The sequence below is a fragment of the Triturus cristatus genome, chromosome 1_1 (assembly GCF_964204655.1).
Source record: "Triturus cristatus chromosome 1_1, aTriCri1.1, whole genome shotgun sequence".
Lineage (NCBI taxonomy): Eukaryota > Metazoa > Chordata > Amphibia > Caudata > Salamandridae > Triturus > Triturus cristatus.
The window spans coordinates 44701722-44769630 of record NC_140579.1 but is presented as its reverse complement, the minus strand read 5'-3'; the positions used below and the strand labels follow the sequence as shown (position 1 = coordinate 44769630).

At 46.2% G+C, this 67909-nt stretch overlaps 1 protein-coding gene across 1 annotated transcript; it reads right to left on the bottom strand.

Moving 5' to 3' along the window:
• Window positions 1–15318: 15318 nt before the first annotated feature.
• On the bottom strand, window positions 15319–32674 carry LOC146869317 (keratin, type I cytoskeletal 12-like). Its single transcript, XM_085648441.1, has 8 exons — window positions 32256–32674; window positions 31033–31115; window positions 29220–29376; window positions 26835–26993; window positions 26324–26449; window positions 23512–23729; window positions 23217–23266; window positions 15319–17759 (listed from the first exon to the last, which is right to left on the bottom strand). The coding sequence occupies exons 1-8, from the start codon at window positions 32598–32600 to the stop codon at window positions 17656–17658; spliced, it is 1242 nt and encodes a 413-aa protein (XP_085504567.1). The 5' UTR covers window positions 32601–32674; the 3' UTR covers window positions 15319–17655.
• Window positions 32675–67909: the final 35235 nt, after the last annotated feature.

The following is a 67909-nucleotide window of genomic DNA, read 5'->3' as shown; positions in this document are numbered from 1 at the left end:
AATTTCATCGGGCTGGGTGAAAAAAACACACCGCGCTCCAAGGGAAAGTGGAATAGCATTATTATAATCTCTACCACCAACCCATGTTGCTACTTCCTAATAAAGAAACCCAGAAAAGGGTTTGGATTCAGAGTTTAAAGGGGTTAGGGAGGGTGTCAATATTAGTAGAGGGTTGGTGGGGTGTTAATAAAGCGCGTAATCAACAGTTAAAAACAGTATTAACATAAAACTGAAGACAAAGCAAAAGATAGTGTACTTATCTGTGAGCAGCAGCAACAAAGAAGGGAGAATGCTTTGAGCTGATGGACTTTATATGTTACTAGAATGTTATTGAAGTTCTAGATTTCTTCAATTGATGCTGCTGTGAGGTGCGCAATAAAGGAGATTTGCATAATGTTAGCCTCTATGTCATGCCATAAAATCAAGTCTAAGCTATGCCCCAACTAATGTGTTAAGGCGCAATAGAGGTGGTTCCGGAGCAGGAAAGAGGTCAGGGATGCTACTCCCGGTATTTCCTGATCCCCAAGAAGGACGGCAGATTGCGTCCGATTCTGGACCTCAGAATCTTGAATTTTTACCTGAAACAGGAGAAGTTCAAGATGCTGACCCTTGCGCAGGTTCTTCAAGCGTTGCAGCAAGGAGACTGGATGGTGTCGCTCGACTTGCAGGACGCGTACTTCCATGTCCCAATCCTGAAGTCGCACAGGAAGTATCTCCATTTTACGGTTGGGTCGCAACATTATCAGTTTGCGGTCCTCCCGTTTGGTCTTACTACTGCACCTCGAGTCTTCACAAAGGTGATGGCAGTGGTGGCTGCTCATCTCAGGAGGTCGGGGATTCCGGTTTTTCCCTACCTGGACGACTGGCTTCTGAAGGCAGAGTCCCCGGAGATGGTGCAGCGTCATCTGCAGGTGACAGCTCAGCTGTTGTTCGACTTGGGTTTTTCGATCAATGTGCCCAAATCTCACCTGGTGCCCACTCCATTTGTAATGCATCAGTGGGACCTTAATCTTGTCTTAACCTTTTTAATGGGGTCCCCATTTGAGCCTCTTCATAATTGTCCTTTGAGGCTGTTGTCCTTTAAGGTGGTTTTTCTTGTAGCCATTACCTCGGCAAGGAGGGTGAGTGAGCTTCAAGCTCTTAGTTCCAAACCTCCTTTTCTTACCTTACATGCTGAAAGGATGGTTCTCAGGACCAGGGCTGCTTTCCTGCCAAAAGTTGTTACTCCTTTCCATTTGGGGCAGTCTATTACCCTCCCTGTTTTTTATCCACCCCCTCATCCTTCCAAAGAAGAAGAAAGACTCCATCGCCTTGACCCGAAGAGGGCTATGAGTTTTTATTTGGACAGGACCAAGGACTTTCGTATTGATGACCAGCTTTTTATTGGCTACGTTGGTCGTTCTAAAGGTAAAGCGGTGCACAAGCGCACGCTGTCAAGATGGATTATACTGACCATCAAGATCTGCTACGCTCTGGCTGGTAAGACTCCTCCTGAGGGTATTCGTGCTCACTCTACTAGAGCTAAGTCTTCAACATCTGCTCTGGCCCGGGGTGTTCCTGTGGCAGATATTTGTAAGGCCGCGACTTGGGCCTCCCTCCATACTTTCGCAAAGCATTATTGCTTGGACTCTGAGATGAGGAGGGAGGGCCACTTCGCGCGCTCTGTCTTGCAAGACTTTCTGGTATAGAAAGGTGGACACCCTCCTCCGGGAGTGGGGACTGCTGTGGGAATCTATTCACAAGGTGAGGAATCCACTGGCAGATGTATCCATCAGAAGAACAAGTTACTTACCTTCGGTAACGCTTTTTCTGGTGGATACAGTATCTGCCTGTGGATTCCTCACTGACCCACCCGCCTCCCCGTTGTCCACCTTTGTATACCATGAAAGAGGTCTTGTTGGAATGTTTTGATGCTTTCTGTACATTTGTAGGTAATGCATGTTTGGTTAGCATTCCTTTGTTTTTGAATGCTATGTATATATATTGGTATGCTATATACTGGGTATACTTGGAGTTGTCGTTGGTTCACCTGTTCGCCTCGAAGGCACGGAAAAAATGGGTGGAACTGACGTCCTCACGCCGACGTGGGCTTCTTATGGCTCCGATGACGTCGTACGGAGTCGCGTGCGGAGCCGATGTATTGTGACGTCGCCCACGTCGACGTGGAATGCTGGGGAAGAAAAGTTCCGTGGAATGCTGGCGCAGGGGATTTTCTTCCCCAGCATTCCACGTCGACGTGGGCGACGTCACAATACATCGGCTCCGCACGCGACTCCGTACGACATCATCGGAGCCATAAGAAGCCCACGTCGGCGTGATGACGTCAGTTCCACCCATTTTTCCCGTGCCTTCGAGGCGAACAGGTGAACCAACGACAACTCCAAGTATACCCAGTATATAGCATACCAATATATATACATAGCATACAAAAACAAAGGAATGCTAACCAAACATGCATTACCTACAAATGTACAGAAAGCATCAAAACATTCCAACAAGACCTCTTTCATGGTATACAAAGGTGGACAACGGGGAGGCGGGTGGGTCAGTGAGGAATCCACAGGCAGATACTGTATCCACCAGAAAAAGCGTTACCGAAGGTAAGTAACTTGTTCTTCTGATGGATACATCTGCCAGTGGATTCCTCACCTTGTGAATAGATTCCCACAGCAGTCCCCACTCCCGGAGGAGGGTGTCCACCTTTCTATACCAGAAAGTCTTGCAAGACAGAGCGCGCGAAGTGGCCCTCCCTCCTCATCTCAGAGTCCAAGCAATAATGTTTTGCGAAAGTATGGAGGTAGGCCAACATTTACCACTTCATAAATACCGAATTTTACCGATTCGGTATTTATGAAGTGGTAAATGTTATGTAGATAATAATTCGGTAATTATTACCGAATCGGTAAAATTCGGTATTTTAGAACCGGTATTTACCGATTCGGTAATAATGCATCCCTTGAAGCCAGTTACCATTACCGAATCGGTAAATACCGAATCGGTAATTTTACTGATTCGGTAAATACCGAATCCTGTAATGTGCCCCCTACATTGCAAAAGCCTAAATACCGGTCGGTAACGGTATAATTACCGAAAATCGGCCGTTACCGACCGGTATTAGGCTACCTACATGAGGCCCCAAATCTCATAAATTCTGTCACAGCAGACTAAAACTGTCCTAAGAATGTTTAAGTAAACGGCGTGCCTTTGATAAGGCAAGCTGAGATCTGCGTTAGACTAGTTCTTGCGAATCTGGTATTAACTCTTCTCATCCTCTCAGGATCAGTCTTTATGCCAGCGGTGTCCCCTTCGGTACTGAGTTGGAAATGGCAGTTAGGACAGTAGGGAGGTGAGGCCAATAGGTACATTTGTGCTGACATGAGTCCAAGTCTCTAAAAGCAAGAATGTCCTCTATGCCACTGCCAAGCCTTCTCTTACCTTCTGTGAAAGTTTGGGCAGTATGGATGGCACTGGACATGGGCCGGAGGCTGACAGGCGAAGTCTGGCGGGCCTTTGGGGCACCAGCAGTGTTTATGTTTGAACCAGGAAAGAGAAGCTTCCTACCTTGGTCTCAAACACTACAGCACTCAAAACCACGTTGGTGACTCTAGGATGGAGCCCCAGAGTAAAAACGGTGGCAAACAAGTTCAAAAAGCCAAATAAACTTAACAGTATTTCCCTCAAGTCTAAAAGCAGGCAACCATGCAGCAAAAGATTTTTTATGAGTGAATCACCTGCTGGCTGCATGTCCACGCCGTTGTGTTCATTTTGTGCGCCGGGAGTGAAACACTCTCTGCCTTGGGTTCACACACTAGAGTGCTAAAACCAAGATTGCAATTCTAGGAATGGAACCCCAGAAAGGAGTAAAAATGACATTGTACTTAACCAGTTTTTTTTTAAACTAGACAAACATATAATTCCCCAATAAAGTGCAAAAACCAAATCAGCTTAACAGAGGTGCACCTGAATCTGAAAGCAGGCAATCACACATAAAATGATTTTTATGAACAAATCACCTGCTTTTTTATAAATACACATTTTTCTTACATTTATATATATATATTAAAAAAATAGAAATACATTAATTTATTTTAAATGTATTTCTTATGGGGTTCTATTTTAAATCTCTACCTCTATTATTTTCAATGTGATGGTGTTTCAATAACAATGTTACAATATGTATGGGGCTGGATTTATTCCAAGTCTCTGCTGGAGTACATTTAAAGCTGTTTTTGGACCTTTTTGGATGCAGTAACTTCAGATGTGGAGTTTGTAAATAGCAACAGGCTTACTCTTTTGTGGGTGGGTTTATTTCTTTCTGTAGCTATCCCTTAACCCCTCCTTACTCCTTTCTAAAACTCTTCAGTTTTAGAGATATAAACCAACATTTAGCGGGGGCATGCTGCGGCCTTGGGAAAGGGCCGCAGCACATGCAGATACCGTTCAGCATCCTCCTGCACATCTGTGCACGTATGCAGTGCACCATGTCGTGCATGGCACACAGTGCAAGGATGTGAGTGGAAGCACTACATGTGCCACCAGGGCCATTTTTCAGTGGCCCAAGATGGGCGGGTCCTGTTCCGATAACCTTTTTACAGCAGGACTTTTGCCACGAAAAGGCTGTTGGAAAGGGATAGTGTAATCCCAACAGCGGTGCCTGCCTCAGCACCGATGCCATTGTAGGACGCTGCTCTAACCACTGTAACGTCAGGATCAATAATCTGGGTGGAGCAGGCGGTCCTGCGTCTGACAGAATAAGGTCCAACTGGCAGTATCATTGTACAGCAGCCAGACCCAAGGGATGTCGGCAGTTGGGCCGTCACCGACGGCCTGTCAGTGATTGGACTGTCCTTATTGTTTTCAATGCCTGTTGGAAAGTGGGTTATTAGTAGTGGGGAATATGCATCCACCACTGGCAATAAGGCCCCCAACACGCTTCAGGGTCCAGTACAGGTCTCAATTAATTATGCCCAAGCTCAACCCTTGGTAGCTTGGCTGCAAGCAGTCAGGCATAACTTAGGAAACAGGTATGTAAAGCACTTACAAAACAACAATTCAGTAAATAACTAATATAGAACACACAATAAAAATCCCACGCCAATTGTTAAAATAGGAAATATTTTTATCTTTAAAATGACACCAAAATAACAAAAATCAAATTTAGAGAAATTGAGATCTGAATTTTTAAAGATTAAACACTTTCTAGCACTTAGAAACCTATAGCACCACTCTGGGACATCTGGTTGCACTTGACTGGGACAAAGTCAAACTTTCAGGCCTACTGCGATGGAGCCCTGCTCGGATACACTCAACAGGAGACATTTCTGGAGCTTTTTCTTCTGAGGTCCCTCGCTGTTCTTCACCTGTCCGGATTCGGTGAGGGTTCGTCAGCTTGGCTTTCAGGAAGCTCCTGGTGAAACTCCGGAAGTTGGACCTCTGGAGCTCTTCAGCGGCACAAACCTGGACTCCGGTTTGCAGTTGAATGTGGCTGTCTTGGTTCTCGCAGTCGAGTCGGTCACCTCATGGAGCTTTTTTCCAAAGTTGCTCCAAACTTCAAGAACTTCTTCCTGAAGTTCCTTTTTATGGGTCCAATAGGTTCAACACACTGTCCAAGGGTCTAGAAGCTCCAAGATGGTCCTTGAAAGTTTGGGACCACAATTCCCACAATACACCTGGACCAAACCCTTAAAAGTCCTCTGGACACACTCCAGGGAATGGACTCTTGGTGGTGCTGTTGCTTGCAGGAAGTCCACTCTTTAATCCTTTAGAAGCAAGGTACATCCACAGGGCTGTAGTTCCAGATAGTGCAGCAGGCGCAGTCAGTCAGAATGTAGGGCCTGGTGTGTAAATCATGTTTCCAGCATGGCAATCCTTCTTCTTCTCTTAAAGTTCAAGCAGCAGGTCTGAGAGGCTTTGCACCTCTCACATATTTATTCAGTGTTCTTTGGGGTCAAGAAAGAGAGCACCCCTGTCCAATGAGGTGCAAGGCAACACACCAGAGTATGACCACTTACTCCAAAGTGTGACAAAATCTTCACCAAGAAAGCACTATTCCTCAAAACTTCATCATGGCAGAAATCTCAGCAGAGCAAAAAGAGCAAAATAAACCAACTCTCAGTACGGCTCATTTCCATAGCATTCCACCCCCTAACATCTGTAGATTCCTTCCTTTGGCCTCCTCTCTGGTTGGGTCAAAGGGGGTAAGGGTAGGCAGACCTGGCCTTTCCTGCCTGTCCAGTTCCCTCCTTGAAGTCTCATGCTTTACAACCCTTCCCCTGTGCTCTGGCATTCTTATGTAGCAGAGCTCTCTCCAGCAGATAGCCTCTCCCGGGGTAAGCCACTTATCACTTCATGAAAGCAGCCTGGCTAATGCTGTTAACTCTGACCAATCAGGGAAGACTGCAGGAAGGCTGAATGTTGCCTTACAGACAAGAAAGTCTTATCATTTCTTTTCTGTACAAGTTAGGATACATTCAACAATAGCAAATTGTTGGATTTATTAATGCCCTTCACCTATGATATGGGTGCCCGCAAACATTTCCCCTGCGGGCTGCACAGTACTGTTTGTGGCATGCCCAAGGGCCGCACCAATGCCAGCAATGTGAGGATCGGGGTGATGAAAGTTGGGCATAAGGGGAAGCGAAGCAGATGTATGATGTGAATAACAAACCGAGCCTTCACATAACTTCTGTCTGCCACCGACGCTGTATTCTCACGCACCAAGAATTAAAGTCAAAGCATTAACTTCTAATGTAAAACGTGAGAGGGTAAGAGATACTCATCTGTTGGCGGAATTGCAAAATTGCAAAATGTGAAACCAGAAAACCTGGCATCAGTTCTGACGAAATTGGGTAATCCTTGGCAGATGTTTAATTTCACTTTGCCTCCTATTTCTTCATTACCACATATGAGAGCGCCTTAAAATATACAAGTTCAGAAGGTGTGCTTTGCAAAACCGTCTCTTGTTTTTTATTAAATAAACTATAATGTTGTTTCAATTATATAACAACCGAGGCTACACACAAGGTGCACCTGACAAATGACTCGCCTCTTGGTTCACTATTGGCGTTGTTTTCAGAATGGGGGCAGCATTAATGTTTCTAAGATCATATTTGAAAACTGCTAATAAATGCTTCTCGATGTAGTAATATAATCTAATCTAAACGCTCATGCATGTTAATAAAATACACCTTTTTGAAGTTTCAAGAGAGTTTATTATGTTTTCCCATGTTAATGCAAGATATCTTTAAAACTAAAGGTGTTCCTAAAGATAAGTTGTGTAGAACACCTTCTGTTCTTCTATACCGTTAATTTAGTTAACGTGTAAATAAATGATGCCCCGTTTATTTCACAGCTTTCTTAATGTTCCTTCTCTGTCAAGTGAGCAGCAACCCAGTGCTGCTGTTCACCAGGGGGCAGCAATTAAAGGTTAGGAGGGCTGCATGTGGCGCCCAAACTGTACTTTGAGTATATACACACTGTGGAAGCTACCCCAATGTTGTAGTCACTTATGTGACGAAACCGTATGCCTACAAGCAGTATATAGATGGAGTGCTGGGCATCTCAAAAATTGTGAAGGACTGTCCTCACACACCGCCAGGTGTCATGCTTCAGCATAGGCAGTCCTCACTCTCTAAAAACAGGGATTGATAGAGAGGGGCCTGCACCTGAAGATAAGGAGGCACTTCTAATCATTTAAGTGGGGGCCCGTGCAAAAAGGGATTTAAAATCCAATGTACTACCCCAAATCACATTTAATCATAGGGTATTATTTGGTATTAAAAGCTGGAATGTGGGGATTAGGGGAACTATTACCCCATCACCACTATTGTGGTCAACGTGTTTTTGCCATTTACTCGAATAAGACGGCGTCATTCTTCAGAATGAGAATTGGGCTCCTGTCTTGCCAATATGACTTTAGATATCGCCACTATGTTAGGGTGACATTTGCCAACCTCTAACCTAATGCTGGTGTTCTAACGTACCCCGACATAGGGTCTTTAATGTTCCATAGGAGGAGGGGGTTCAGGGACCCCTGTATTCACACTTGCCTCAAGATGCGTCCCTCTCCGTACACCTAGGAACACCCACAGGGACACCAGGGTTATGTTAGAGGTTAACATAGGTCGCCCTAACATAGTGACAATATAACATAACTTGAAGCCTAGTAACAAAGGATCTGCTTCTTAAACAAAAGTCATAAATCTACACCTGAAGAGCTAAGCATTATATGGGTACAGATTTACAACATCCTGGAGGGGTAAAAACAAACTTTTCTGAACCTTATTTTGATCTCACCAAATATACAAGTGAATATTTGCTCACATGAAAAACTATCACTTAAATGTAAATGTGTGTGCAAACTGTGTATTTTATCTTTCCTTGTAACTTATTTTTTCCTTTGGCTTAATTACTTTCCCTGTGCCATCGACATGTTGGACCCATTTCTTTAAAGCTAGCCAGCTATCCTGGTTATAAATTGGCGAAAAATGTACAAAAGTTGCAGATCAAAATTACCCAACATATTAAACAATCAAATGTAAAAGCAATGGATTTTGTGCCTCTATTCCATGACTAAAAATATTTTCAGTTTCAATCTCCTAATTGATGCTAGACATGTTCGTCTTGTCAGCCACATCATTCCAGTGGATTAAGGAAGGGAAAGCATAAAGGCTGGATTCGGATTAAAAATCGGCCCGGGCACGCAAAAAAAAGTGTCCCACATAACATTATGCCAACGTTTCACCCTCGTTGTCAAACCATTAATGGGATATCTCCTAAATTCCCAATTCAGATGAATACTATGTCCTTGTCACCATGCAATCTAAGATCTGAATACCTAAACCTTACTGCTAGTCCTAAACCTCCATGCACTGCCTCACACTTTCTCTCTTTTAATCTACTTTTGTCACCATCACTGGAACCAGCTTCTAGGTTTTCTCAATTTCTTCTCTGTCTGATTTTAAATATTACACCTGTTTCATTTACTCAATGGTGCAACAAAAAGCAATTAACTTCTTGTGTCTTAACTCCCTGAACCCTTAGAAACATTTTAATTATCCACTGACGTAATTCCCAATTAGGAAGAAATGGCAAAAAACCTTGACAGTCTTGAAGTTCTTGGTTGAAGATGAACACTACTGAAGAAATTCATAGGAATTTGCCAATCTCTCTGTCATATTGGGGAATAGGAAATAGTCAAGCAAAGACATCCAGCAGGTGATCTAAAGGAAAATCCAAAAAGGAAAGGAAAAAAATCTTGGACTAAATCTGTAGCAAAGCGGTGATGAATACACTGAAAAATAAGGAGACTAATGCTTCCATCTCATCTATCACTCATAAATGCCTCCCTCTATATGATAAAAAAATGAATTGATGCCACAGGAAAAACAACAAGTTTGTCTTAGATTCGGAATCCCAGGCACATTTTCGGAATTGACCATTGTCTCAGTAAGTGCAGCTCATAAGGCTTGTTCGAGCCCTTTCCTGTTGGCTTGCAAATTCCAATATCACCATCTGTAGCCCAGTACAGCAGTCGGCAGCACCCTTCACCACCCTTTGAGGTGGACATGTTGTACTCATTAAGGAACACTCGTAGGGATGTTGTCGACCACTGCAACACCTGTGCACCATCCCACAACAAGCTGCTGACTACGAGGCACAGACTCCATCTTCTTCCAGACACTCGCAAGCCCTGTTAAACTCTTGGCACAGATGTCACACTCTTCATTTTCTTGCCAAACAGTATTTGGATATTTTGTACAGTGTTCCCGCTATTTGTGTATAAATGCAACTTGTTAGTAGAATAAATAAATAGACAGACTATGTAGTCCATGATGTAGAAATAACAAAATATCTTTTATAATGTCCCTGCTTATAGTTACATTGAGCCCTACCCCTGGCGCACCTAGAGGAGACCTTTGGGGTGACTTATATGGAAACCTAAGGTAGATCACTACTTTGGAAGTACCTTTGGTTCTGAAGTCGAGTTCACACATAATTGCAATCTAAAAGAAGCCTGCTAAGCAGGGCTGGCTTTTAAATTGACAGCCGGCACCACAGTAGTGCACACTCTAGTGTAGGAAATCAATTGGGCTGCTACACCTCCCGGCCCTATTTTATACTAGGGACCTATAGGTAGCTTGAATCCCCCTTGCCTTTTTATATACGAGGGACTTACAGGGGTCTCTCATTGCCAATTATAATTATACCTAACCATGTACATTTAAACAGAGCTCAGGCCCTGGGTCAGGTCAGCAGAGCCCAAGGCACAATCGAGTCAGAAAACCAGCACCTAGTAGTCAAAATGGGAGCAAAAAGTGAGGGGGCACTGCAAACAGGTCCTGATTTCTCACAAGCACTACAACCCATACCGGGACTTCTCCCAGCTCTAGGCGTTCTCCGAATGTCACATTAATGCGTAGATCACTTTGACAGTTTGTGCCGCTACGAGATTACGCAGGCAATGTCCATGGTTCTTAATGTCAGAGTTGCCTTTGTGTGTTCTGTCTCTCTGTCTTCTTGCTGGACCTTGTTTTACCAGCTTGGTGAACATGTAGCTCTTGTGGTGTTGGCGAGTGCATTCTGCGACACTGCACCTCTGGGGGTCAGTGATTTTAATATTGTAATTTTGTGGGGCACATTCGTTGTTATTTGCCACAAGGGTCTCTCTGGTCCACCACGGTCTTGTTCATGACCGATTAAGTGGAGAGAGGAAACCCATGGCCAGAGGGGCACTAAGCGGGCACCATTTTGGGAGGTTAGCGCTCTAGTGATCCACCGCTGAGTCATTTAAAGTCGCGTTACTCGCGGGCGCGCCACTGGCGCGCCAAAGGCATGCCTAAGGCAAGCCCGTCTGCGTCCGTCCGCGCCAGAACACCGCCAGCTGACAGAAAACTCTGCTATACCTCGCGCCCACAACAATGTCGCCTCTAACCTATTCAAGGGAGGAGCTGTTGGAGCTGGGGACAAATAGGTTTTGCCTGGAATGCGAGGGTAGGTTTTGCCTGGATACTGGAGCCTTTAAAAACTATCGCCCTTGTTGCAAATGGCCAGTTAGTCAGCCCCAGAAAGCAGCTGGTCGTTGGAATAAAAATTGGCCCCCAGGGCTGCAAGCAATTACTAATACGACCCCTAAGGAATACTTAAATAAAGATAAGAGGCCAGACGTCATTTTCCAAGCGCTATACATTAATGCCAGGTCTATATCCAAGCATGCCACGGAAATCTGGGATCTTTTAGATGATCAAAAACCTGACATATGTTTTTTTACTGAGACATGGCTACACACACATTCCTCTCCCTCTCTAGCTATCGCCTTTCCCTCCGACTACACGGTATTAAGGCTGGATAGAACTGGAAAAAGGGGTGGAGGGCTGGCCATTGCGACCTGTTCCACCCTAAATTCAAAAGTGCTGGATACAATATCATCTCCTAAGATGGAGCTGATGATTATATCTATTGAACCGGTCCATGGCCACAAAGTAATAGGAGCAGTTGTGTATCACCCTCCAGGGGAAAATAAGAAGGCCTTTTGCGCCTCCCTATTAGAAATACTCCCCCATACGTTCTGCAAACGAAGGATTTTTTTCTTTTAGGAGATTTTAATTTTCATTTTGACATGGATTCTAATACTGACACTGCTGATCTGCTAGCAGCTATGGAATCGTTAGACCTGTTGCCTAAAGTAGTTTTTCCAACTCATGTAGCAGGCTATACGCTAGATAATATTTTTACCAATATCCCCAGCTTGAGCACAGAACCACCTCAAGTAGTTAGTTGGTCGGACCATATGGCCCTCAGTTTCTCTTTTTTGGCTCCTAAAGGTCTGGAAAAACCGCAAGGGCGGAAAGTCATACGCAGACGATGGAGGAAAATAAAACCTAAGACGTTTAGTAAAGTATTTTCACCTCCTATGTTCAATGAATGTCAGGACATCAACGTAGCTTTATGTAAATTGGAGTCAGAGGTCATGAGGGCTTTCGACAAGATCGCCCGAGCAAAACATCTACAATCTATGACTGAAAAAGTCCGGCTCCCTGGTATTCTGATAGTTTAAAGACAGAGAAGGCTGCCTACAGGGTAAAGGAACGAAAATGGAGGAAAACAAAATCTGAGGTAGATAGACTGGCCTACAATATAGTACACAGGATGTATCTCATGAACTGCAATACAGCAAGACGAACATTCTTGGCCATTCGTATAGAGGTGGCAAAGGGTTCATCAAAATAACTTTTTAGGATTCTTAAGGGATTTACTGCTCCTAGAGTAGTCAATTCTACCTGCCCCCCTACACAGAAACTCTGCGATAAGCTCGCTATGCATTTTAAAAACAAGATAGATAACATTTATGACTCTTTCGAGCAGGTATCAGATAACAGGGAAAGAATCCTAATCACAAATAACCCCTCCCAAGTGAGATTGGAGACTTTTGAAACCATCACTAGGGAGCAGGTGCTACTACTTCTGAAAGGCATCAAGTCAGGCTCGTCGTCTGATATAGCCCCCCCTTATATGTTGTCGGATTTTGCAATGGAGCTGGTAAACCCCATAACGGAAATATGTAACTTATCTTTAGCAACCTCCTCTTTTCCGGCTAGATGGAAAAAGGCCTTTATTAAACCCCTGCCCAAGAAACCATCTTCAGACTGTGCCGATTTACAGAACTATAGACCTATTTCTCTCCTCCCGGGCTGCTCTAAAGTAATGGAAACTCTGATCAATCGCCAACCTTCAGATCATTTGGAACAGCACGGCCTTCTGGATTCCTCGCAGTCGGGCTTCCGCGCTGGTTACAGCACGGACTCCGCTCTGGTAGAGGTAACAGACACTATCAGGCTGCTATTGGATGAAGGGAATCCGGCGGCGCTGGTCCTTCTTGATCTTTCAGCAGCCTTTGACACCATCTCTCAGAGAATTCTGCTGGATAGACTGCGAGAGATTGGTGTCACTGGAATGGTATTAGAGTGGCTGCGGAGTTTTTTATCGGACGGATCTCAATGTGTTCAGTTAGACACATTTGTCTCTCAGACCACAGTCATGGATAAGGGGGTTCCTCAGGGCTCCATTTTAAGCCCCATCCTGTTCAACATCTATGTGGCATCTCTGGCCACCATTGTAAAATCCTGTGGATTCCAAACCTTCTCCTATGCGGATGACACTCAGGTGATAATCCCCATAGAGAAGGACCACACGGCGACCAGAGACAGATTTAAGAGCTGTATGATGAAAATATCCACATGGATGAAAAACAACTATTTCCAACTTAATTCCAACAAGACGGAGATCTTATTGTTTGGTAAAGCGGAGGATTTGTGGACAGACGAGTGGTGGCCGGGGGAACTAGGATCACCCGCCTCCCCCAAAAAATGGGTAAAAAATCTGGGCATCTTAATGGATAACAATTTATCCATGGAAGAACATGTTAAAACCCTTATCGGGTAAATGTTTTTGACTGATACGCACTTTAAAGAAAGTCTTCCAGTGGATTCCTCTCTCCGTTAGAAGGGTTTTGATCCAGGCACTGCTAGTCAGCAGACTGGATTACGGGAATGCTCTCCTAGTGGAGAACCTGCTCTCTAGGCTACAAGTCGTGCAAAACACGGCTGCCCGTCTATGCTTAAATAAACCCCCGCTTACGCCATCTTTACCGCTACTAAGAGAGCTACATTGGCTGCCGATAAGAAAGAGGGCACTTTTCAAACTTTTGTGCCTAGTTTTTAAATCACTTTTCGGACAAGGACCTATAAACCTTACAAAGAAGTTGTTATGGTATACTCCGGCACGACTGTTAAGATCCGGTAGCCAAAAGCTTCTCCAAATGCCGAGAATTAAAAAAGTTAAGATGGGGGGCCATGCCTTTTCCTATCTGGCTCCCAAATACTGGAATACGCTGCCCCTAGATCTGCATTCATGCCCCACCCTGACCATTTTTAAGAAGCACCTAAAAACCTGGTTATTCAACTGATTCGCTCTGCTCCTAGAAGCCTGCCTCCCAAGGCGCCGAGAGATCCCTTCGGGGATGATTTGTGCGCCATATAAATAATAATAATAATAATAAAAAGATAACAAGTATAGGAGATGTTGGATGAAATTTAATTTCACATCTTAAAAATTGTTGTGATGTTCCCCCTTTATGCTGCTAGTTTTAACTGTGGGTATTTCAATTATTTTATATTTCATGTTTTTAAGTGTTTTGTTACTGCATGATTATACATTTTTAAGTTATTGTGTTTGATTTTATGGCAATTGCCAAAATAAAGCTTTATTATGGAAATAACGGCTTTTAGACACAGGGAGCTACCTTTACAGCTGCTCCCTTGTCTAAAAGCAATGCCTGCTCCCGCAGGATGCGGGGAGCCGGCACAGACCGCGGAGGCCTTGAGGCTCCCCCTGAAGGCCCCAAAAGATGCGAGTGGGTGCCCTGGGTCGGACCAGGGCACACACAGTAGAAGCCGGGCCCCAGGGATGGGGTCCTTGGGGCCGAAATTGGCCTGGAAGAGGGGCCGCTCGTTTTCCCTCCCACATTTAAAAAAATGCCTGGCCACAGTGGATGAGGTCATGGGGTCCCCGGGGACCAAATCGGCCCAGGAAAGGGAAGCCACAAACTCCCCTCCCCTAATGAAAGAAAAAAATGGTTGCTGGCAAGTCGCAGGTGACCCACCCCTTTCACCAGCACTCTGCAAACGTGCCTCCTGGCACGCCACTAGTTGGGAGATGAAGTCTCCTTGGCTACTGAGAGCCCTTGGCCAACTACCCCCCTTGTTACCTCCAGTAAGTTCTACACAGCGGAAATGCTGAGAGGTTGTGGGAGGCCAAGCCCCCTTCCTCCACCACTCTGCAAACACCCCTCCTGGTTCACAACTGGTTGGGGTTATTGGGAGCCAACAACCACCACCTCCCGGGGCTAAAATAAACATTAAAAAGGGGGGCTGTGTGGCCCCTCTCAAGGGCCATATATGGCCCAAGAGACCACCACCTCCTCGGACCGACCCATGCAGTAGACAGGAGGGGGCCATGCAGCCCCCCTCCTGGAGCCATATAGGACCCTGGGAACTGCCACCGCCAGGGCTGGCTCCAGCTTTTCTCCTGAGGTACCCACCCTAAGGAGATAACTGTTTGCTTATGCTTGGTGGGAGCTATGACATCGGTGTATATCTGACTTCCGGGGTAAGGCAGATACACACCCTAAATTAACCTATGCTTTACCTCTAGTAGCTTGGCACAGAGCAGTTACGTTTAACGTAATAGGCAAGGTGTAGAGTATTTGTGAAACACTTAAAATACAGTAACTCAATGTAAACACCACAGAAAGACTCCACACAGGTTTAGAAATAGAGAATATGTATATGATTAAAACAAGACCAGGAAGACAAACATCAAACCAGTAGAAGTCGAGATATGCATTTTTAAATATTAGATGTGAAAAAGGTGCTTAGAAGTCACTGTCAGTCAAGAGGTTACTTAAGGTCGCGAGGAACCAGTGCAAAGTCAAAATTGAAGCCGATCGCAATCGACAGCGGACCAGCTGTAGGACCCAGGCAGGTCCTGTGAAGAAATACCTTGGATGGAGCTTTGGTCAATGTTGAAGACTCGAGGTGAGGTGTCGAGGAGGAGTTGCGTTGTCGTTGATCCAAAGATGGAGGGCGACGGTTGGCGCTGATGCACGCTTTCAATAGAAGCTACAGTGTTCAACCCAATTGTGATACAGGCACTGCGTTGATGTCGAGCTGCATGGTCCATCAGCATCAAGCCGCATCGGCTGTAGAATTACTGTCATTCAGCATCCGCTGCTTCGGTGTTGAAAGCGATGCGTAAATGTCGAGGTAGAAAAAAAAGGGGGCACCTCAGGCAGGCAAGGGTGTGACTATCAGATGGCAGAGGCCAGCAGCACTAGCAGGATTACAGGAAGTTGTTTGTGTTCCTGAGACTCCAGACTACAGGAGGCAAGCCAACAAGTCCTTGGCGTTCAAGTGTGATGGGTTCAGTCCTTGTCCTCAGCAGGTCAGAGATCAGCAGGCAGCAGAACAGGACAGGAACGCAGAGAAGCAGTTCCTCAGAAAAGTCAGCCACAGCAAAGGGGCAATCCTTACAGCATAGCAGTGTTTACTCCAGCAGAGTTTTTCCCAGGTCCAGTAGTATATTGATTTGATAGGGCCACAGCCCTGGTACTTATACTCAAAAGTGCCTTTGATGTAGGGTGTGACTTCAAAGGAACTCTCTGAAGTGCACAGGAATCCCTTTCAGCCCAACCATGGCTCCAGACTACCAATAGGGGAGAAATCACCGCTTGGTGTGAGGGCAGGACACAACCTATTTAGATGTAAGCGTGAGCCACCATTTCCCCTTCTTGCCCAGGAAGGCTATCAGTATGCAGATGAATACAGATGAATCTCCTGTCACACCCAGCCCTTCTTGTATTGTGCCTGTCTAGAGGGAATGCACAAAGTGTAGGTGTCACCCAGCCCAGACCTGTACTGTAGACAGACTGCAAGACACACAGAGCAGTGAGAGCAGAGAAATGTCCACTTTCTAAAAGTGGCTTTTCTCAAATGGTACTGTTAAATCCAGTTTTACCATTAAAGAGGATTTATCACCACCATTCCAAACATATTAAACATGAAGAAGATACTACTTTCCAATCATGAATTACAGCTTAAAAGGTGTTTTAAGGAACTCCAAGTCTAGCCTATGGAAGGAGTAGGCCTCACTGCAGTGAAAAACAAATTTAGCTGCGTGGTGTATGTTTAGAGAATGTGGTGTATTTCTCATGAGAATGTCACTGTTTGCAAACAGTGTGGTGTAGAGTGAACTCTCTCCATAGAGTAAACACTGTTTACCATACTTCGTTATCAGCTTCATTTCTTAATGTAGGCTTGGGTGCCGATTCCGATCCGTATCCAGATTTTTTCCCGTACGAATCGTACAAGTACCGTACAAACTGCCAAGTACGATTCGTATGGGAAAAAGTCCATACGAATCGCATTGGGAAAATCCCCCCACACGTCCTCGGGTCGGAAAAAGGTGTCCGACACGTCTCCGGACGTTTTTCCGTACGAATCGGAAAACTCAAGTCCGACCGGGCAAGTACGATCCGTCCCGTCCGTCCGATTGCACAACCGTATGGAAAAAACACCGTACGGAGCGAACAGCAATAGCAACCATGGAGACATGTGGCCGCATACGCGCCGAACCCTCCCCAGCCCCCCCCGCGGATGTACGGTGCGAACCCCCACCAGTGTAGGTACGGTGCGTACCCCCACCAGTGTAGGTACGGTGCGTACCTCCAGCGCGGACCTAAGTTTCAGAATGCTGTTTACCGATGATTCATTTAGTGTCCAAACAAGAACACTCTTCCTTGGTCAATACCAAGCCACGTGATGAACATCTTGGACGCCCTCTCGTTTTCTTAGGTGTTCGCTCACTCATTTTGGGTGTCTTCTGGTTTGCCCGTATGCACGGGGACTGCTGTTGTGGCGCTCAGTGCATGAAATTGTCCAGAAGATTCTGCGGTTATGTTCGAAGAGTTGAAAACCCCATAGGAGAAGCAGAAGAGCGGCGGGGTAGGATTGTGGAAGGGGTTCCTCCTCCCGGGTTGTGCATCATGTTGTCGGTTTACCAGTAGATCAGCGGTTCCATAAGCAGAGACACAGCTTCTGTCTATATTTTCTGTTCACTTTGTTTCTCCTCTTGCAAAACCACTTTACCATCAATCACTTCCTGGACAATGGTCTTCACAACTCGGCTTCTAACTGGCTCCGGGGCTGAAACAAGAAATGAAGAGGTGAACAATAGAATGTAGGCAGGATATATTGAGAGAACAGATGATGTGTTTAATGACAGAGAAGCTCGTGGACATGTTGGATAAAGTTTGGAATTCTGCGTTCACTTTATGAATCAGGAATTGGATGTTACCCTCTCCAATTAATTAATTATTTTGTTACCTAAATTAAACTCAGGTAGGCAAATAGCTTTCTAAATGGGGCCCATTTTGGAGCATGTACTTTGTGAATAGTTTAACAATGCACATGTACCTCATATAAACATTCTAATGACAGGACTTCAATCTCCTTTTCCCATCTCTGTTCTTTGAACCATTCATTCTAGACACACGCCCCTAACTTGAACATTCACAGATGTCTCCAATGTCAGCACTTTTAGAATAGTGCATGGTCCTTATGTGACCATGTACATATTGGCGTTTGCTCACGTTTCAGCATTCCAATGTTGTGCTTGTTCACTATTGCTGTTATTATGCGGCTGCATTTCTCTTATTCACGGTGACGTCAGCGCCTCCGGTGAATGGTTCATTGTATGTTTTTAACCCTTGTGTAAACTTGCTAACGTTAGTGCAGTGACCTGAGGTGAACATTCTTCATAGTGTATGTACATGCCTCTCGTGAACATTCAAAGTCGTATACATCTGCCTCGTGTGAACATTGTATTTGCTGCATCTACCTCAAGTGAGCACTAGTGCATGTGCTTCATTGGAATGTTTGCTGTGCTGAGGTGGCACCTCGTCGGATCCTTGGAATATTCTAATATTCATTCTAATATTGTTACTAGCCACTCATTTGGACATGCTGATATTAGCGCATGTTCCTCATGCAAATAAGTTTACATTGATGCATGCGCCTCATGAGAATAGACTAGTTAGTGCAAGTGCCTCATGTGAAGAGTCTGCGTGGTGCACGCGCCTCATCACAATAGACTAGTTAGTGCAAGTGCCTCATGTGAAGAGTCTGCGTGGTGCACACGCCTCATGAGAATAGACTAGTTAGTGCAAGTGCCTCCTGTGAAGAGGCTGCGTGGTGCACGCGCCTCATCAGAATAGACTAGTTAGTGCAAGTGCCTCATGTGAAGAGTCTGCGTGGTGCACGTGCCTCATCAGAATAGACTAGTTAGGGCAAGTGCCTCATGTGAAAAGTCTGTGTGGTGCATGCGCCTCATGAGAATAGACTAGTTAGTGCAAGTGCCTCATGTGAAGAGTCTGTGTGGTGCATGCGCCTCATGAGAATAGACTAGTTAGTGCAAGTGCCTCATGTGAAGAGTCTGCGTGGTGCATGCGCCTCATGAGAATAGGCTAGTTAGTGCAGGTGCCTCATGTGAAGAGTCTGCATGGTGCATGCGTCTCATGAGAATAGACTAGTTAGTGCAGGTGCCTCATGTGAAGAGTCTGCGTGGTGCACGCGCCTCATCAGAATAGACTAGTTAGTGCAAGTGCCTCATGTGAAGTGTCTGCGTGGTGCATGCGCCTCATCAGAATAGACTAGTTAGTGCAAGTGCCTCATGTGAAGAGTCTGCGTGGTGCACGTGCCTCATCAGAATAGACTAGTTAGTGCAAGTGCCTCATGTGAAGAGTCTGCGTGGTGCACGCGCCTCATCAGAATAGACTAGTTAGTGCAAGTGCCTCATGTGAAAAGTCTGCGTGGTGCATACGCCTCATGAGAATAGACTAGTTAGTGCAAGTGCCTCATGTGAAGAGTCTGTGTGGTGCATGTGCCTCATGAGAATTGACTAGTTAGTGCAGGTGCCTCATGTGAAGAGTCTGCGTGGTGCATGTGTCTCATGAGAATAGACTAGTTAGTGTAAGTGCCTCATGTGAAGAGTCTGCGTGGTGCATGCGCCTCATGAGAATAGACTAGTTAGTGCAAGTGCCTCATGTGAAGAGTCTGCGTGGTGCTTGCACCTCATGATAATAGACTAGTTAGTGCAAGTGCTTCATGTGAAGAGTCTGTGTGGTGCATGCGCCTTGTGAGAATAGACTAGTTAGTGCAAGTGCCTCATGTGAAGAGTCTGCGTGGTGCATGTGTCTCATGAGAATAGACTAGTTAGTGCAAGTGCCTCATGTGAAGAGTCTGCGTGGTGCAAGCGCCTCGTGAGAATAGACTAGTTAGTGCAAGTGCCTCATGTGAAGAGTCTGCATGGTGCATGTGCCTCATGAGAATAGACTAGTTAGTGCAAGTGCCTCATGTGAAGAGTCTGCATGGTGCATGCGCCTCATGAGAATAGACTAGTTAGTGCAAGTGCCTCATGTGAAGAGTCTGCGTGGTGGTCGCGCCTCATGAGAATAGACTAGTTAGTACAGGTGCCTCATGTGAAGAGTCTGCGTGGTGCATGCGCCTCATAAGAATTGACTAGTTAGTGCAAGTGCCTCATGTTAAGAGTGTGCATGGTGCACGTGCCTCATGAGAATAGACAAGTTAGTGCAAGTGCCTCATGTGAAGAGTCTGCGTGGTGCATGCGCCTCATGAGAATAGACTAGTTAGTGCAGGTGCCTCATGTGAAGAGTCTGCGTGGTGCATGCGCCTCATGAGAATAGACTAGATAGTGCAAGTGCCTCATGTGAAGAGTCTGCGTGGTGCATGTGTCTCATGAGAATAGACTAGTTAGTGCAGGTGCCTCATGTGAAGAGTCTGTGTGGTGCATGTGCCTCATGAGAATAGGCTAGTTAGTGCAAGTGCCTCATGTGAAGAGTCTGCGTGGTGCACGTGCCTCATGAGAATAGACTAGTTAGTGCAAGTGCCTCATGTGAAGAGTCTGCATGGTGCACGTGCCTCATGAGAATAGACTAGTTAGTGCAAGTGCCTCATGTGAAGAGTCTGCGTGGTGCGCGTGCCTCATGAGAATAGACTAGTTAGTGCAAGTGCCTCATGTGAAGAGTCTGCGTGGTGCACGTGCCTCATGAGAATAGACTAGTTAGTGCAAGTGCCTCATGTGAAGAGTCTGCGTGGTGCATGCGCCTCATGAGAATAGACTAGTTAGTGCAGGTGCCTCATGTGAAGAGTCTGCGTGGTGCATGCGCCTCATGAGAATAGACTAGATAGTGCAAGTGCCTCATGTGAAGAGTCTGCGTGGTGCATGTGTCTCATGAGAATAGACTAGTTAGTGCAGGTGCCTCATGTGAAGAGTCTGTGTGGTGCATGCGCCTCATGAGAATAGGCTAGTTAGTGCAAGTGCCTCATGTGAAGAGTCTGCGTGGTGCACGTGCCTCATGAGAATAGACTAGTTAGTGCAAGTGTCTCATGTGAAGAGTCTGCATGGTGCACGTGCCTCATGAGAATAGACTAGTTAGTGCAAGTGCCTCATGTGAAGAGTCTGCGTGGTGCACGTGCCTCATGAGAATAGACTAGTTAGTGCAAGTGCCTCATGTGAAGAGTCTGCGTGGTGCACGTGCCTCATGAGAATAGACTAGTTAGTGCAAGTGTCTCATGTGAAGAGTCTGCGTGGTGCACGTGCCTCATGAGAATTGACTAGTTAGTGCAAGTGCCTCATGTGAAGAGTCTGCGTGGTGCATGCGCCTCATGAGAATAGACTAGTTAGTGCAGGTGCCTCATGTGAAGAGTCTGCATGGTGCATGCGTCTCAGAAGAATAGACTAGTTAGTGCAAGTGCCTCATGTGAAGAGTCTGCGTGGTGCATGTGTCTCATGAGAATAGCCTAGTTAGTGCAGGTGCCTCATGTGAAGAGTCTGCGTGGTGCATGCGCCTCTTGAGAATAGACTAGTTAGTGCAGGTGCCTCATGTGAAGAGTCTACGTGGTGCATGCGCCTCATGTGAATAGACTAGTTAGTGCAAGTGCCTCATGTGAAGAGTCTGCGTGGTGCATGCGCCTCATGAGACTAGACTAGTTAGTGCAGGTGCCTCATGTGAAGAGTCTGCGTGGTGCATGCGCCTCATGAGAATAGACTAGCTAGTGCAAGTGCCTCATGTGAAGAGTCTGCGTGGTGCATGTACCTCATGAGAATAGACTAGTTAGGGCATGGTTGCCATGTGACCATTGTCGCTGGTGCATGTGCATCACGTTAAGACTAAGGGCCTGATTTAGATATCGACGGATGGGTTACTCCGTCACAACTTCGAAGGATATCCCGTCCACTGAAATATAAATCCTAATATATCCTATGGGATATTCAGTAGGCGGATATCGGTCACCGCTGTGACGGAGTCCCTCGACCGTCAAGATCTAAATAAGGCCCTAAATTTGGTGTATGTGTCTCATGGAAGTATTCTGATTGGTGACTTATGGTAATGTTCTAGTTGGTGCAAGCACCATGTGGGAATGTTCTACTTATAATGAGAGCCCCTCATCTTAACATGTTAATAATGGTGCAGGAGAATACGTTAACAGTGGTGCAAGTGACTTGTGAGAAGGTTCTCCTGATGGGCCATCCTGACCTCTCTGGCTCTAACATGCCTAGACTTAGATGACCGTCTTTACATAACCCAGTCAACGTAGGAGTCGTAGGTAGCCTAAAGGTCATCTCCACATTCATCCCACAGCGAAGCCACTCAGTGGCATAAGGAGTGAGTGTGTGCTTGAGGGTGGAGGTACCTTGTATATGACAAATGAAGTTGAGATAGCGTGGGGCCCCCACCACATCAGATGTATGGAGTCCAGTGCTCTGGATAACTAGGTGTGCTTCATTCCAAACATTTGGAAGTTGAGACTTATTCAATAATTTATGTCGAAAAAAGCAATTATCATTGCTAAAAGGTTTTTTTTAATCAGGCAGAAATATAATGCAAATCCTGCTTTAAGTGTCACTTATGGTTCATGTAAAAGAAATGTTCATGCTTTAAAGAAGAAATGAACCTGACATATTTATGGGGCATTGAATGGCACATAAAACAAAATCCCAGTGTAATTACAGTCATTGTATTACTTTCATCCTTCTCCATCCTTGGTGTTCACTTTCACATCTCAAGTACAGGTGAAGCACATTTAATCTGATACTTAATATGGAGCACTCACACCCACACACACACCTCGTTAGCGCCATCAGAGCAAAGGAAAGAGAGAACAAGATGGCTGCCACCAATGATAACTTTAGCTTTTAAAGTTGGAAAAAGGTGCCAGAAGTTACACTGGAAAAAATAAAACTAAAAAGATGTTTCTAGTGTTTTGTTTTGTGGGGCATGTAATGCCCCAGAAATGTGATGGACCTGCTTGAGCAAAGTCATCTCTGTTCTTAATAATCCACACAGAGAAGTTTAGCAGTGTAGGTTAGAATGTTTCAAAGGCCAGCACTCCCCTTATCTGGTGGCATGACATGAACTACTGTTACCAACTTGAAACGATATGTCCCATAGGAACCACTTGGTGTCTAGGGTTTATTATACTAGACAGGACTTCAAACAGACACATGGGAGAAGGGCGCAAGAACCCACCACTGTGATTTACGAGCCTTATAACAAAGCTAACAGAAAGAGGGACGCTTACCTTTTGATGACTGAGAGCCATGACTCTTGGCCTTTTGGTCGACTTTGAAACTGAAAGGAAATGACATGCATATTACATACACATGACTCAGAGTGTCGTTTAATTCTATACGCAATGCTTGATGCCTGCTGACAAGATAGGTTTCAAGTGAGGGTTTACCAAAAGGTTACCAATGTTACTTCTTTGGGTAATTTAGGGCTCCTTTCTTCACTGCAGTGGTACCCCAGGTGAAGAACTTGGCTCGGAACCTAAGTATTGCTAAAGTGTAGGTGTTCAGGATTTGCCATCGTCTTACCTGCCCTGACCGTCCAGCAGGCACCGGTAGGTCTCGATCTCCCTCTCCAGCCGGCTCTTGATGTCCAGGAGTTGCTCGTACTCTGCCATGTTGTTCTCCATCTCGTCCTTGATTCCTTCAAGTTCCTCCTCTATATGACTGATCTTCTCTTGAAGGTGTGCCAGCTGGGCGCAGTAGGTCCCTTCTGTTTCTGCCAAGTTGGCTTCAAGGGATTTTTTCTGTGTTTAATAAAGACAAGAGGTACACCTGAAACAACGTGATGGAATGTGTTCTAGCTTTTAATGGGCCAAAAGTGATGAAAAATGGCTCTAGCCTACATCCCTTCCCCCAAGTCCAGAATAATATACTGCAGTCAAGTCCATTTACGTGTGACACTTTACCAAGCCTTTCTTTGCATTTTTATCAGAAAATAGGCATTTGCCAACTAAGCACATGCAGGAGTTGTTAGCAGTGTCAGAGCATTCTCTCTCATTCATGCCAAGAGGGGTCCAGTATGCCTTTAAGGCTGCATGGGAGCATTATTAGAGGGGAGATGCTGGGACGACGCCCACATGCTTCATGCTTTCTTTTCGTTCCCATTGTGACTGCAGCCTTGGAATAGTCTTCATGCTTGTTAGAACCGGCGGTCTCTAGTTGGCAGAGGTATACACTTCTGACAAATAGGGACCCACCAACTCTAGTCAGGGCAAGGGGATTATACACACTCAGATAACCCTGCTCACCCCCTTGGTAGCTTGGCAGAGCAGTCAGGCCTATCTCAGAGGCAGTGTGTCAAGCCCCCAGCAAACAGCACTCTGGCAGAAGGGGGAGGCAAGTCCTTAGATCAGCAGGCTTCTTGTCCGTGGTAGAGGTTTCCTTGTCAGAAGTGATCTGAGTTCTTGGGTTCAGGGGTCCTTCTTTTATACCCCTTTTCTCCTTTCTTCCCTTTGTCCAAGCAGGGAAATTCTCCCATCCCAGGTTTGTTGTGGGTGTTGCCAGGCAGAGGCACCTGGCCTATTCACTGAGCAGGGCAGGGTCCTCAGCCGCCCAGCAGGAGGCGGAGCCAGTATTGTCACTGGCAGGAGCAGGGCTATCAGTCGCCCGGCAGGAGGTGGAGCCAGCATTGTGTCAGGCAGGGCAGGCTACTCTTCCCTTACTCTAAGTGTAAATGGCTCATTCACCCCACACTGACTCCTTCAGACCCCTGGAGCCACCCAGCCCCTGACACACACACCAAACCAGCAGAGACCGGTGGATAGTTGGACAAGAAAATAGCCACTTTCTAAAAGGGCTATTTTCAAACATAGAATTTAAAAACCATCCATCCTAAAGGATGTGTTATTAAATTCTGAGTTCAGGGATACTAAACTTGACCTGCTACCATGCTCCCTGAGTCAGATAGATTATAATGGAGTTAATAATCCGTCTGCCCATTCTGGCCTATGGGAGGCAGGTAGCCCTTCAATAGTGAAAAACGAAAATGGCTGTAATTCACTACTAGGTCATGCCACACACATCAGGGCATGACCTATCTTTTACCAACAATGCACCCAGCCCTAGGGCCTACCATAGAGGTGTCTGAAATGTGGCAAAGTGAAGGTTTGGAGACTGGCAAGTAGGTTTCCTTGCCAAGTCGACATGGCAGTCAGGGACTGCACGCAGGCTCTGCGGTGGCAGGCCTGGGACTCATTTTACAAGCTGCTTCTGTGGGTGGCACAACCAGTGCTGCAAGCCCACCAGCAGCAGTTAACTTACATGCCCTTGGCACACGCAGTGCACTGGACTAGGGTCTGAACAGTAAGTCAACCAAGCCAATCATGGTAACACCAATCAATGTAACAATTTAACATAGGGAGCACTTGCACTGTGGCACTGATCAGCAGTGGCACAGTGCCCAAAGCAATATTCCAGCAAAAACATCGTAAACAGAGGAGGCAAACAGAAAAAAATGGAGGAGAGACTCATGCCAATGATGCCAGGTCTAACAATGCTGGTTCATGGTATGTACGCAGTGCACTTACTACTACCACTCCAAGCTGCTGATGCAGCTGTGTGTATGTTAAAGCCTCCCCACTGAATGTGCAACCCTTCCCCAGCTCCACTCTCTCTGCCTTAGCAGGGGCCCTCAACACTGCCAACGCCTCCTGCCCACCCAGATGGTATATGTATTAATCCGTGACATTTCTGAGATTAAGTAAAAATATATGAGTATTGCCCATGGTAGTTTATAGATGAACTTGACTTCCATAAACAAGGAATGTGGCAAAGATAACTTCCAAGCAATGCATTAGAAACCAAAGTGCCTCTTGGCGCTGCTAAAGAGAAGACTCAATAGTAAGCGACTATGAGTAACATTCAGATTGAAGGGTCAACACACACTTCAAAAGTCACATTTATATTCCTTCTTTCTGAGATTACCAACATTAGAATTCAAGCCCATTCAGCTACAGAGACTGACTAATATAAATAAATGCCGCTCTTACAAGTTTCGCAAGTCCATGTCTGACCGGCTGCTCGAGTCCAGATTTAGTCTTTGCATTCCGGGGCTTTAGGTATATTTTATCCCATTGTAAAACCAATACTACGAGTTCTAGAAAACGAAGAAATAAACTGGACTGGGACAGATACCCACGCATGGACCTAGGAATCTTGGCAGTTATATAAGTGTATTCACACTAAGGAGAGAGACCTATGTGCTGTATAAGTGGTGGTTCCAGCATGGTCGTGGGTTCTTCAAGACCTTCCCCAGGGAATGGAGGATCTAACATGCTTGGAAAGATTTCTCACCAGCGAGGTCCATGTAGAAAGAACTGGAGTCATTGAGAGAACTCACCATTATGAGAGATGCCTGCAGATCAATTTCCAAGGCTTGTAGGGAGCGCTTCAAGTCATAGATCTCTCTCTTGCTCGTCTGGACCTCCTCAGCCCCGGCGGAGATCTCTTGTTTGAGGGCAGTGCTCTAAGAGACAGCATGGGAATGAGTAAAGTCACATATTTAGACACTACAAAAAGTGATGGACTTCTTGAATTTATCCCAGCCACAGGAAATTACTCGGGCATATTCCATTCCTGTCTTTTTAAATGGTCTATGTCGTTACAGTCAGGAGAAACATATATGCAAATTGCACATTTAAAACGCACTTCTTCCGAGACTGATCTGTGGGGACTCTGTGTGGGCGATAAGCCATAGTCAGTGACATATTATGTAGGGTCTGGGATGAGACTGACTTCGGAACAGCCTTATGGGTATTTCAGGGGGCAATAGTTTCTTTGAAAATATCTCGGTTTTCCATAGTTCAGTCCTTCTTATCCCACAGCCCACAGGACATTCATTCCCTCCTCACCGCTTCCAGGAACTTTGCTTCAGCATCCCGGCGATTCTTGTCTGCCATCTCCTCGTACTGGCCTCGCATGTCCCCGAGGAGCTTCAGCAGGTTGATGCCTGGGACGGCATTCATCTCTACACTGAGGTGCCCTTCAGCTCCCAGGAGTCCCTTCATTTCCTGCGGGAAGAGTAGCAGTATGTCATGGGCATTATTCAGGGTTCACCATAGGCAAGAATACAGGGGTACCTTTTCTGCTCTTTTTATCATTGCTTTTGTATAAGTCAGTTCACCAAAATGCCAGAGCAGAGGCGGCAGAAGTGACATCATGCATCATGTGATCCCAGTACCAGCTCAGGTTTCACCAGTAGCCCTGCCTTGGCCCCTCAAGCGCTTCTGATTGGCTTGTGAGGTGGGAGACAAGGATCAATGATTGTACATTACAAGCAGAAGTATGGCTCTTTGAACTATATTTACTGTATTCCTCCCAGTCTCCTGTGATCCCTGACAGTGATGCCAGGAGCAGTGCCAGAGGTACCAAAGGTTATGTTAGTGGTTGCAGCTGCTATTCCTCCTGCCACTACTAATTCACATGCTTGGTAACTTTCACTAAACAAATCATAACCTCGTTGGCTGCTGCGGATCATCACACATCAAACACCACTATCAGCAAAGCCCTGTTGATGGATTTTATAGTTGCATCTACGTCTCCAAAGGGGATATCAGTAGATACACTTGTAAATTATAACACTGCTTTTGTTATTTTAAGTGCCACCTTGGGCATTATCCTAAGTGCATATTTGTAGTTCTTTGACAGCAGCAGATGAATTGTTGTGTCTGACTTAATAGACACAATTGCAGACAGGTTGTAGTCTAGATATGGGAAGTGGTGTTGCTTGGCGAGAAGGTTTTGAGTTGTGCTGGTGAGGAGACCCAGGCTAGTCCCAGGCAGATTGGTTGGGTTAATTGATTGCTGCTGAGATCTGGCATAGCTTGAAAGTCACAGGTTCTAAATCCTTCACAGTCCCAACTCTGTGTTTCACTCTTTTGAAGTTACTAAATTGAGTATCATTAAATTGGGAAATGGTATCTACTAGTAATAGCACCAGCTTGTTTGACGTGCTTTAAAGACTGGTTATTATTGGAGCGTATATGAATGTGTGGTCTGAGAGAAGGCTACACAGTGTAAGTGAAAAACTGATGCTGTATTAGAAAACAGTATAGTCGTGAATAAAAAGACCTGTCACAGGCCGGGAGGATCTATGGCCTAGTATGAAAAAAATGTGGCTTGGAGGGGTTATGATCTAGCAGGAATGTATATCTATCAAAGAGAGATTTCATCTACCCGTAGGAAATGTGAACAAACGGAATGTAGGAGATGTGGTCTATCATTGGGAGAGAGAGCTGTGGTCTGGAAAACAGAGATATGGTATAGGAAGGAGATCTATCCTAACATGAAGACGATTCGCTCAGAGGAGATGTATCCAGACAAAATGAAGCAGATGTGGCTTAGGAGGAAAGGTTTAACAGGAAAATGTGATGTTGTCTAGCAGAAGGAAATATCCTACTAGGAAGGCAATGTGGTCTACCAAGAAGAACACACTGTGGTATCGCAAAAAATGGAAATCTAGACTAGCTAAAATAAAGAGTTGTTGTCTTGTGTGAAAGTTATATGGTCCAGCAGAAAAAAGGCAATGTGGATTACTCAACACATACATGGCAGGGGATGAGCTCAATTATAAGGATACATAGCTGACGGAAAGAAGACATTGCCTAAGAAGAAGAATGATGTGCCCTCGCAAACAGTCGTGGTTCAGTAACCCGGGCTCTGAGTTCAAATGAATGAGTTTCCACTCCATTGCTGAGCACTCCCATCTGAAGAGCCCAAATCACTCAGTCCTGAGTCCCCATGCTGTTGACACCTGAATCATATATATTAATGTTTTCCAATGTAATGCATTTACACTTCCTTGTTTGTCCATCTGATTCTTTCCCTGGCTTCCAAAAATGATTGGAATATTCGGGTCAATGATAGTCCACCCTCTAAAGATATCCTCTCTCCACCATCAACTAACCTAACATTAAACACCTGAAACCTGTCTAGGGATGCAACAGGTTAAGAAAGAACAGAGCTGCCACGGCTAATTTTCTGGAGAGCACCACAATATATCTTCTTCTTAGAGCAAGACTAGGAGAAAAGATGGGATGCTTTCCACTGCTTAGGTGTTTGTGACGTGCAATGCAAACCGTAGACGATAAGCTGCATGTGCAATGGCCGTAGGTAGATTGTCTGACACAACTCTAAGACAACTTTAATAAGTCAGAAAGCGCGTTTCAAAGGCGTGTATCACGTTATAGGATTCCATCCATGTCAATACCGGCACCTTCATGCCACATTGCTCTTACTTCTTCGTGGTTCCTCTTGAGGCAAGACAGCTCCTCCGTCAGGTTCTCCACCTCTCCCTCAAGGTCACACTTGGCAATGGTCAACTCATCGAGCACCTTGCGCAACCCGTTGGTGTCCGCCTCCACGCTCTGGTGCAGGGACAGCTCATTCTCATACCTGGAAAAGAAAGTAACTAGAGGTGAATAACAGCCAAGGTAAGCCACATCTGAAGCAGCAAGTTCTAACATCTGGGGGTCCAAGCGCGTCAATGAAAGTTTGCGACAGCACATTGCCAGAAGCCCTGTGACACTTCAAAGGTGCACCTAAGTCTGTGTGCTTTTATAAAAGATGTACAAGTACAATATTGTGGAAGACATCTATAACAAAGAAATGTCTTCATTGAAGAAATATGTAATTTCTCTTTAAATATCCTTCAGTTTGTTTTGGACTTTGAATGCGAGATTAGTGTCTTACAGACCTCCCACCACCCTAGTCAAATATGACCATTGCTGCAGCAAATACAAGAACACGGTTTAGAAGGATCTTATGGGTTTTGCACTTCTGATATTTTCTGTTAGCTAAGAAAAGACCAAATAGGAAAGAAACCATTGGCATTGCATTGCTTACTAGCTAGCGCCTGGTGATATCTCCTAGAAGGATGGAGTTTGTAGTGGGCGCTATGTGGCCTGAATTCCAAATATGCAGGGAAAAGTCTCAGCATTTAGGATTCTTCCGCACGTTATTCTAAAGGGTTAAGGGTCTGAATGCTGTGCTACTCATCTGACAGTAAAAGGGACATCCTTAATGCGACAGAATCAAGGTACCTGAGTTATGATATTCTTCTAATCTTAACCACGAGGAAACTCTTTCCCGTTCAGAAGACCTCCCTACAGCAAATAATTGTGCAGCACAGCATAGCTAACCACGTACGTCAGTGCAATGCATTCTATCCACACTATCCACATAGGAGTCCTCGGTATATATTGTCAAGTGATCGCAGTTATTGAGAATAATTCAAGCATGTAATCCACCACTGCGTAGTTTCAGTGAGCGAACCCTAATCTTGTGCCTATCTCTTGAAGAAGGTTTATTTCACAAGTGGAAAGACAAAAATGTAATTTAAAGACTATTCATTTGAAAACAAAAAATATAGGTTCAAAGTCAACATAATTGCTCTATTTATTGTTTTGAAATGTATTTGAATGGGTATTAGGTGGTGATATAATGAAGAAGGTGGGTGAGGTATCAAGTAGTCACTGAGATAAGAAGACGTGCACAAAGTGAGTGACCTTTGTGAGGCAAAAGGGTGAGGTAAAGAGTGGAAAAAGAGAGGTACTCAGCCATTTGAATGTTTGAGAGTTACCACATGTGAGTCCAGTGATTGGACCTTGTCTGACGAGCCAAATTCTCTGTAACTCATAAGGTCATGGTCAAGGGGTGGAGGAGATGTCCCCACCCAACCTGATGGAATGTGGTCCGTCCGTGAGGGTCTAAATCAGGCCCTAAGATTTCAAGATTTAAGAGGTATTTATGGGAGGGATCAGTGCTTCTTGGATACTTGTTTATCCTTTTATTGACAAGTGGTGGTCCTGGTGTGCCCGGCAAGGTTAGAAAGAGTCCATGTGGCAATGGTGATATCCTTATGAAGGGGCGAGCAAGTATTGCAACACCGAATCAAAGTGTCCCAGTGATCTAGTCTTCTCTAGGCAAGGCTATGCGGATGAATTGGCGGTGAGGCAAGGAAGGTGAAGACAGTCAAGGGTATTTTAGCATTTGGATGACTCTGCCTCGTTGCTAAGTTGTTGCCACTGATGGAGGAAATGGCAGACTTACTTAAGTTTGAAGTCTTCAGCAGCCAGTCTGGCATTGTCGATTTGCAGGACGATCCTGGCATTATCAGTAGATGCGGCAATGATCTGGAAGACAATAGATGGTCACAGTGGAAGGTCATGGTGCAGCGGGTGGAGCATCATTTCCAAAAGGGTAATATTCTGACCTTCAAAAACAAAAGTCAATAATCCTTCTAAAAAAATAATGATTGACATTTACACTTTTGATTAAGCATTTCTGGCGGTTCAGTGAGTATCTGTACAGACCTCTGGTGCATGCACATACTATCCAGTTCCCTCGTTCCCTCCTGTAATTAATATTCCAGGCACCATCTTGCACTATCCATAGAGACACCCTGTGGCTTCATAACTCTAGAAAACCATCTTTCAGCTATTTTTGCAGTTTTATATTGCTCGAGGAGGCAAGCTCGACCCGAATGTATGCGAGCGCTTTAAATGAGCACCAGTTACATTACACAAGATCACATGCATCGTTTAGACTCAGGGAGATGACATGATTTGCCCAGATATCTATCATAGGATGTTCAGCCAATGATGGGACTCGAACCTGGTTTCCATTTCCAAAGTCGGCCGCTCTGGTCGCAATGCGACATCGTCTCCACTGATCCCTTTACACAATCAATATCATTGAAATGACCGTATTTAAGACAACTAAGATTCTAATTTCAAGTGTGCATTAAATGAACATGTGCCAAAATAAAGCCCTAGACTGGAAACATGGTACAGCATGGAGTCACGTGGTACCCACAAAACATGGCTGAATGGCCCAATCGATGATCTAAGAGCCACCTAGAGAACGGATTTGCCAGTAATTTATCTCTGATGATCACGAAAGGAACTACAGATATTTACAGCAGGAAAGCAGTCTTCCAGACAGTATGGGAACTTTTAATAATCCGGTGTTTACTAGAGATTTCATTGGCCACAGTTTCATTCAAGGACGTTGTGGGTTCATAAATAGGGCGTGGTGGCAATTAACTTCAGTGACAAAATACGGACAAAGAGTGCCCTTCTTTACACATCAAGAGAAGAAAGTGTCCAGTACTCTGTGTAAAGCCCACCCGAGACTATGAGAGACAAACCCTCCGCTCCATACACTTAAAAAGTAACAGTCAATTTCTGCATCACACACACCAGCAATAGCAAGGAATGACATAATCATGTACATCCTGAGGCCAAGTTTATAATGATTGATCATTTTCCTACCTTTTTTTCCAGCTCTGCGATTATGGCATAATATTTGCTGTAGTCGCGAGCCACTGGCGGGGGGTGCTTTGCATACCAGTCCTTGATTTTGTTCTCAAGCTCCAAGTTGGCACATTCCAGTTGTTTGACTTTCTCCAGATAGCTAGCAAGACGGTCATTGAGGTTTTGCATGGTCTGCTTCTCCCCAGCAGAGAGGAGGCCCTCGTTGCTGGGTTGGCTCCCAATCACTTCATTCTTAAAGACCACTTGAAACCCTCCAGAACTGCCTTGGAAGCCTCCAAAGCTGGCTCCACCACCAGCTGTTGAGGCCCGGCTGGAACCAGCACTATGATGGAAGTAAGACATGATGCTGCAGAAGGACCGCTCACCCTGTAGAGAGGCACTGAGGAGGAGAGTGCAGGGTGGAGGGTGCTGGTGCCATGGCTGTATGATGGAGCCTTTATACAAACCCTAGTGGGTGTTTCATTTCTAAGAGTAAACAGCTAAATATGCGGCATTGTTTGAAGGTCAGACTCTCCCTCTCATTACTATAGGTGTGATTAATTAATATTCAGGCCATGTTCGGCATATCCATTTCTCATCAAATTATGAATCAAGATAAAGCGGGCGGGGCAATGCCAAGCATTTACTTTAATTGTTTTATTTCTGTGATCTTATTTCATTAAAGCACTGCCCTCTCTTCTTATCGATTCATTTGCATGCACGGAGCATTAATAGACAGTTTACAGCAGCCACTTTGAAGTGTACGCGGTGTGACACATTCATTGGAAAAGATGAACACACCGAGGATACGCCTGGAACATGTGTCCTACACTGAGGTATCCCAGGGACTGAAGGATTCTTGCAGTTTGGAAGCAATGGCAGATGACAATATAGTGCTTTAAAGAAACTGAAAGCACGATTGTGACACTTTTAAGAGCAATTTATACATAAATCGAAACATTTACAATTAGTTTGTACCACTCTTTTCCTTTAAGAACCTGCTAACAATGGCCTCTCCAAAAATCACAGATAATAAAGGGGGCGAAGTTTTATCTGAAGGTCTTGAGATGTCCAGTGCTCAGCAGCCACGTTGCTGACCTTGAAGTCAGGTGATTTTTCACACAAGTCATAGGGTGAGCACATAGGAAGCCTGAGTCTCGGGCAATCACTTTATTTCGATGCCTTTCAAGTTGTAAAAAAATAGTAACGTAAAAATAAAATTACTGCCCCAATTACATGTAACCGGTGTGGGAGGCATGATTCCACCCAACGGGAGAGCCCTCCGCTAAGCTCTCAGTTTTCCAGGTATCAGCCTTCTGGTCTAGGACAGCACAAAATGTTTGCTGCCAACCAGAGGCACATTTCTGCCCTCCTGCTGCTGAGCCAAGCTCAAGCAGGGGAAGGCAGAACAATAGGCATCCTGTCACAGGGAGGTGTGACCACCTCCCATACAGGATTTTGTGTATTGGGGCTGGCTGGGTGCACTTGCCAGCGCCTAAAAGTTTGCATGATGGGCGCACTGGCTTGGCACCAGCCAAGATGGCGGTGTAGTCCGAGTGCTTTGCCCGAGCCCGAACAAAACCTGCAAGATCCGTCCTTTATCCTGTGGCTGGAGCTTCAAAACGGCTCACACAGACCCCGTAGCACTGTCCCGTAGTTGGAGTGCCCGGGCCCAGTGCGCACAGCCTGGGAAGTGCGAAATGGAGAACTGGAGTGCTGGGCTTGGCGCCGGCCTATATATACGACCCTGTGGCCTCCTGCCGGGGGAGGGCAGAGACTGCTGCGTCCCGCCACCGGAGCATGCCCAAGTGCCCAGGGAGGACGCACGTGATCGGCGAGACTGCTGCAAGGAGGTGAGACGCATCAGCGCAACCCCCGGAAGGAAAGGCTGGAGCCGGAGCGGCGGATGACATCGGCACAGCGGGAGGAAGCTGCCAGCTGATACGGCCCGAGGAGGCGTGATTTCTGAGCCTTGGGTTGCCATTTAAAGTGCTGCTGACCCGATACTGCTGAGTTGCATGGTTACTGCAGCGGTGCAGTGCTGGTTCTAGTGGAGGCCTGCACCAGCGTCAACAGGTGGCTGGGAGCTGTGCACCAGGAGGCAAATGCATGGCGCTTCCCTAGGCCTGCAATATTATGACACTGATAACGTGCTGGCCCAGTCAGAGGCCAACATCCTTGACATCCCATGGCAGGGACATTCTATCTCCAGAATAAATGGTGCGCCAAGCAGGAATATCACGCTAATCTCCTCTGCATGACCCTCAGCGGGGGACAGTCTTGAGTTTGAGGTGACCGGTTCTCCAGAAAGGTCGTGTGTTGGTGTTGGTGTAACCTGGGGACGTTGTCACAGAACTAGCAAGCAGGAAGTGTGATCCTCGCCCTGGGGTTCCCCCTGGGAGCTGACGACGAGAGAGGCCCCATTGTTCGCTGAAGCTCTCGTGGTCTGGGAGGGTCCTTGCCCCAGCCATAATCTGCCACGGACTGAGACGACCTCGTCGTGTTGCGCCCAGCTGTGAGACCACCTAATAATTGCACTCCAGAGCGCGGGCGATCCCTCGATGGTCCCCAGGGAGCGGGTTGGAACTTGTGGAGTCAAACTGGACAACGGTATCGTTTACCAGAGTAACTGCGGCCATGACGAAGCCAAAAGCTGCCCCTTCCTCGGTGCAATCCAACAAACTAGACAAATATGCGATCCCGTGCCAATTGACGACCGAAGGGGCGACCGGCGATAAAGAGGGGGCAACTGAGCCATCCCTTGGAGCAATCATGTCCGCCATCCAAACTCTAGGTACGACCCTGGAGACGAAGATAGACAAGGTCACCATTGAAATGAATCTGATGACAGCAAACATGCACAAGAACTCGGGGCGCGTCACCACAGCGGAAACAAACATAGGAGAACTTCAATCTAAAATGCATACATTGGAAGAACGCGTACAAAAATTGACTAACCAACATAATCAAATGGCCCTGAAGCTGGAAGACCAGGAAGGGAGGGCCCAACGCAACAACATCATGGTCGTTGGGGTACCGGAAAGGGGAGGAAGGTCCGAGTATGGATCTCGTCATAGATGATATTATTCTGAATCATTTTAAGCCTAAGAGGTTATCAACCTTCTTTACGGTAGAAAGAGCGCACAGGGCAGCGATCCCCATGCCAAAGCCCGGGGCCCCTCCCCGCACAATTATAGTTCGGATTCTGAACTTTAGGGACCGGGACGCAATCCTACAAGCGGCTAGAGTGCGAGGTGATCTTCCCTACAAGAATTCGGTCATACAATTCTTTCCAGACTTCACCCTGAAGGTACAACAGGAGAGACATACATTTAAAATATATAATGCTTTTTCCATCCAAGCTCAAGGTTATAGACAATGACAAAGCCTTGTTGTTCACTACGCCTGAGGAGGTTCATCAATGGTTGGAGGGAGGGGCGACCCTGGCCGCACAGTCACAGCAAAGAAACAGAGTGGAGGTGCAGTAGATACCGCAATCTAGAATCACCGACAGGCATGCATGGGATGGGATGAGAGGTCAGAGTCACGATTCCGTAGCTCTTGTTCCAGGAGACCCGCAAATTACGAGACGAATCCTGGAAAGTAAGGGGTACTGTTGTTCCTACGAGGCAGCATTGACGAACTCTACTGAGGGGTGGGTGGGTGGGTGGGTGGGTGGGTGGGTGGGTGAGACCAGCTTCACTGGACATCCAAGGGTGAACATTGTTCGAGGAGATGTAGATTCGAGTGCTTCAGCTATGATACGTACTTTGGCATAGGTTTGTGGGCTTGCGGGGAGGGTTTTCTGAGTGGTGGTGCAAGTCAGCCCTACATCAGTTGTCTATTTTCGGGCAACAGGCTCTCTGCTATTTGGGATGTGGGTAGTTTTAGACATACGAGGCAGGGCAACAGGGGGGCGGGGTTGATATTGGGGTTTGTATTTACTATGTTTCATGTTTTATTGTTCACGCTTCAGGACATGCGCTCCATCAAAAATGGTCTTGAGACCATCGGCCTGGCTCTGCTGCGCGCAGGGAGGTGGGCCCCGATTGGTGGGTGGGGGGTGGATCGAGGGACAGGGACTTGTAGGTTTGTCAGATGGCCACACAACACGCTAGAAAGTTGAAGATCCTCTCCTGGAATGTGAATGGTCAGCGGGACAAAATAAAACGCGCTATGGTATTAAAATATTTGCAGAGTCACCCACCAGACATAGTACTCTTGCAAGAGATGAACCTTATGGGCAAAAACTACTTAGCACTGAATCGATTTGCAGGGGCGGTGCATCCATCAGGGTGCTGGGGCGTTGCCCCACAAGCCGCCCACGCCCGCAGCTCCCTCGGCGTCTTTGAACTTAAGTAAACTCTCAATTTACTTAAGTTCAGAGACGCCGAGAGAGAACTGACAATCATGTCAGTCAGCATGACGTTGGACTGCCCACCCCCTTAAGAGTCTGAAGGGGGTGGGCGGTCCAACGTCATGTTGACTGACATGATTGTCAGACCAGGGGCAGCAGGCAGCACCACAAGTACGCATGACTGGGGAAGGTCGGCAAATTTTTCTGCCGTGCCTAGTCATGCACACTAGTGTCTGCACAGGCTAACGCATGCCCATTAGCAGAGTGAGGGTTAAACAAAGGCTCAAACCTCGGTCTTCTAATGGGCAGGCGGGCGGCGAGTAACCGTGCCCTAAGTCAATCCTGGCGCTGCTGGCAGCGCCAGGATTGACTGAGAGGGGTTGCCACCCACTTCCCAGCAATGATGCGGCTGTTCCGTTGCTGTAGGCACCAACGGGCCCGAGGCGGCGCGGACCTGCTCAGGTAGTATTTTTTTTTATTTTGAAACTTCCCCCCTCCCCCCTCCTGGCTCCCACCCTCGATAGCCACGACTGCTGTTAGTGCTTTGCACAATCGAAGGGTTGCCATTATCTTCCTAGCCATTACCTCGCTCCGGCAGACCTACTTCTTCCTCACGTGCTAGCCCGTTGAAGCTATAGACGCCCCGCGGTAACGCAAAGTAGCACAGAAGGTAAATGTGCATTTTTTTTCCCGAAAAACTAAATGCTTTCTAATTTACTACAGTCTATGCAAATTAATATTGGCCTTTACTCTAAAAGTGCAATGTAGCTCGGCCTGCTAGGTGACACGCCTGCTGTAGGAAACGCGAACAGTCCATAATTTATATCGGTTTAACTAATCGCCTGAGGCTCAAAAAGTATACCAAGCTATCAGATAAATAGGTGAGGCTGCAGGGGCGGAAGAGGGAGAAGCAAAGTAGATATAATTAGAAAGGAGACACAAGAAGAGAGGGGACGACACAAGGAGAAAGAAAGGTAGAAAGGACCAGCGGAGAGAGGCAGACGGAGGGGGAGGAAGAGCTTGAAGAAAGTGAAAGGCAACGATGGGTTGAGAAGGGCAGCAAAAGAGACTGGGAAAAGCTGAGAGGAGGGCGAAGGAGAGAAACTGAAAATGAGAGAAGGTACGAGGAAAATAAGAGGTGGAAGGGAGGGGGCAGAGGAATAGGCGGAAGAAAGAGAAAGAAAGGACAAGGAAAGAGAAGGAAGGCAGAGAGGGCAGCGAGGAGGAAACATTAAAGAGGGGAGGAGAAAAAAGTATGGGAGTGGGAAAGTAAAGCTAGAGAGAGAGGGAGTACAATGAGGAAACAGAAGAACTGGAAAGTCGGACAGAAGACCCAGCTAGTTTGGAGATTAATAGCTAAAACCCGCAGGGCACGCACAGCCGGACAGAGTTGCAAGGGGACGTGAGGAACTGCTGCAGGTCGAGGCTGACGTGCACCGGCAGAGCCGCGAGAGGGTCCAAGTATAGGAAGAGCAGGCTCACTATAGGTCGGGCTCGAGGTGAGTCATCTGAGCCTTGATCGGACCCCTCGTGCCAGAAATGCAAGATGGCGGCAGACGTGCTGACGTGCACCGGCAGAGCCGCGAGAGGGTCCGAGTATAGGAAGAGCAGGCTCACTATAGGTCGGGCTCGAGGTGAGTCATCTGAGCCTTGTTCGGACCCCTCGTGCCAGAAATGCAAGATGGCTGCAGACGTGCTGACGTGCACCGGCAGAGCCGCGAGAGGGTCCAAGTATAGGAAGAGCAGGCTCACTATAGGTCGGGCTCGAGGTGAGTCATCTGAGCCTTGTTCGGACCCCTTGTGCCAGAAATGCAAGATGGCTGCAGACGTGCTGACGTGCACCGGCAGAGCCGCGAGAGGGTCCGAGTATAGGAAGAGCAGGCTCACGATAGGTCGGGCTCGAGTCGAGTCATCAGAGCCTTGTTCGGACCCCTCGTGCCAGAAATGCAAGATGGCTGCCGACTGGTGCTGACGTGCACCGGCAGAGCCGCGAGAGGGTCCGAGTATAGGAAGATCCGGCTCACGATAGGTCGGGCTCGAGTCGAGTCATGAGAGCCTTGTTCGGACCCCTTGTGCCAGAAATGCAAGATGGCTATAGACTGGTGCTGACGTGCATCAGCAGAGCTGCCCGAGGGCCTCAGTACTGCAACTACAATGGAGCATGCAGGTCCAGATGTAGGCGCATCTTGTTGCCTCAGTATTGAAACCGTGGGGGTGGTGCAAGCCAGGATTGAGGTGCATTAGAAGAGTCGTGTTTTTGGTCTCAGGCAGGTACAGAGTGAGTGCTGCATGTGAGGAGTCCGATGCATGTGCGAAGCTGTGTGCGAGTTTCAGTACTGCAACAGCAGAGGGCGCAGTCGGGCGGGATTGAGGTGAGCAGCAGACCTTTCCTTTTGGCCACAGTACTGGGAGAGCAGAGGAACACTGCACGCATCGCGTGCACAAGCTGTCATTCAGCTGTGTCTAGTGAACAGTTAAATGCAATGCTAGTTGGCAGAGAGCCACAGGGGCACTGACAGGCCTGCGACATTGGAACTAAAGTAATATCGAGTTCTACCTTCCATAGCCTGTAGTATGTTTTCTTTTTTTTTTTTTTAGTTCCACCTTGGAATCTTTAGATTGTGTTGTGTCCTATTGCCAGTGAGGGGTCCTCAGAGATGGCAGTGAAGTGACTCTGTGTTCTGTTGAGAGTTGTTGCCATTGCTTCTCACAGAGCTACGGGCGGAGTTACAGTCCGTGTCAGCATACATCTTTGTTCAGGCTTGCTAGAGGCGTCTCATGGGCAAGGAGAAGGCTTTCACTAAAACAAATGCAAATAAAAATAATTGATGCGTGCATCAGATTTCAGATAGACGTGGGTGAGGCTCTGAGTCTGTGAAATGGGAATCCAGAGGATTCGTTTGCTTTAAATATGACACGGTGATGGTCAGTAATCCACGGATACTGCTGCTCATCAGAGTATAAATAATCAGAACAAATCTTTTTCTTCCGAGCTTTCTTTGAGAAAAAGAAAGCATTTGAAAATCTGAGCAATCACACCATTGCTGCAAACAAACAGTTCACATAAAATTCCCTTAGTGAAAACATGTACTTATGCAATCATACACAACGTGCTTTATTAACCTTCCTGCTATCTCAAATTTTCTTGAAAATGCACCATTTGCCCACTCTTTTTTTCAAAATTTTCTCGGCGGAGACAAACCCCCAGAACCCCCCCGTAGGAGGTTCCGGTTCACTCGCTCGTTCACAACATTGCAGTACGGCTATTGTTTTACGGCTCACCACTTTCGAATGTCACCAGCCGCCACTGTCGATATGGCTACACACTCCGTGCACACGCGGGCTTCACAACGGATCCAAGGGCATGGCCAAACTCACTAAAAATTCTATACCTTTTGTAGTACATCACACTTGGTGTGACCACATGGGTCGTTATTAGGCTCTGTCTGGGGTTTGGGAGGGCCAAATTGCGAATTTTTACTCTGGATATATTCCCCCGCAACTGCACAAGATCACACTCCTGGACCTTAGCAACCTACAACTTGAACTCCCACAGGGGATTTTGTTCTCATGGGGGGACATGAACGATACGATGGCTCCGGACATAGACAGGGATGCATTTCCCCCCCGGGAAACGGAGTCCCCGACCACTGCACACGTTCGCTGGAACAATGGGACTGGTGGACCTCTGGAGGTGCCACAACCCCAGGGCAAGACAAAATACCCACATTTCGGCGGCTCATGGGACTGGCTCCCGGCTAGATTACATTTTTACGCATACTACCTCAGAGGGTCTCTTCTAGGGAGGGTGTCACATAGCGCGAGGGATATCGGACAATTCTCCAGTAGAGGTACAGATGTACGGGCCGGTCCGTGACTGGTCTCTTCCACCAAGGCTAGATCCTTTCCTCTTTTGTGACCAGGAGTTCCGAGAGCGTTTCAGGAAATGCACGGAACAATATTTTATTGAAAACACTGGATCGGTGCGATTGCGTTCTTTGGGAGGAATACAAGGTGGTGGCCAGGGGTTCTGTGTAGACTACTATTGGTGCTCTACGCAAAGAGAAATGCGTGCAGTGTGAAAATCTTAAGCAAGAGATACTGACCTTGGAGCGTACACTGGGCGCAGACCCAGGGGGAGTCTCTGGAATCAAACACGATCTCAAACTAAAGCAAAAAGCTCTATGGGATCTAGAAGAAAATGCTGCCCGTGCACATGCAATTGCCACACAGAGGAAAGTATACGATCTGGGCGATAAGGCAAACAAACTGATTGCTTGGCTGTAAAAGAGGAATAAATGTCGTAATTGGGTATCCCAGATTAGGACCGCTGAGGGGGTACAGGGTAGGACAGGTGCGGATCTTTCGGAAGTCGCTTTCCAAATATTATGAGGGCATTTACCAATCACAGTCCACGCAGGGGGAGTCAGATTGTTTTGACTACCTGAAGGATGTGCCTCTGCTGACCCTTGAGACGGAGGATAGGGAGGTGCTGAATTTGAACTTTTCTATTGAGGAGGTAGAAAATGCCTGTTCCTAGAAGCAAGAGACGACAGCCAACTCTCTGAAGATGTGAGAATGGCGACCATAATGGTTCTCCTCAAAAAAGGCAAACCCCATGACCTTTGTAGCTCTTATAGGTCTATCTCTCTTCTGAATTTTGAAGCTAAAGTACTGGCCACGATCATTTCCAATCGGTTGAACCTGATAATACAATCCCTGATTCACCCAGATCAGTCTGGCTTTATACCACATAGGAGCACCAGGCTTAACTTGCGACGCCTATACAGGGTATTGCACATGGCCCATACGCACCCACGGCCCTCCTCTCATTGGACGCGAGGATAGCTTTCGACAGTATTGAATGTACATATCTATTCGCTGTTTTGGATAGGGCAGGCATAAGCCTGTCTCTGCAAAAGTGGATACGGCTACTATACACTGCTCCAATGGCGCGAGTCAGTGTCAATGGGACTATATCCAGGGCCTTCGCACTCCACAGGGGCACGCGACAGAACTCACTGTCACCAATGCTATTCGCGCTGGCGCTAGAACCGCTGGCTGCCTGGATACGAGGGGACCTGCTGGTGAGAGGCATTGATATCGGGGAAGGGGGGGGGGGATAGGGAGAAAGCATATCCCTCTATGCGGATGATATCCTCCTCTATGCTCTTAGGCCCGGCCAAACATTCCACAGGCTTATTCATATAATACGGTCTTTTGGCTCATATTATAGTTATTCCATCAATTGGGATAAATCCCTTGTATTCTCCCTGGTGCGCGATCCCCCAGTCTTAATGTCTGCGTGCTCAGAACTAGTGCTCAAGGATATGTTCAAATACCTGGGTATGTGGATAACGAAGTCAGAGGATGAGTTCACGCAAATAAATTTGCTAGCGCAACTTAATGGATTACGAGAAGACACGGCTCACTGGAGGGGGCTTCCCGTCTCTCTTTTGGGCAGAGTTGTCCTTTTTAAGATGATGGCCCTACCACGCATACTGTACACTGTCCAGAACACCCCATATCGGATTCATAAGACGTTCTTTAAAGCAGTTGAATCAGAACAGCGCAAGTTGTTATAGGGAGGTGATAGCTCTAGGATCGCGCTCAGAAAGCTCCAGAGAGGAGTGTACGAGGGAGGATTGGCATTCCCAGATATAAGGAAATACTGCTGGGCCTCTAAACTTATTAATATCAACAGATGGGTCTTTTACCCTCGAGAGAAACCCGCATATAGGGTGGACCGAATGGCATTCAACAACAGCAGCAATCTGACGGAGCTATATCGTAAGGGTCAGCGCAGTGCACACCTCCCGACAAGCACAAAGATAGTTCTTGACATTTGGCAAAATGCAACTACAATGACAGACTGGGAGGCTATACTCACGGAACAGACACCACTGTGGAAGGAAGATTTTCTGAAAGAATTGCAACGACTTCAGGGCTTCCGGAAATGGAGCCTCATAGGAATTGATTTACTGGGAGATGTCTGGAAAGGAGGTAAAATGATTGCATTCGACACTCTGAGGGAGGACTTTCAAATGCCGGTGTGGAATTCCTTAGATACCAGCAACTGCGACATGCGCTTCACTGTCATCTGAAAGAGGGGACTGATTTGCCAGATTACTCTCCTCTGGAGGATAGGCTTCTCCTAGACCCCATGATTGACAAAGCGGTATCCCTAACATATAAGAAACTCATGAATAACTCCCCTGATTGCCTGGGGCCCTTGAGGAAGGCCTGGGAATCTGATGTGGAGCTGCCGGAGGATGACGACTGGGTGGAGGCCTTACAATGCCCCAGAGAAATAGCTATCAGAGCGCGCTTCAAGCTTGTTCAACTTCACATTCTCCATAGATCGTATGCCTCTCGGATGGTTCAATTCCGCATTTGCGGTTGTGTGTCTGAATTGTGCACGAGAGAGTGCAGTGAGAGGGGGTCATTTTTTCACATACTGTGGTCCTGCCCCAAGATTCAAAGGTATTGGATGGGTCTAACCCACATTAGGGTGGCAGTGGTGGGAGAAAGGGTTCCGCTGGAGGCACAATGGCACATTTTGGGAGTCACTGGAGAGATTACTTGATCACAGTGGGCCAAAACCTGGCTGACCTTGGCAGGGGGGGTCGCCAAGAGGAATATTGCCCAGCGTGGGGGTCAGCTGAAGCCCCAACACTTGATGCTTGGAAAAGCGACATGGACTGGTGCTGTATGGCTGAACAAGTGATCTACCAAAGCTGAGGCTGCCCCCGCAAATGGGATAGGATATGAGGGACTTGATAAGTGTATAGAGGTCAGGGGGCGGTGTCCTGAGGTGCGTCCAAAAGCTTTTCAATGTAAGAGGGGCTAATTATTATGTCTGGTAGTGTCTTGGTGCTCACAACATGTGTCTGAAGATGGGAACCTGTTACAAGATGAGATTTTTGTGATATTTGACTACCCGCACTATATATGTCCATGTAGGCTATGTCTCTGAAGCTTATTTTCTCTGTTTCTACTTTTGTTCAATAAAAAGATTTTTTTTAAAAAGACTGCATGAAGGGCACATTTGGTGTCCCTGTGCATAGTTCAGTTCAAACCAGTCCTGGGAGGCGTTGGCTCCCACTCTGGCGCGAAAATGGACAAAGAACATGGGAGTAATGTCCCCTCTGTCCAGACTCTCCCCTGGGAGGGTCCATTGAATCTTCCCAACCCTTTCCTTAGGGTACTTAAGGGCTTACCCAGGTGTAGGTCCCTAGATTCATCGTGGACAATATTCAAAACTGAAACCACTGCACTTCTACTGTCTGGGCACTCTGGACTTCGCTGGACTTCATTTGGGCCTGACCTCATCCCCCTTTCAGTCTGCTGCCTCGTCTGTGTCTGTGCACCATACAGGATCTGTGTAAGGCCTGTGGAGCATCCAAGACACCTGAAGATAATCTCCCTTGGAGTGAAGGAGTCACACCCCTGCATTCTCAGACACGGAAACATTGCTGACTGGCCTGCTGATCCAGAGCTCCTGCAGACTCCGAAGAGTTCAACAACACAGGTGGTGGCTATCTATGTCTCCTAAGGCCCGAACTGTCCTCTCACTGAGTTTGAGGTCAGAATCCCACGTAGGGGCTGCATTCGCCAAACCCCTGTGCACCATATACTTTTGCAAGTGCATATGCTTGTTGGCAAATTAGTGACAAGTACATTGGGCTCCAAGTAGTCCCAACCTCTGGCAACATCTCCTGCAAAGATCTTCAGCCATATCACACAGTGTGCTAGGTGGCCTGCTGTTTTATAAAGCTGCCAGAGGTCCTCCAGCGACTCCAGTGCCTCCGTGCTGGGGGTCCTGTGGAGGGTCAACTATGCCTTCTTTGGGCTCCCCTGATTGCTCTGGACTTGCCCTGACTCCCCTGCTTGAGGTGAGTCCCCTGGCCCTTGCTGGTCCTCTTCTTGCAATTTCCTGACTTCCTGCGTGGGTTGCTTTTGCCAAAGCTTATTGGTGCTCCCGCCAGACATGACCCCTCAGGACTCAAAATCCTTCGAGGGAGAGCTCGTATCTGGCTCCTGGTCATCCTCAGCTTCGCCTGGTCCTCACTGCTGCAGAGTCAAGGTCGTTGAAATCTATCCTGAAGCATCTGACATCGGTGGGCATTCATCTACAGAGCCCCTGGTCACTGCCAAGTGACCCACACTCTGTCCCCTCTGCTTTCAGGTACCCTTCATCAAGAATCCACATTTGGATTCCCCCAGACACTTTCTCCTCTTCCAGCAGCGGCACTTTCCAGAAGTCCTCCATTAGGTTCGACAGCGGTTTCCGGCGCCACCTCAACCTTCTGTGTCCCAGCGATTTTACATCCTCTCAACATCGTCCTGACTCGAATCCTGTTTCTTATACCACTTTCTTAGTATATGGTTTGGTCCCCTCCTGGGGCCCACTGTGTATAAGTGCTATTTACTGTGATGTCTTTGCTATAGTATTGTGTGCTTTGTGTAAATCTCTGTATACGGGATACTGGACCGTACTAGAGAGTATTATATAATAAATACATATTTTTATAAATACCTTGTGTGGTTCGTTATCTGGGGCATCTTTGCTTTCTGCGCTGCCGTTTCCCCTGGAGGGGCTGCATCTGGCCGTGAGCTGCCACTGAGACCGAGGAGGGGGCTGGTCAGGACTCCAGCTCCCAGGAGCGTGTGCGGAGTCACAGCTGTGTCGTGGCCCGCCCACCCGCCCACAAACACTCAAAAACCTCGCGGAACCCGCTGGCGCGGGTCCCGCTTCGTTATCTGGGGCATCTTTGCTTTCTGCGCTGCCGTTTCCCCTGGAGGGGCTGCATCTGCCCGTGAGCTGCCACTGAGACCGAGGAGGGGTGCTGGTCAGGACTCCAGCTCCCAGGAGTGCGTGCGGAGTCACAGCTGTGTCGTGGCCCGCCCCACCCGCCTATTGGTCTTTGAACCATTTATATTTTGTCTCGCTAGCCGCTGCGCGGGACGCCCGGGACGAAGCCCGGACAAAGGGCGGACAGTCTGTGACAGTCTGGGACAGGCTGGGACCGTGCTGGGCCAGGAATTACGACCATTGTTCTTATCGTACTTTCGTGAGTCCCTAATAAGGAGTGTTGTATATCTTATGTGGTCTTGTTATCTATTGAGTCTTTTGTCCTCTCAAACTACATCTGTCACATATTGGTTGATACAAACAGCGTAGAGCAATAGTGTGGGATTAGCAAGTTAACTTGCGGGGTATGTCTAAACAAAAGGTTCCCCCTGTGTCTAACACCATGGACAATTTTTTGGTGCAGGTTGTAAGTACAATTAATAGCGAGAGAAGGGCGTCATTGGGGTTGAGTGGTCGCTCCATTTCCCCCACGATGAGATCTGTGTCAGAATCCTCGCTAGAATCTTCGTTGCAGGTTAATGGTAGTGTCGTTGCTGACGCTGAGGTTCTAGCTAGTGATATCTTTGAACAATCTGCGTCTTCTATCGCCAACTTGCAAACCATCCTCGATGTAGACGTAGTTTCACACATCGAAGCAGACCTAGTAGTAGAAAAATCCCTGGCTCACATCCCCGTGCCCGCACCTAGAGCAGTTAGAGCTTGCAGAAAAGCCTCGGGTAAAAGTGGTGGGCCACGTTCTGGTAGGAAAAAGGCAACCACTGCACCCAAAAGCTTGGACAAGGTTGAGGTAATCGGGTCAGAAGGTGATAAAGTGAAAGAGGATGAGCGAAACAAAAACATAGCTAGCATAATCGACTCAAAGATTAAGTGTATTATAAAACCGTTGGTTGCCAAAATTGATCAACTCATGGCAGAGGTATTTAGACTGAGTGCTCTTCTAAACAGGACAGCAGAGGAGGTGGATAGGGGGGTGGATAGTATATCAACTCGGGTGCCAAGCAGAGCTGCACTAAATGTGGAGCCCCCTAAGTGTGGGGTAGGGGCTGAAGAAATAGTGGTATTAAACCCTCTCCCCATTCAATCCATAGTAGGTAAGGTCGGACAGAATGTAGTCAAAGAAGATCCCCCATTAAGACCTACTGTACTGCATCAAGAGAGAGGCTCATTCCAATGCATAGTCGAGGCTTCCCCTCTTGTACTAGTCCTTGCTAATGTACCTACCTTGTCGCCTGGCAAAGTGGAATCTACATCCTCCTTGATCAGTAAATCACTGCATTGGATGCTACTTAATATGACGATAACTCCTTGGGGTGAACAACAACTAGCAGGGGAAATTATCATGGCAAGAAGAGTAGCATGGCTAGGAAACAGCCCGAAAAAATTTGCGGGAGATTGCATAGTTCTTAATTTCTCAAGTCCGGGTGTACTCCCCAATGTCTTGGCAAATATATTTCCCCCCCAAAGAAGGGGTACTGCTATAATTCCACTAACACTAGAATATTTTTATGGTACGGGAGGAAGTGAAGTGAATCCGATGCCACTAAGTTCAAAGTGGATTCCTGTCACTAACAAATGGAGTAGGAGCAAACTAAATAGCGATTGGGGTATTAGCCTGGAAAATAGGTTTGGGGTCCTATCTGATTAGAATGAATGCGATTGACTTGAAAGGGATGGTAGACTGGAGAAAAATAACAAAGCCAAATCTGATAGACCGTGGGCCCCTTTAGTGCAGAGATCTATCTCACTGAATGTTGATATCATCCCCCGACCAGCAATGATGAGAGTAACCAACCACCTAGAGAGTCAGCTTGCGAAAATCGACCCAGTCCAACTGATTTGCTCTAACCCTTTAGATAAATGTGACAGTCTAGGATCCGGGGTATTAACAACAGAGCCACTAGTTAGTTCATTTACTAATACGGAGTATGAGTCTGAGACGGAGGGTGAGATTCAAAGTGTGCCAATAATTCAAGACCTTCCTTGTCTCCCAGCAGTTGAGACAGGGCTGACTTTTCTTTCTTGGAATCTTGCAGGTATTGGTAACAAGTTAACATCTCCTGAATGGTGTAGCTTTATTGACCAGTTCGACATCATTCTTTTTCAGGAATCCTGGTCATTGGTTCCCGTTCATCGTTTGGGGTTCCTTAATTTCCAGGTTCCAGCTATTAAAAAAAACAAAGGTCGTCCATTAGGGGGCTTGATAATTTGGATTCGCCAATCACTATGCTGCAAAATTAAGCAACATAGTTTTTCATCAAACGACATCTTGGCAGTGAACATCACATGGGCCCCTGGCCATGGAGTGGCAATTTTTAATATCTATGCTAGAGGGATGGTTGGGGGACATACATCCGACGTAATTACTGCTCTCGATCTCCAGCTTGAAGCACTTCCAACTCAGCTGCCTGTTATTGTGGGAGGTGACGTTAATACCACATTTGAGCCACTTGGGCACGAAGACCAATTTCTTGCTGCTGAGGAGGACAGTAAATGGGGCGTCCCTCAGCTGGAACTTCCTGTAGTCAAAAGATGGTCAGCAGTAGCTATCCAACTCAAAGCTTCATGCTTAGAGAGAGGGCTCAGAGCAGCCAATGGGCGCACTCCGTCTGATCGCCAAGGAGCAAAAACATTTGATAATTGTAGGTCCTCCAGTCGCATAGATTACTTCCTGGTGGATATTAGAGAATGGCATAGGTTGATTGATATGACCATTGAGATTAGGGAGGAAAGTGACCACAACCCTCTCTGTATGGAGTTCCAAGCACTTAAGGGGTTTAGAGAACCCAAATTAGGGGGGGGAAACTACCTTGGATATTGTAGCCTCAAATAACATGCGCCACGTTAAATGGGGCAGATTTATCGAGAACCCAGAGAAGTTGGAGGATCTCAAAAAAGTGGTGATAGATGAAGTGGCTAACATAAACATTCATTCTGCCAACCAAAACTTTCCTCAAGTCATGCTTGAGGCTCATAATCACTTCTTTACCAAACTCCAAGGGTTCTTTGTGAAGACCATGAAAGTAGATAAGGCTAATAAAACAAAAATATCTGAGGCGGGATGGTACAATAAAGCTTGTAGAGTAGCCCGCCAGAACCTTAGTGCTGAACTTAGATCTAGAAATATCCCTGGCATGAGAAAGGCTAGAGAGACATATAGGCACATTCAGAAAGTGGCCAAAAACCAGTGGGATGAGGAACAGTTGCGTGATTTGAAAACCGCTTGTGTAGCCAAAGATCAAAAACAATTTTGGGCCATAGTCAAGTGGGCTAGAGGAGGGTCAGCTCAACCGCCCCAAAATAATGTTGCTAGACACCAGTGGGTTGATTTCTTTAGACCACAATACGCCTGTAAGCCATCTGAAGGAGAGAGTTCAATTCCCCCCACTATCTCTTATCAAAGTCAGCTATTTACAATCAAAGATGTCAACTCAGCATTAGACTGTGTGACTGGGGTTAGAGCCCCAGGAATGGATGGCATTCCAGCTGATGTGTTTTTAAGTGATAGATTATCTTGGTGTCAATATTTTGAATGGTTAGCTAATTCGGTGGCTAAGGGAGCGCCTATCCCCACCTCATGGAAAGGTGCGGAAATTATTCCGGTTGTTAAAAAGGGTGACAAATCACTAGCTGGTAATTATAGACCTATCAGTCTTATAGACTCAGCCCAAAAACTTATAGGTCGACTAGTGCAAAATAAATTACAATCTTGGGTAGAAGAAAATGATATTTTATCCCCATATAAAGCTGGGTTTCGTCCCTGCACTAGCTCAGTTGATCAGGTCTTTTATTTTCTAGCACTTTATTGGAGGAACGTGACCTTGACCAATGGGACACTCTATGCGGTCTTTGTAGACCTAAAATCAGCTTTTGATTTAGTCCCCCGTTCCAAACTTTGGAGGGTTCTCGCTGATGCAGGGATGGCGCCGGAACTCTTAACGCTTCTTGTCCGCCTGCACAAGAACAATTACGCAAGAATTAGGTGGGGGGAACAGGGTGAGGTGACCGATCCATTTCCTGTGGAGCGTGGTGTCCGACAGGGGTGTGTATTGGCACCCACGTTGTTTTCTTTATACATCAACGGCATAGTAGACCACCTTAGCTGTTCACCCACGGATGCCCCGGTATTAACAGGGGCTCGCGTGCCAGTTCTCATGTTTGCTGATGACACGCTGATAGTTTCTCGGACTCCGAGTGGGCTTCAGAAGGCTATAAATGCGTTTGGAGATTTCTGTAAAATGCGTGGGCTTGAGATAAATACCTCCAAAACCAAGTTCATGTCCCTGAATCAGCGGAAGACATTTAAAGGTGTAATTAATTTCAATGGTACTCCATTACAACAGGTTGAGGCATTCACGTATCTAGGAATATCTCTCCAGAGTAACATGAGCTGGAAAAGTCACATTGATATGGCTGTTCTAAAATTTCACCAGTTGGCGGGTGTAATTGCTTCTAAACATAAATCTTCTCTAACTAAACCCATTACTCCTGCCCTAGAAATCTACAACATGAAGGTCATAAGTGCTTCCCTTTATGGTTCGGAACTGTGGGGCTTTACCAACTTGAAACAATTAACATTGGCAGAGAACAAGTTTTTACGCTGTCTGGTTGGGGTTCCCCAAAGTACCCCCACTCTTCCGCTTGCATATGATCTTGGCAGGAAAAAAATAGAGGATTTAGCACGGTTACGTCCCCTACTGTTCTGGAGACGGATTATGACAACTCCCGAATTAGCCCACTATGCTTCCGCCCTAAAGGATATTACCAGGGCTGATCGTTTTCATTCCATCTTATGGCTTAAAGAAATTAGGGGTTTATTAATTAGGTTGGAACTAGACCATCTATGGGTTGACCCAAATGGTTCAAGCTTCCCATCAAAGTCAACTATTAAAAAAATGTACTGGGATATGATTTTGATGTCTGCCCATAGTTTTGGTACAAATGCAAAGCTAACGAATCACTTTCTCGACATTAAACCCCTACCATCCTGTGAGGCTTCTTGGGATATCATAGAAAGGCCCCTTGATAGAAAACTGTATTTCCAGTTCAGAATCGGGTCTCTCCCTGTAAAAGCGTTCACCCACGAATGGTCATCTACTCGGGACATTAGGTGTCACTGTTGTAAAGATTTGAATGAGGACATAGGTCATCTGCTGTTCATTTGTCCCCTGTATATGAGCCCCCGTCGTAAATGGCTAAAACCAGTGTGTTTAAACCTGGGGACACGCAGTTCCACAGAGGCTTTAAGAATTCTTGAATCAGATTGCTCACCCTGTATGGCAATTGCGGTCGCAAAATTTTTAGGGTGGGCCTGGATCATACGCACTCGCACTTTAAAGCCTCCATAAGCTAGCCAATGAATTTTATGACATCAAATAATGTAAGACTAATTTTTATAATCATGTTCTTTTTTGAATTGTTTTAATTTACCGTTGCTTAAAATTTTTTAATCCTTGTAACTGACAGCTTCATGGTTTCAATGAATTTTATCTTGTAGTATTTATAGTGTTGTGTTAGGATGTATACTTGCTTTTATGACAGCTGTCGAATAAAGCTTTGAAATTGAAAAAAATTGGTTCTTTGTCATTCAATCTACACTATATGATTGCATTCTAGTAAAACAAGCTGCTTTCCTTCAAGACTAAGCCTGAGGCTGCTCTCCACAGCTAATACTTGGATAGCTTTCTAAGGTTGTTTGAGACCTCTTAAATCACCATAAGGGTCGTCTGGATTGGTGCAAGGTGCCCACTTACATTAGTGTACATCATAAACCAGGCCAGCTCCTCACAACATAGTAAACCTCTGTCGACATTTAAAGAATCTTGATTGTTTTGTAGACACATTTCAATCTGTACACACATAACATTGATCCTCACCTAAGCACTCTTCTTATTCCAGTTCTCATTTCACAACCTGACTTTGTCGTACCTGCCTGTTTGTTTTAGATTAGAGCCCACTTCACATAGACGCCTCACTAGAAGCCCAAACCAAGGTACACAAAAAAACACCGTAGAATAGTAGGGGGAAAAACTGCGGATTTCATCTATTTTGGTTTGCAGAAAATACACATTCCCTCCTGAGTAAGCAAGAAGAGTACGTCTATTTTCAGGGTGGGAAAGTCGAACAAATACTCCTTGTGCATAGCAGAAGGGCTATGTGGATGGACAATAATATTTTGCAGGTAAAGAAAAAAAATCATGTGGATACTGTTTTCTGCATAATTTATGTTTGCGGAATTTTAACCTCTGGGAAAAAAAGATTTAATAAATTATGCTCTTTTTAGTTCTTTTGTGAAACCTACACATTTTACATCTTTTATGAGGTACTTCTCAGAATCCCAGTGATTTTCAAAAAGTAACCAATGTGCTCCAAATGTAGTAGTAACATATCTGACTTTTACTTTTGTGTGAATCAGGCCTAAGTATTCTACTTAGTGCAATTTGTAAATCGCTTATTTTTCCCAGGGTTGTTCAAAGATAAATGATGTAACCTCTGAATGTTCAGGAAATTCTATATACAATTCTTCTAAACTTTTCAATGCGGCAAAGTTCTTCCTTTAAGTAATTAATCTGCAAAGTAAAAAGAGCTGTTTTGACAAAGGTATTTTTGATAGGAGTGTGGGACATTTACATAAATTTATTTCGTGTAATTAGGTTATATTTCAGAAAAATTATGCAAAGTTATACATAATTACATTTGACATGGAGACACATTTAACGTCACAAATAGCACGAAAATCTCAAATACCGCAAACAAAAGCTGCTTGTTTTCTGTATGCTCCGTGTCGGTTGGGGCGGTCCTTGCCGGTCATTTTGTAGCCATCGGGCTGGCGGTGGTAATGTCCGGGCCAGAGATGGGGTTAGTCCAGGATTCTGTGAGGACGGCGATGTCAGGAGAGGTGGTGTCAATGAAGTCCCAGGTTTCTGTGGCGTGTTTGTGGAGGAAGCGCATGTTGAGGAGGATGCAGCTGATCTGGTTGAGTGCACTGTTGAACGGCTGGGCGGCGAGAGGAGCTGGCGTGTGGAGGTGGGCAAGGGTGTAACTGCAGATTCGGCAGGAGAAGGTTCCTTAGGTGTCCTTCAGTGATGCGAGATGGCAAGTGGCGTGGTGGCCTGTGTTGAGGAGGAGGAGGGTGCTGGCATGTATCGGTGGGGGGTCCAAGATTCAGGGTCCATGGCGTGGGGCATGGTCCAGGCGCAGATGGGCGCAGACGGGCACAGACAGTCGTAGACAGGCTTGTCTTTAAATCTGTTTCCCTGCCTGCATTGATGCAGGCAGGGAAACAGATCAAAAATTATGTTTGGCCACAGTGAGCAGCATTATTAGCTGCTCCCTGTGGGTGGGAGCAATGCCGGCTCCCACTGAATGAGGGGAGCTGGCTGGAGCCACAAGAGCCCCCTCAGCAGCAAACAACATTGTGGTGGGTGCCCTGGGTAGCTACCAAGGCACTCACCTTGAATAGGCTCCCCAGGGCCAAAGTTGGCCTGAGGAGGAGGCATTTGTGCCTCTCTCCCACTGATAATAAAGCTGGGCTCCAGAGATGTAGTCCCCAGGGCCAAAATCAGCCCAAAGTAGGGGGGCTGCGTGCCCCTCCCTCTGTAAAATGCAGTGGGCCCTAGGGGTCCACTCCCCGAGGCTGAAATCGGCACGGGAGTGGTCCGCGGGCCCCTTTCCTCTTCCCACTTATGCCGGGCCCTCTGGGATAGGGCACCCAGGGCCTAAGGTGACCTGGGGAGGGTGCCGTTTGCCCACTCTCCTTCACAGTTATGCTGGCCCCTGCAGATGGGGCTGGGCCTGGGAGATGGGTGCCCCAGGGCTGATATCAGGCCAGGGAGGGGAGCGGCTTGTCCCCTTCACCCTAATATTGACGCCAGGCCCCAGGGATGGGATCCCTGGGGCTGAAAAGGGCCCGTGGAGGGCATGGGTTTGTCACTTCTAAATGGTGCTGGGCCCCAGGGGTTGGGGTCCCAGAGCCAAACTCCCCTTAAAACGTCTGCCTGACCCCATGGAATGAGGTCTCTCGGGCTGAAATGGGTCTGGGAGGACGGCCGCGTGCCCCTCTTCCCCAAACAAGCACACCGAGTCCCAGGGGAAGGGGTCCCTGGAGATGGAATCGGCCCTGGGAGGGGGCTACGTACCGCCTCTCCCCCTGAAAAGTGCACTGTGGCCCGACTGCCCCTCCTCCCCCAGGGAATGGTGACCTCAAGGCCGAAATCTGCCCAAGGAGAGGGCACATGCCTCCCTGTAAAATGCAGTGGGCCCCAGGGGATAGGGTCCCTGGGGCCGAAATCGGTCCTGAGACGGGGGCCTCGTGCCCCCCTCCCACTGAAGTGCGCTTGCACCTGGGTGATGGGGTCGCAGGGGCCGAAATCAGCCCAGAGAGGAGGGCCACATTCCCCCTCATACAATTTACAAACCAAACAAGAATTTGCAATGCAATCGCTCTCGCCTTTGAGACCTAATATGTATTTAGCTATGCAGCACATTAGCCTGGGTGCTGAAACATTTATTGTTCTTTAACATGGTGGAAAGTAAGCACCAAGCTGCGTGACACACCAGGTATGGGAGCACATAGAGAGAAATATTGCCTTTCAGCGGGAAATGGTATAGTCCAAAGCTACCTGCATGCTGTTAGAACTGCTCCAGCTGTTCTCAAAGCTGAAAGTTGTCTGGAAAGGAAAACTTTACAAAGCAGAAAAGGGTGTTTTTCTTCCTGACCTGAACCTGTGGCCTAGAGTTCAAGACTCCCTTCCTGGAAGTTTGACGACCTCTGGGGCATCAAGAAGAAAAGGACAGATCTTTTTCAAAGATTGCAGCCTAGAAAATATTCTTTGTAGGACTGAGCTATGATGCCAAGTATGCATGACAAAGAGGCAGCTTTTATACAATTATTTGCTTCTTTGCTGCACAATTGAGTCTCGAAGGAGAACACAAAAAACATGCAACTGACAACATCATGGCTTCTATACTTACCTCGCTGAGAGATTTCTACCCCATGACAGTTTCAAAGCCAAAGGAAAACTGTGAGAGCCAAGAAATGGTGCATGTCTGCTAACAAAGACTCGCTCTCAGCACCTACGATTTCTAGCATTGCCCCACATGGATCTTTTAGCAAAGACGTTAGAGGCTCCAGTCTGGTGAACACCAGAATATCCAGTTTTTCACATGGACTTGTAAACATCAGTCAATCAATCAATCACTGATAAAGCATGGCAAATCACCCATGAGGGTCTTAAGGCCCTAGGGTTGCTAGCTGCTGCGAGGTGATATGTTCAGTCTAACAACCAGGTCTTAAGTTCTCTCCTGAATTGCTGGAGTGATGACGTGGTCCTGAGGTGCTTGGGATATGTCGGTCTAAGCTTTGGCCGCCCGAGGTGAGAATGAGCATTCTCCACTGTTGGCTCGACAGATCAGGGTGACGTCTGCGAAGAAGATGGAGACAGGTCATAGGTGTCTGGTTTGTTGGTGGAATGTCCTGCTTTTGTTCATATATGCTGGTTTTTCGTTGTTCAGGGCTTTGCATGCATGGGTCAGCATCTTGAACTGGCATTGCCCCTGAATTGGGAGCCAGTGTAGCTTCTTAAGGTGGGGTGTGATGTGGGTCCATCTGGGGAGGTCGAGGATGAGTCTTGCCGCAGAGTTATGTATTTTCTCTAGTCACTTCAGGAGGTTGGGTTGATTCCTACATAGAGTGTTTCCATAGTCCAGCCTGCTGGTGACATGGTCCTCCATGACGGTTCTTTTGGTGTTGACTGGGAGCCACCTGAAGATCTTGTGGAGCATGCATAGGGTGTGGAAGCAGACGGATAAGACTGCTTTTACCTGTTGCTTCATGGATAGCTTGCGGTCCAAGATGATGCCAAGGTTGCGGGCGTGGTCTATTGGGTCAGAGATGGGTCGAGTTATGCAGGCTACCATGTGTTGTTCCATGGTGAGGTGTTGTTCCCAAAGATGATCACTTCTATCTATATTTGGCTTGAAGCAGTTTTCCTTCATCCAGTCAGTGACGTTCATCATAGATCTGTGGAAGTTGACTATGGCGTTGAAGAGGGTGGGACTGAGAGATGATCTTTGGGGGACGCCACAGATGATCTTCTTGGGTTCCGTGGTGAATTGTGGAAGACAAATTCTCTAGATTCTGACGGGGAGGTATGAGGCGATCCATTTAGGGGCATCTCCCTGGATTGCGATGTGGTGGAGTCTGTTGATCAGGATGTGATGAGAGATGGTGTCGAAGGCTGCTGGTAGGTCCAGGAGAATAGGGCTACGATTTCGCCATGGTCTAGGAGAGACTTGATGTCATCAGCGGCTGCGATCAGGGCTGTCACAGTGCTGTCGTTGGCTTGGAATCCGTATTGCGAGGGGTCCAGGAGATTGTTGTGTTCCAGGTTTTCAGTGAGTTGATGGTTGATTGCTTTCTTGAGAACTTTTGATGGAAAGGGGAGAAGGGGCGGTAGTTCTTCAGTTTCTTCAGGAGGGGCCTCACTACTGCATGTTTCCAGTCATCAGGGAACCTCAGAGAGGTGTTCAGAACTTTCTTGAGCTCTTCACCAATCGTCTTACTTCCGAGGTTGAAGATGTGGTGGTGACAGGGGTCTGTGGGTGCTCCCGATTGCACGGAGTTCATGTTGCCGATTGTGGCTTGGATTGTCATGGAAGAAGTTTGCCAGAGTGTCACACAGTTTTTAGGAGGGGGTGATGTCGTTCGTGTTGGCTGAGGGATCAGAGAACCCCTTCACAATGTCGAAGAGCTCCTTTCTGTGGTTTACGCTGGCTTTTATGTGGTCTGCTAGTAGGTTGTTCTTTGTTTCTGTAGGTGCTGATATTGGTTGAGTGCTGTCCTGGATGAGATGAGGTCTCCTGTTTCTTTCCTGGTGCCCCACTTCCTTTCTAGTTGCCTGCAGTTGCATTTGGTGGATTTCAGTTCTGCTGTGAACTAGCTGGATTTTCTGGTGGGACCTTTGGACTTGGTTGGCTTGGCAGGGGTGATTGTGTCAGCACATCCTGTGATCCACTGGGAGAATTTCTTTGCAGTCTGCTCTGGGTTGGATGTTGTGCCTGGACGATGGGATTTGGGAGCGCTGTTCCACTGGTCTTCTGAAACCTTTTACCAGTCTCTACTCATGAAGTTGGGGGGCCTGATGCCAGTGTTGGTGGGTCCTGTGATGCTGAAATCGACACTGTAGTGGTTGGTCCACGTAAGCTGCGTGGCGTGGTTATACTTGACTCTGCCGCTGGACGTGAAAATTGGATCGAGAATGTGTCCAGCAATGGGGGTGGGGTCGGTGACTAGTTGCTTGAGGGCCAAGTTGACTCTTGCTTTCCGGAGGTCAGCTGTGTTGGTGTTCCTGGGGTTGTTGTGTGGTAAATAAAATACCGGACTGAATTTCATACGGAATCTTAAAATAAAGTAAATAGCTCAAAATAACAAGAGGCAGAATCCGTGGTATAAGAGGTTTTCTAAATGGGCTTTATTCCATTCAAAATGGCCGACTCGAGTCGCGGCCTTCAGGTTCCGTCACCACGAGGGTTCAGGAAGTGAAGTACAATAATTTATTGATAGACATGTATTTTTATAATAAGTACATTACAATGAAACGAATGTAGAAGGCGTAACATTTGATAAGAAAAGTGACAAAACAGGTACGTAATCGAAACTAGGCGTAATAAGGAATAAAAGAAACATGATTGGTTTGCATTATCAGACATAGGTGGATCTATAAGATAATACTTGGCATAGATGCGCGCGCAGCAGTATGACGTGTAATTGACGTGCAACTAGGGGGTGAAGGGGACTTGACATTAACTCTACATATGGAGACGAAAAGTCTGAGGGGTCAAGTCAACCTAATCCCAAATCATATCTAACATCCTATGTTTAGAGAACTATGTTATCCACAAGGAAGGACTCTCGGACAGAATCTATTCTATACTAACTGTGTGTGCGTGTACAAGCGTCTAAGTGTCTATATGAGATGCGAGGGGCAGAAAACTTTCCATGGCAGCAGGGCTATGAATCACTTGCAGGAGGACGGAAAGGCTGAGTCCCTTGCTTGTGAGCTAAAGGAAATGTTTACTTAAATCACTAGACAGGAATGCATCGGCTGAAGAGCAAAATAGATAATTCGAAGGTGAAATACAGCTTCTTGGCAGACAGGCGAAAACTGGCCGAGGCAGGCACCGTTAGCTGCACAGGGAGTAGGACAAAGTTCATGGATACAGATGCGAGCTCAAGCTGAAGCTGTCAGAGACAGAGAGCAGGGAAAGGCTTTGAGGACAGAATCGGGCCTACTCGCCTGAACTGTAAAAATGGAGTAACTTAGCCATATAAAGTCGGTGGCCTGTCATACCTAGGAATCGAATATCCAGCCCATTGATGGCGGATCTGACAGAGAACATGTTGACGGTAGACACACATATGTTTGCGTCTTAGAAACTGGAACTGGAGGGAACATACATGTACTTGTAACATGTATATAGAACCGTTGGGGTCCAAGATAGGGGACATAACTGATCAGGAAAATCCACATTTCCACATTCCCTCCTTGTCCCCTACTTGCCCTTCAAGAGATATCAATCTTCATCATTCCATCGATTTGCTCATGGAGCATCATTTCTTCTTCCTTCTTCTTCCGGTATTTTGAACGAGAACTGTGATATGGAATGCATGATGTGGCACACAGACCACAAATCGCTGGTCCACATTGTAGGCATAAACAACAACTGAAGAGCATAAGAAGGCCAATACCTAGGAAGGATAGAACTCTCCATCCCCAGGCTGATATCACACTCCAAAACCACCCGGACCACGTCCAAGTGCCTGGATTCTCGTGTATCTGGCTTACAATCTTATGAAGGCGTGTTATAGCTTTATATACAGATGGCGAATTTTCTGGTATGAATATGCAGCAGCTGGATCCGATGACCCTGCAAGCTCCGCCCCTATCGGCCAGGATGACGTCAAGGACAAGACGATTCTGGAGAACAACAATTCTCATCACTGATTGTTCCTCTGTCAGATTGCCTAGGGCGGCTATAGTCTCGTTTACTACAGCTTCAAGAGTCTTGGTTAGTCTACGTATCAGCTTACTATTTGATATAGTACCTATATAGGGAAAGATACCTTTATTGAAATCTACATACTTGTCCCATGCCGTCTCAGTATAATCGACAACTGGGAGATCTCTCCGCTCTCTTTTGTGTACTAAATGAACATGTCGATAATAATCAGGAGGAGCTAGGAAAACAGGTGGCAAAAGGAATGCGATGTAACAGGTACCATCCCAATCTAGAGGCAGACGCATATATGCCGTCTGACCACATATAAAGTAAGAATGGCGAGAAGCTCTAAATGAAGATTTACCTTGATCACTATATTCTACTGTAGTAACGCATTGGCTATGGCCCATGTGTATGGAACCAACTTTTCTTACACATAATTCACCCTTTACTGGAAATACTGACATAGTGGGCAGAATTAGTTCAACTTCGGATTTGACATTCAAAATCATAAGATTAGGCGTAAAATTACCTAATTTATACACTTCATTTTCTAAATCAGTTCCTGTTCTACTGGGGTGACCCTCCTTATTAGGGTGACAGACTTTGAATAAAACTAGATTCAGATTTCCCCATATCCAATGTTGTTGATAAACTGCTGTGTCTGGGTCTATGGAATTTAATAAACTAAACCATGCTCCACAGGAGCCATTGTGTGTGAACGGATGTGGAAAGAAAGGCAGAACTCCTTTGTTATTCTGATAGGGAGGAAGTCGGCCACACACCCAACAATTGGTGGCATTACTAGTCTGATGGGAATGATGTAACATACTAATGAATGTGTTATTGCGCAGCGCAAGTCTATAGGACAACTCATGTGGGGGTAGGTCACTAAAAGAATGTTCATCAGTTATATTGAAAACACGTTTAGAAACAGGATAATACATATGCAACAATATACTTGCAGTAACTATTAAAAAACTCAAGGAAGACATAATTAATAAAGTCACAATACAGTGGTTACGCAGTAATTTACAATAAGCATGTCGTTTCATTATGATTCTGGACTCTACATGATTCAGACCTAAGGGATACATGTCGGGACAGATTCAACCGCTTCACCTTGGAGAGGACTTAAACAATCAAATCGTCCGACAGCTTGGATCTGGACCTGAGTTTCTGTTTATAGAGTTCGGTGCTACTGGCCTCAGCCAAAGGTAGCTTTGAGTCAATGGGGGAAGACACACGGGAAGTACTGTCTGTGTCAGGAGGAAGTCCATGAAATTTTTTGATATGGCTGGTATGCACCCAGCCTTTCCTTCCTTCGATCTTCACAGCTGTTCTGGTCGTCAGCAGGACCAACTTAGGAAGTCTCCACCTTGGCTCCAGTTGGGTTTTCCGATCAAAATTCCTGACGAGGACATAATCGCCAGGAATTACATCATGAGGTTTCACCTCGGTGTTGTCGGGAAAAACTGCGATTACCTGTGAACGACAAGATTGTAGTGCAGACATCAAGGAAGCCAGGTAATCTGTCAGCATATTACAGTCAACATCAGTTATTTTACGGGGTATAGGCGTCCCCCACATATTCGGTGGTCTACCAAAGATCACCTCATACGGGGATAGCCCTGTTCGAGAGTGTGCTACCATCCTCATGTAAAATAGCGCAACTGGTAAGGCTACTATCCAGTCCACACCCTTTTCCTGACATATTTTAGACAGTCTGATTTTTAAAAGTTGATTATGTCGTTCCACGAGACCTGCTGCCTCGGGGTGTCGGACACAGTGGAATTTCCACTGATATCCCAACAAGAGTGAGACATGTTTCATTAATTCGGATGAGAAAGGCTGGCCGTTATCTGAATATACAACACGTGGTAAACCGTACCGTGGGAAGAATTCTCGAACTAGCTGCTTGGCAGTAGTCGGGGCAGTGTAATCTGATACGGGATACGCCTCTGTCCAACGGGAGAGAGCGCAGACAACTACGAGAACATATTTGAATCCTCGACAACGTTCCATCTGAATATAATCCATCTGGAGGACTTCAAAAGGATGGTCAGGAGGCTGAAATCCACCCTGCTCTACGGGAACACTCTTTCCTGGATTAAACTGACAACATATCATACAGGTACGAACTTTTTGTTTAGCTGCTGCTCGTAAATGTTTGTTGAACCAAATGTGCTGAATGCTGTCTAGCATAGCCTTCTCTCCCAAATGTGCTGGACTGTGAACTGTAGCTATAATGGCTTGAACCATGGAATCAGGGAGAAACCATACAGATTTCTCCTTCGTCATCCATCCTTGATCTGTCTGGATCCCTCCTAGTTCCGTCCACTTCTTTATTTCTTCTGCTGTGGCATGTGTCTGTATGTCAATTACGTCAAGTGCGGGATCCTTAATTGTCATACACTGTGTTGGGGTCTGAACTATTGGCTTTGTCATGTCTAATGTGCGATTCTGAGCAGTCTGTTTAGCTGTTCGGTCAGCTAAATCATTTCCTTGAGAAATGGTATCAGTAACCTTCGTGTGTGCTTTACATTTCATAATCGATATAGCAGTGGGTAGATGTATTGCGTCTAACAAGGCATGAATGAGGGGTCCGTGCTGAATGTGGGCACCATGGGACGTTAAATAACCTCTCTCTCGCCATAGCACGCCGAAGTCGTGTACAACTCCGAATGCATAACGTGAGTCAGTGTATACATTAACTTTCTTATTTGTGGCTTGAATACAGGCTTGCGTTAGAGCAATAAGTTCTGCTGCTTGGGCTGACAGAGTATCTATACAATGTGTCTCAATAATTTCAGTGTCTGTTGTGACTGCATACGCGGCCACTAAATCTCCTGTACTTGTTCTCATGCATGATCCGTCTACATACAACGTCAGGTCTGGATCTAACAATGGAACGTCTGTCAAGTCATGTCTAGGTTTCGTCTTTATTTCAATGATTTCAACACAATCATGAGCTAGTGGGTCTGTTCCAATTACAGGTAATAGTGTAGCAGGATTCAATGTATTACACCGTCGGATCTCTATGTGTGGTTGAAACAATGTCAGTTCATAACCGGTAAGTCTTGCTATGGTCAAGTGTTGTGTTTGTGTTCGGTTCACAAGAACCTCTACTGCATGTGGTACTTGTACTGTCAATGGGTGTCCTAATACTATGGCATCGCTTTGTCTGATTGCTAAAGCTGTCGCTGCCACTGATTTCAGGCATGCAGGCAAAGCCTGAGCTACGGGATCTAATGTACTGGAAAAATAAGCACATGGCTTGCGTGATCCTGCTTGATCCTGAGTGAGTACTGACAAGGCAGTACCTTCGCGTTCTGTAACAAAGAGTGTAAAATGTTTGTTATAACATGGTGTTGCTAAAACAGGTGCTTGACATAAAGCTTTCTTTAGGCTTTCAAAAGCTTGTGTATGTTCCTGAGTCCAAGGGAGAACAGTCGATGTGGCTGCCTCCTGTGTGGTTAACTGAATGAGTGGTTTTGCTAGAAATGCGTACTGAGGGATCCACTGCCTACAATATGAAGTGAGGCCTATGAAAGCCCGCACCTCCTTTTGTGTCTGGGGTATTGACATGTTAGCAATTAACTGGATGCGATCTGGTGTAAGCTGCCTTCCCTCCTTGGACAGCGAGTGACCAAGATAAATAACTCGCTGAACACAGAATTGCAGCTTAGAAGGGGACACCTTGTGCCCCTTGTCGGCTAGGAAATGTAAAACTGTCAGAGAAGCTTTTTCACATTCTGGCTCGCTTCTCGCGGTGATCAGCAGATCATCGACATATTGAAGCAGTGCAGTATTGACTGGCATGTGGATACTGTCAAGTTCTCGTTTCAGTGCTTGGCTGTAGATGCTGGGGCTTTCTGTAAATCCTTGAGGAGCGCGTGAGAATTTAAAGCTGCGCCCATTTAAACTGAATCCGAACAAGTATTGGCTTTCCGGATCTATTGGGACGCTGAAAAATGCATTCTTGAGATCAATTACAGTAAAAAATGTTGCTTCGGAATCAATTGCTGTCAACAATGATGATATATCAGGGACCACAGGGAATTGTGGTACAATACACTTGTTTAGTTCACGCAAATCAATAACCAATCGGTACACTGGTGGGGCAGTAGGATCAGTTCGTTTAAGAATCGGAATTATCGGTGAATTACATACATTGGAGTCTGTTTCTACAACTACTCCCTGGGCAATTAGCTCATCAATGATTTTCAGCAAAGCCACTACAGCATCATGCGGTAACTTGTATTGTCGCATTCGTGGTAGTACCACTCCTGCTTTCAATGTAACTCGATAGGGTGTAATGTTCATGCAGCCAACATCCGTAGGGCCTTGTGCCCATAGATGTACTGGTAAAGTCTGTAGTCGGGGATCCATGTCTCTAGACACATAGTGACCTTTAAAATCACGCAAAAACAACCTTACTCCTTCCGGAGAACAACATATTATGGCTCCTAGTGCTTTCAGAGTTTTAATTCCTAACAGATTTTCTGGGCATGATTTAGTAAGCAATAAATCTGTAGTTCGTGTCAAAGGTCCTATCGTAAGTGGTAGAGGCTGTGATACTTCATTAACAATAGGTTTTCCTGAAAAACCAAGGGAAACATTTTGAGAGCCTGAGAGGGGTGCCCCTGGAACTTCACTACGTTTTATGGTTGTTCGACTTGCCCCTGTATCGAGTAAGAATTTTCTATCTTGACCTAATAATTCACTATGTACATAAGGTCCTTCTTGATCTACCGGAATCTCGATAAGCGGTAAGTCAACTTCCCTCTCTAGGCTGGTTCATGCGTAACGCTGATACTCAGGGTATTCATACTGTGCAGTCTGATACATTTGTCGTGTTGTGGTTTGTGTGGCAGTAGCAGGCAACGGTGGTGCAGCTGGCACAAACTGTATGGGTTGCTGTGAGGCTGGCATAGACTGTTGCTGAACTGGCATGGACTGTCCATGCTGCATAGCTCCTTGTTCATTCTGATCTTGTCTAACTAATCGTGGTCTCTCTTTTGCAATACCTGTAGCTATATTACGTTTCAGGACTTGACAATCATGTACATAATGGCCTAGTTGTTTACAGTAATTGCAGGTTCCTTTTACAGGAACTGCAGAATCACCAGAATGTGTCACACCCTTTTTGTGACCATCTGCTGGTACTGTCTGAGAAACTAGCATTTTCATTTTTGTATCCTTCATGCGTCTATGCTCGTGTTCTTGTTCATCCCTAATTCTATTGTGATGATACTGTAACATTTGTAGCATTTGCGACGGAGTGTTACTTTGCCAGGTACTCTCGAATTTCAATATTCTATTCTTCACTGGGGGCAATGCATTTTCCACTAATTTTGTCACAAATAGATGTGGATATGAGTCACTACTTGCTTTTATACCACTATTTATACCAAAACATTTTTCAAATCGAGCATAATAATCGCTTGTGTCTTGTTTTTGTTTACAGGCTGTGATTGCACCCCAATCTTCCTTTTTTGTAGTTAATAAACGTGGCAGTACCTGTACTAGTAAACCTGGTAATAGTTTAACTTTATCCCCGAGCCCCGAACCTGCAGTTCGGCTCCTTTCTTCCTCTGCTAATGCTGTCCAGTCTATCTTTTGGTCTCCCACTTCCCACTCTTTTTCTTTCAGTTTTTCATAAATGCCAGCAGGCAAAAGCACCTTTAATATCGTCATAATATCAGGAAAGGTGTACTCTCCCATCAGTAACATGTCTTTAATTTCTCGGTGGAAACCCGCTGGGTCTTTGTCATGACTAGGTACTACTTTCTTCATTTCTAATAATTCCATTTTTGATATGGGTGTGTAAACAAATACACGGTGAAACTCATTGTCTTCGCCTTTTATTGGGTGCACTTCCCGTAAAGGATTTTGTCTATCCATGTAGTACGGTGCTCTTTCTCTGGGGGGCAAGGAGAGAGAATCTGGATTTACAAAAAGGACGTACTGCTTACGTGACACTAATATCTCTTTAATTAGCTTGTTACTAGAACCTCTCCATCTGTACGTGAGTAGTTCCGTTAATATATCAGGTAAAGGACCAGGGTCAGTATGTTGGCTCTTATATAATATGAGGAGTTGCTGAATCATATAGATTCCAGCTAAACGTTGTTCATCTGTACTGAGGTTGAGAAACGTGTGTGCTACGGTCTCATCACCGTATTTTTCAGGACTAACAATCCAGTGAACGGCTGATCTGGCTAATTCTTGCTCATCTATGGAATCGAGGAGGTGATAACCCCTTCGTTCTCGTAGTATTTCATCTGCGGCTTGAAACAAATGTTCAGGAGACTTCAGATTCATTACAGGCGTCGGATACGTTCTGCTATTATTTGGACATACAGAGTGTATTGGATCAGAAAAACATCTAGTATTTTCACAAGATCTTCCTCTGCCTACATAGGCTATGGTCTCTGACTGTCTTGCAGAGTTCCCTGATTCGGACACTTCATCTTGCTCAAACTCGTCTGTTCCCAATCTTTCTTCATGAATACGCTCTATTTCTTTACGGATTTTTCGGCACATGGCTATTATACAATTTTGCTTATCGTGTCTCCCTTCCGATATATTCTGACTCCATTTTGTAAGAATAAGCATTGCATTCGGGTCTACCCCCGGACGATCTTGATTTCTGATCACACAGTTTATGAGGAAACGTAACAGTTCCCCCTGTATTTCTACTTTCTGGAATTCCATAGCTCTGTTAATACATCCTGGATCTCGTCCTGTTTGAACAAAATGATATATGTTATCCAGATGCGTAGTCATTCCTGGTAACCTTGCTAAATACTCTGCGGCTCGTCTGATACGTAATGATGCCAGGACCATTTCGTCCTCTTTACCGACCACGGGGTCATATCTACAATTTACAAGGAGTTCCTTAAGCGTACGTTCATTTACGAATTTTGGTGTACGTGAATGTGTTGACTCTTGAAAGACAAGTTTATTTATTCTAGGTGGTGTAAAAGTACTGCTAGCACCTCCCGTGGCCCCATCTGGGGCGTCGGGTGTGAAAGGGTTCGTCGAACGTGACACAGCAACTATGGGTGTTGATACCTCTGTAGAGTCGACTGCGGAGACAGATGCGGAAACAGATGTGCTTGCCGACGCTTGTGTCGGAACTTGCTGTTGCACGGGGACAGATACCTGATCCTGACGTTGAACCCCTCTGCCAGATGGTCTATGTGGTGCGGCGTTAGCATACTCGGGAGCTGCGTCATCTTAGATATGAGGAAAGAAAAACATCTTCTGCGGTTCTGGGAAGCCCCTTTGGATGTACCTTAATTGGAAATAACGGGGGTGGCAAGTCTTTTGGTATCTCTGGAGCAGCCTTAGGTAATCCTTCGGCTAGTAGGGGATACATACCATTCATAAGAGCATTTCTTTGTCTATTTACTTGTTCTGATCTCACTCGGATACCTTCCTCAATTAATAGATTTTCTTGAACTTTATTTGAACTTTCTTTACTCCTCTCTTCTTGTCTACGTGCTTTTTCTGTTCGTCTATGAGATTCTTTACGCCATAACTCAACAGCGTCTTTCTGTGACTGTCTGACCCTTCTTTTCCATAACTCTTCCTCCACTTTCATGATGCACTCTGCATCCCAGGTTCCCGCTGCGGGCCACCTTTGACTTTCCGGTAATCCCTTGGTATAATCTACCCATAGATCAAGAAACAATATGGCATCTAAGCCATGCTTATGGTACATGAAATGTCCTGGAGTGTCTCTAGGAGGAATAGGAACTGCTTCTTCAAGCACCCCTTTTCTGGTAGTAATCTGTCTTAACTTCGAGAAGAACGGCATATTGACAACTGATCTGATACTTACTCTTGAACTTGCTTAATACGAGAAACACAATAATGAACAGTGAACAATGAACAGTCATTCATACCACAATATGCAAGACATTTTCTGAATACTTTAAACATTAAACATTAAACATTTAATAATGGTCGACAATGATGACAGTCTGCCTAACTAATCACCACGCTGAATTCTTGACAATAACTGAATACTTCGGAATACTTGATATACTGCTAAACAGTACATATACACTGCTAAACAGTGCAGACCGGATTTGTGTACCCAAATCCGTCTTGACCGGCACAACCTATGTGCGCGTCAACACGCCTCCCCGGCGATGGTACTCACCGAGTAGCTCCTTGAAACGGAAGGCCTCAGAGAATGGACAGGACTCGATAACTGCGGACAGCGGACCCTCTGGACATCGGGATTTCGGAAAACCTGGTGGGCCTCTGTATACCTCGGATCTTGCTCTCTCAGCTAGGCTCTGGTCGGGATACTTCGCACTTCTCACCGCCTCGTCTGGGTTGATCGCAGCCTCAGTCGCCCCCGCTTGACCGGAGGGAGCTTACAGGAAATCCTGCTGGTACGCGTTTATGGTCCGTCCAGCTGTGGCAGGAGACCGGGCCTGCAACGCACCGCCGGCGCGTGAGATGAGAAAGTGTCCCTGTTCGGGCGCCATTATGTGGTAAATAAAATACCGGACTGAATTTCATACGGAATCTTAAAATAAAGTAAATAGCTCAAAATAACAAGAGGCAGAATCCGTGGTATAAGAGGTTTTCTAAATGGGCTTTATTCCATTCAAAATGGCCGACTCGAGTCGCGGCCTTCAGGTTCCGTCACCACGAGGGTTCAGGAAGTGAAGTACAATAATTTATTGATAGACATGTATTTTTATAATAAGTACATTACAATGAAACGAATGTAGAAGGCGTAACATTTGATAAGAAAAGTGACAAAACAGGTACGTAATCGAAACTAGGCGTAATAAGGAATAAAAGAAACATGATTGGTTTGCATTATCAGACATAGGTGGATCTATAAGATAATACTTGGCATAGATGCGCGCGCAGCAGTATGACGTGTAATTGACGTGCAACTAGGGGGTGAAGGGGACTTGACATTAACTCTACATATGGAGACGAAAAGTCTGAGGGGTCAAGTCAACCTAATCCCAAATCATATCTAACATCCTATGTTTAGAGAACTATGTTATCCACAAGGAAGGACTCTCGGACAGAATCTATTCTATACTAACTGTGTGTGCGTGTACAAGCGTCTAAGTGTCTATATGAGATGCGAGGGGCAGAAAACTTTCCATGGCAGCAGGGCTATGAATCACTTGCAGGAGGACGGAAAGGCTGAGTCCCTTGCTTGTGAGCTAAAGGAAATGTTTACTTAAATCACTAGACAGGAATGCATCGGCTGAAGAGCAAAATAGATAATTCGAAGGTGAAATACAGCTTCTTGGCAGACAGGCGAAAACTGGCCGAGGCAGGCACCGTTAGCTGCACAGGGAGTAGGACAAAGTTCATGGATACAGATGCGAGCTCAAGCTGAAGCTGTCAGAGACAGAGAGCAGGGAAAGGCTTTGAGGACAGAATCGGGCCTAC

Bases quoted from the DNA above. Each gene is read 5' to 3' on its own strand.
- LOC146869317 (XM_085648441.1), bottom strand. From the start codon at position 32,600: ATGTCTTACTTCCATCATAGTGCTGGTTCCAGCCGGGCCTCAACAGCT. The intron at 23,730-26,323 runs GTGAGTTCTCTC...TATTAAACACAG, and splicing joins TGCAGGCATCTCTCATAATG to AAAAAATCCCTTGAAGCCAA. The intron at 23,267-23,511 runs GTAAGACGATGG...ATTTCCTTTCAG, and splicing joins CTGCTGGACGGTCAGGGCAG to TTTCAAAGTCGACCAAAAGG.